This window comes from Gallinula chloropus, assembly GCF_964237585.1.
Source record: "Gallinula chloropus genome assembly, chromosome: 13".
Taxonomy (NCBI): Eukaryota; Metazoa; Chordata; class Aves; order Gruiformes; family Rallidae; genus Gallinula; species Gallinula chloropus.
The window spans coordinates 18,310,697-18,382,785 of NC_140098.1; the positions used below are offsets into that span (position 1 = coordinate 18,310,697).

At 40.9% G+C, this 72,089-nt stretch overlaps 4 protein-coding genes across 4 annotated transcripts; 1 reads left to right on the plus strand and 3 right to left on the minus strand.

The window, feature by feature from the left end:
- Positions 1–7,621: 7,621 nt before the first annotated feature.
- On the minus strand, positions 7,622–8,575 carry LOC311196687 (protein phosphatase 1 regulatory subunit 3E-like; the record flags this gene model as incomplete). The annotated part of the gene is made up of 1 exon (XM_084270297.1): positions 7,622–8,575. The coding sequence occupies one exon, from the start codon at positions 8,573–8,575 to the stop codon at positions 7,622–7,624; it is 954 nt and encodes a 317-aa protein (XP_084126423.1).
- Positions 8,576–25,976: 17,401 nt separating this feature from the next.
- Positions 25,977–28,930, minus strand: ATMIN (ATM interactor; the record flags this gene model as incomplete). The annotated part of the gene is made up of 2 exons (XM_084269942.1): positions 28,731–28,930; positions 25,977–27,804 (listed from the first exon to the last, which is right to left on the minus strand). The coding sequence occupies exons 1-2, from the start codon at positions 28,922–28,924 to the stop codon at positions 25,977–25,979; spliced, it is 2,022 nt and encodes a 673-aa protein (XP_084126068.1). The 5' UTR covers positions 28,925–28,930.
- Positions 28,931–36,208: 7,278 nt separating this feature from the next.
- On the minus strand, positions 36,209–45,188 carry CENPN (centromere protein N; the record flags this gene model as incomplete). The annotated part of the gene is made up of 11 exons (XM_084270009.1): positions 45,096–45,188; positions 44,012–44,201; positions 42,321–42,366; positions 41,545–41,601; positions 41,102–41,178; positions 39,388–39,564; positions 38,556–38,657; positions 37,958–38,015; positions 37,396–37,505; positions 36,623–36,746; positions 36,209–36,324 (listed from the first exon to the last, which is right to left on the minus strand). The coding sequence occupies exons 2-11, from the start codon at positions 44,180–44,182 to the stop codon at positions 36,209–36,211; spliced, it is 1,038 nt and encodes a 345-aa protein (XP_084126135.1). The 5' UTR covers positions 44,183–44,201; positions 45,096–45,188.
- CMC2 (C-X9-C motif containing 2) lies at positions 44,816–56,802 on the plus strand. Its single transcript, XM_084270010.1, has 4 exons — positions 44,816–44,892; positions 50,260–50,396; positions 52,470–52,541; positions 54,816–56,802. The coding sequence occupies exons 2-4, from the start codon at positions 50,316–50,318 to the stop codon at positions 54,888–54,890; spliced, it is 228 nt and encodes a 75-aa protein (XP_084126136.1). The 5' UTR covers positions 44,816–44,892; positions 50,260–50,315; the 3' UTR covers positions 54,891–56,802.
- Positions 56,803–72,089: the final 15,287 nt, after the last annotated feature.

Below are 72,089 nucleotides of genomic sequence, written 5' to 3' on the forward strand. Positions count from 1 at the left end.
AGGCTGTGAAAACTAATGCACTGTAACAATTCAAGAAACAAGTATTTTGAACTCAGCAATTAATGGAAAAAAAAGATTTGGAAGATTCATTTAGCTAACACCTAGATAGCCTCAATTCTGCATCACTACTGGAGGAAAAAGCATGTGCTGGTTAAAGTAAGTTTGACTGCTGTTACTACTGAATATACATGGGGCTTAGAAACCTTCCTAGTCCTTCAGGACTGAAAAATTTAAAATGTTATTTTTTAAAAATTAAAATCAGAGTTCTTTTCACATCTCTCACTGTCTTCCCTCTATGAAAGCCACTGCCTTCTCTCCTGGAAGACTGGTGTTTCCCACTTTCTAGTACCTAGCACAAGCTTTTAGCAGCTACACGCAGAATTGCACTTGAGAGTGTTTCAACTGTTACTAGTGTCTGTGAGGATGCAGAGCCAGGAGGAAAGCCAGAACAGCTGAAGTGCAGGCATCTCTTTCTGAACCACACACTGCTACAACCATGTCTGAAACAATAGTTACAATGCAAGACTATAAAGCCAGCTATGTACATTTACACCCACCCATCATCTCATCCTATCTTCCTGAAAGATGGTTACACTTCAGAAGACCAGATTTCCAGCAGAACTCGGTAGACTTGCAGCTTCCACAGAGAACACTGGATGGAGACAAGTTGGCTGGAAAATCTGACCCAAATAGTAAGTATTTGTCTTCAGATGCACAGGTACATCACCCCTTCATACGTGCACTCACACACAAACATATATTTGCCACATGCTCACAATTTGTATCATTAATCTTTAATGACAACTAGAAGCTACAGGTTTATAAATATATATATGTATTTTTCATAATTGTGACAACCAGTGACTAAAGGCGGGTTCAGTGGAAAATTGTCTGAAATCCTGTAAGGCTAGGTAAATTACAAGGCATTATTAGAAAACACTGAATTTGAACTTTTGGTGATATTACATTATTTTTACAAACATTAGAAACAAACATTACTTGGTGAAATAGAAACACTGCAGAAGGAACTACAGCCAAAACTAACTGACTAGTTAAGTACATAGTTAAAAAGCAACTTACTTGCTTTTTCTTTTTTTTTTTTAAACAAAGCCAAGGTAAATCAAAGAAACAGTAATAAAAACTTGCACGTTAAAGAACAGTCTTCAACAGACAGGATCTCTGTTACTGAGAGAAAACATTTGTGTAACAGTGAGGGATGCATTCAGTTTGTTTAAACCATTCCAAGAATGGGAATTTTCTGTTACAGCCATCAATTCCCCTGCCCCACAGCCCAGATGCAGGCAGGCTCTGCACCCAGGTAAAGCTCATTTTGTACCAAGCTTAAAACGCACAAACCTCATGCCAGGCTGCCCCTCATGAAGCCTGCTGCAGGATGTACACAAATGCTTGTTATACCACAGTTTAGAAACAGAACTTAACGATTAATCCCAACCAATTTTGGTTCTATTACCTTTGATCAGATTTAAAAACATATATATATATATTAGCTCTTTGAGTTTTTAAAATATAATACAACGTGGCTTATTTTTAAGATACAGAGATAAAAAAAAATTAAACCTCATAACAGTAACACAACTTTCCATCCTGGAAGGTGATAAAGAATACAGTATAGGACATAAGACTTCGTTACACCACTTTATGAAGTATTGTCTTGTTACTGTTATTCAGAGGAGTACAATGAAGTCGATGGGACCAAAAAGAAAAAGCCTAAAGATATAATGCTATTTAAGACATACAGTTCTCTTAATGACACCTTTAACACAATATTCTACACAGAACACACCAATACAACTATACCAATCAAGTTAAACCCTAAAAAAACCCCCTCAGGTGCACCGTAATATTGCATAGAAAGAAATCCCAGCATTAATACACTTGCACTGGACACTAGGGCTTTCTCCCTGCCTTACTGAACCAAAGCACGTATGTTTTTAAAAAGCACATTTCACATTTGATGTTTTTCTTAGCTATATTCTTTGGAATCACTAGTGCATGTGTTATTTCAAGCACATTTTTATTCTGCATGCTATTGTTTAATATTAAAAATACCCTACAATTGAAAGGAAAACAGTTTATCTGCCTCTTCCCCAAAATGTAACGTAAAACAATCTTTCTATGCTGCATAAAAATGAAATCAGATGTTTCTCAACAACAGAAATCTCAAACAAAAGCCAGCATAGTTGAACGAAGAGGATAGTCAAACAAGACAGAAAAATCCAGGATTGAAAATCCTCTGTAAAATAATTTAAAATTTGGATAAAGAGTCAGCAGCTTCATAGCTCAGTATTCACTTTGATCAAGGAAGACCTACAGACAAGTCCATATGCTGACTTAAGGAAGTACTCTCACCACTGCCCTATTTCAGGGCAGTTCTCTGGTACAAGCTAAACCTGAGAAGACCTTCCTATTGAAACAAGTATGTTTCCCTGAACATGTTTCGGTTTGAAAAATGTCATCATCTTCCATTTAAAAAATAAAATACAGCTCCACATAAGGCTACTTTGTTAATTTTTCCAGCAAAACCGACTATATTTACTTCCTACCTTAAACTATTTAGGTTTGAAAAAAACCTTAATTTCAGTGCTGAAAGATATTTTCATTTCAGTAAGCAATCCTTTCATATACCCAGAACATGTACACACAAAGTGCATAAAGGAAACGGAATGACTGATTATTTGCTGAAATGCCATGCAGTGTAATTGAAAGGTAAAAGTCATTTTCTTCAGCTGTTCCTTACAGACAGCGCTTCAATCTCACAACACAAACTTTGCAGACATTTAATGATACACCTTATGCAGCATCAGATGAATAACAGTAAAAGCTGAAAAGACCATGTCTTCACAAATAGATTTCATAAAAAACTAGAACTTCTGGTTTCAGATAGAATATATATTTAGAATATCTGTGTAAGAAGTGAATATATACAATAAATAGATTTTGTTATATTAACTATAGTCACAGTTGTTTTTTTTACTTAACTACATAGTTGTAGAGGTGCACCAGGAAGACATCTCTCTGACTGTCATTTCTTTCACTGTAATATGGGAAAATATTATCAAATCCTTCTGGCAGCTACAGGTACAGGACTGAAAATGTATCGGGAATTAGAACTGATTATTATATTTTCAGCATGAATTTCATTTTATTAACAAAGCCATTATTGGACTTTTGATGAGAGAGCTAAGGAACTCGTGAGATTTCTTCCTAGGAAACGCTGAAAGGCACATAAAGATTTCAACATGTATGTAATAATATGTTAAAAAAGCAGATTCTGAATATTCCTGTAGGTTACTTTACATTAAAATATAGGATTAACAGATGTTTGCCCCTGGCGCTGTGGAAACACGTTTCATGTATCTGTAAAGAGATCATGCTTATGCATGAACAGACATTTGTTCAGTCAAGTGATGTATTTTCCCCTCACATACACTGAAACAACAAAGGGTGTGCACTTATTCTGTTGTTTGCTGAATCACTGAGGCACACACATATACAGCAAAAAATTACTTGCAAATGGTAAAAGGAGGGGAAAAAAAATAAATTACCTGAAATTACATACATCTATTGAAAGTGAGCACGGCAGGCTTGGTTACTGAGTTTATGCTAACAAACAGTAAAACGCTTAGCTAGCTGAAATTCCATGTATAGTCACTTAAGAGTTCTGAAAATCCTCTTAGGATTTCTAATAATTAGGGTAGATTTAAAAAATATTGCCATGGAAGGCATAGAATCACATGCAAAACCCCTACCAGTTTAAGCGTGAAGCAGCAAACACCAATGTAGATCAGACACATCGTACAGTCTGACTGACTGTATGAAGTATCCTTGTATTGCACACAAAAGAACATGGCACATTTCATAAAGCTACAACTCTGCACAACAGACACCTTTTTACATCTGCAGAAACACAAGCAATGAATACTGTACTGAGAAGTGAAGTGCACGACTGAAGAATTACTGCCTTGCCTGAGCCATTCTGGTATCTCTTGGAAAGGAAGGCGGCACGGGCCCTACTCATGGAAATAAAACCACAAAGGGATGGCATTTTTTCCAGAAAAAAAAAAAAAAAAGAAGGTTGGCTTGAAAATCTTTGAACATTTTACTTTGCCTGTCAAAGTTAATTTTGTGGAACTATATTCTTTAGAAATGTGATTTTTGAAAGCTGTTTTGCTCCTGCTCCCATTAAAACGATCCATGTTCCACCAACTTAAAAATTATCTTCCTCTTACATGTTTTTCTTCTCATTTCTCCTCTCCCAATACACAGAATTATGATATAATTAATATTTGGGATTTTTATTTCATCTCCATTTACCACAATGCTTCTAGCAAGGCACACATTGATAGCATCAGACTGAAACTTCAAGGATTGGAAACTGAACCTGAATGCTACCAGTGGAAAAAATACTCACGGTCACTGCAACTGAACATGTTTTTGGACATGAGAGTAAGTCTTGCTTGGAAATAAATTAATGTGATACAAGGGAAAACATCTAATCAAGGTAGTGCAGCTTTGGCATATACCATTGATAAATTTCTATTAAAACATCTCAAACGTCTTCCAACAGACTTCAGCAGCAGCATTATCTAAGTCAAAGCTGATTGCGTGCCACCTTACCTTTCCAGGCTTTAAAAAGGAGGTGGCTATAAACACTTCTGGAACACAATGCCTTTTACTGGACTTGCACATTTATCATGACTAATCTGTGATCAAGTTTAAGCCCATAAAGTTACTGACATAATTTAGTGTTGAGGACAGGCTTAGATGCTTGAGAGCTCTGGAGTCTCTGTTTTGCAGGACATGCTTCTGGGATGCTACATCCTCAAAAGTGTTAATACTGGGACCTGTGTCTGACAGAGGGGCCATAAATGAACGAGCAATTATATCTGAATAGTAGTATATGAAGCCACAGATCAATTCTGCCTGCAAAATTTTCCACCAAGGGCAACAATAACTTCATTTAAGTCATGATTTAAATAAGAGGGTAATAAAATAGCTTGCTAGTGTACTTGATGGATGTACATCCATTCAGGGATTCCAAATTTAAAGTTGCTATGAGGAGATTTTCACATCATTAGAGACCTGAAGATGCTGCATAACTCAAGCCACAATGAAAACTCATTCAGTGGAAAATAACATTGAGGTTCTAGAATTACCATTATTCACTGTTAAAAACGGTTTTAGCACTGTTTGTGTTTCTAAAGCCATTAAAACAGTAAACATGAAATCTTGTTAAATCTTCAGCAGCAAAGTTGCAGCATCGGTGAATCCAAAATGCATAGAAAGTATTTTTTTTGTCCAAGCGTTTTCCTCGATCTACCCAACAGTTGTTGGTTTTTCTAGCTGGGTTCAAAAGGCCAAGCAAAACATATTTTTGAAAGCTATAACACATTACCAGAAAAGATGTTTGGCTACATCTCCACCGGATTTCAAAGTGTTTTCATATGGAGACAAGTCCTTTTCCTCCTCTCCCCTATTAAGGCTCTTCATTAACAAAAAAGAAAGTCGAACTAAAAGACACTTGGGCTTTCTTTATCAAATACTCCGTTTACTATGCTTTAACCATGAACATTTCAAGACGCTAGTTCTGCAGTTCCAGCTTTATAAATGTGTACTAGCAACATGCGGGATGGCTTCAGTACAAGATTGGAACCTTACTATTCTAAAATGTGAACTACTCAGTAGACATTGACATTTCTTTCATATTCTGTTCCTATTAAAACCACAGGAATTAGACAAGTGACCGGGAAATTAAAACCAAGTTACCAGTACTATGGAAATGCTACTCTTGCTATTGGTTCTATTAAATCAGAAATGGTAATCTTGAGAAATTAAATTAAATACTCTTTTCCCATCGAGTTTCCAGACCCCTTTTTCCCACCTCCAGGATTTGTAGGTTTAATTATTCTGAATGAACCAGATCCTCAGAAGACAAAAGCACTCTCAATTCACACCAAGACAAAAGGTTCTATGAGAACTCGCCATTACTCAAGCTGTTTGGGACACTTAACCCTTTCAAAGAACACAAAAATGGAGTAAAAAAAAAAATCACATGTAATTCTTAAACAATCTACAGAAAATCCAAAACATTAAAGGCCCAATCTTACTGCCCTTCATAACTGGAAGATCACACTGACACTGGTTGTACCACTCACAGATGTATTTGTAGAGGTCCCTCTCCTGCAAACACATACATGCCTAAATCCTGGAATATCAGCACCCAGATTTGGCACCAGCACAACCTGTATTCAGCTGAACTCCTGAAAAAGCTAGTTTTAAAAGGGAAATACCACGTTTACTGCTAACAGCATTCAAAACATACCTCTGAAGGCAGAACTCAGTATACTCCATAATTTTATTGATTATTTTATATGGTAAGATATGACTTTCTTCAATTTGACTGAATTTAGCCAGCTCTGTGAAACCTGCCACTTAACTGAAATTATTAGGAAAAATTTGGAGCATTTTGGTTTTCTGGTACGTTAGCACAAGAAATGCAATTAAACTGTTAAGAGAAACAAAACTGACAGCGTTGCTTGGGATACAGACTGGAATTATGGATTCAACTCTTGCCACCTCTAGTTCCTTTGGTGCAATTCCACAACTTTCCCGCTGACTGGAACACAAGCTGCTTTATGGGGCCAGTCCTAAGGAAACACATCAGATCCAGGCAGCCCTTCACAACAACGTACCACATGAATTTGCTCTTTAAGACATTGCAGTGGGTTGCATTTTAATTAATATGCGACATTATTTTTCTTTCCTAAATATGCTCGAAGACATGAATCTGGGTTCAAAATAAAAATAAAATTAAAGATACTTGTTTTAAAGCGATCAATCATTTTTTACAGCATGGTGAAACACGGCTACACCCGGGGGCATCCATACTCTCGTCTTTTCGGGTTCAAACCTGTAATCTGTCGCTTGACCCGGCAGGACAATTAACGCGGGTGGGTCAGCGAGGGTGTGAACACCGACACCCGGCAAAAGAGCCGGGCTTTGCTTAAGCGGGATTAGGCAAATAGGACGGCTGGCCAGACGCCCTGTGTCATTGCCCCAGAGCCTGACCCCGCCGAGGTGACAGTGGTTGATCCTGACCCCCGGGCCCCTGCAGCACCCGTCTGCGCCCGCGGGTCCTGGCCCTGCCCGGTAAATCCCGCCGTGGGCCCTCTCTCCAGAGCCCGGCTGGGCAGCTGCTTTGGCGGTGGGCACAGAGCACGGGGAGGCTGAGGTGGGAACCGCGGGTCGGCCGCATACCGCGCACTCGGCCCTCCCCGGGGGCAGCCCGGGAGGTTTCCCCCTGACAGCGCTAGTGAAATGGAAAACACGAGTTATCCACCTGTAAACAGAACTCGGGAAAATGCCTCCGGGCGGCTGAGAAGCGGCTGGAAACGAGGCCAGCGCTGGGCTTCAGACCCTCGGAGGACCGAGCCGGGCAGGGCCGGGTAGCGAGGCCGGAGGGGTGCCGCGCCCTCCCGCGAGGGGCCACCGCCGGGCCCCAGCACTGCCCTCGGACCCCGGCGGGGACAGGACCGGCCCGCCGGCCCCGCGCTCCCTCGGCGCCCTCAGGAGGCGGCCGCCCCCCGCCGCGGCCCCCGCCTCAGATGAAGTGTATCCAGGCGGTGCTGTCAGGGTCCTGCGGGAGACCGGTGACGGGCGGGACGCGCGGCCGGCCCCGCAGCCGGTAGTTCGCCCCCTCGTTGTTGTCCCAGTACTCGGCGCCGGCGACGCGGTAGCGGATGGCGAACTCCAGACCGGCCTCGGCGGCGGCGCCCAAGGGCAGAAGGAAGGCGAAGCGGTCGGTGAGGCTGTCCGCCGGCCCGGCCGACTGGTAGGCAGCGGCCACCTCGGCGCAGCTGGCCCAGCGGTTGAGCGTGTAGCGCACCGACACGGCCTTCTCGTAGGCCAGGTTGAGGACGCGCACGGCGCCGCGCAGCCCCGCCGGCTCGGCCCGCACCCACTCCAGCCTCACCTTGTGCTGCCGCACCCGCTCCGCGAAGCCGGGGCTGGCGCAGGGCTGCGGCGGGAAGAGCGGCTCCAGCAGCGGCGGCGGCGGCCCGAACAGGACCGGCTCCAGGTCCCCCAGCGCCGGCGGCTTCCTGGTCTTGAAGAGGTCGGCGGTGCGCGGCGGCGGCGGCGCGGGCAGCGGCACCTGCGGCAGGTCGGCCTCACAGAAGTGGCGCACGGAGATGAGCTCCAGGCCGAGGGAGTCGGCGAACCGCACCGTCTTGCGGCGAGACGGGCTCTGCTGCAGCGCTGGGCGCAGGCTGCGGTCGCCGGGCGTGGGCAGCGACTTGGCGCGGCGGCGCTGCGTGGGGCTGGGGGGCACGGCGGGCAGCGAGGGCTCCCGGCCGCGGGGCGGCGGCGGCGGCTTCTCGCCCGCCACTTCCCGCACCACGGGCGGGGGCGCGGCGTCGCCGTCGGGGCTGCAACCCCCCTTGCACTGATCGGCCAGGCTGCCATAGAGGCAAGCGCTGCAGCTGAAGTTGCGCGGCAGGTAGAGCCGGGGCGGCGGCGTGGGCACCGAGGTGTGGAGCGAGCCCGCTTTATCCATGGGTCGGCCGGTGGGAGCGGCGGCTGTGCCGGTGCCTAGCGCACGGCCCGGGGCCCGCCGCCCAGCTCGCTCCCGGCCGGCCGGGGCTCCTCCTCCGGGGCCGCGGCGTGCGAATGGCGAGGCGGTCTAGCACCCGTTCCGGGGGCTCTGCCTCTCGCCTATACCCAGGGGCAGCGGGATCACCTCGGCGTTGTCCCCGTCGCGGCCGGCCCCGGGGGATGCCGGCGGGTGCATGTGTCCGCGGACAGCGGCGGGGAGACCGCGGCGCTCCGGCTACTGCTGCTGCTGACGTGCCGGGGTCAGGCAGCGAAATACGCCCCGAGTCATCCTTCCTCCCCCATGGCTCCGCGCTCCCCACCCGCCCCTCTGCCCGCCTCGGTGTCGTCCTCGCCACCTTCCCTAATTACACCCCCCGGCTGCCACCCCCTTCTCCTGCGATTCCCCCTCCCTCTTTCCCCAATGCCGCCGCTACGCCTTCCCTCGCCTCCTCCTTCTCTTCCTCCTCCTCCTCGCTGTGTTCTGGGTCTTTCCTGGAGGATCTCATCCAAAAAGAGGAGGCGGGAGGGATTCCCCGTTGCAAGCATTAAAATTCATAGCGGCGCTCTCCCTCGCCCGATCCGTTACAGAAATAGCTGCTGAAAGGAAGGAGCAAAGCCGGGCTCTGGAAGATTACACGGGCCGATAAGAAACAGCTGGCTCGCAAGTTGGATCTCGCAGTGTACATTTAAAGGAAGAAATCCAGCTAATCTGCTGTAATGCGTTTACAGTACATCTGCTGAATAAAATACACCTGCCGCAGCCCGGCTACGGATTTGCATCTGTAGTAAAAGCAGCTCCAGTCGAAACAAGGAGGGCTGACGGTGAAACATGAACCGTGTTTGTTCTGGTCGGAAGAGTATTTAAAAATTGCCAAGCAACATTCAAATGAGTTACAGTCTACTGAAAAGCAGACTCTGGTGCAGGCAGTTCAAGGAGCTAAAGCACTCGCTATTTTAGCAAGCTGCTTCGTTCCAGATTTTCCGTAATCTGGTACTCATTTTTAATTAGTAAATTGCATTAAAAGCAATGATCCTGCCATCCTGCCAGGGACTGATCCTGAACTGTGTTGACATGTGATTCTGATTTAGCTTCTGAGCAGGAGCTTTTGACACCTTCATCGTTTTATCTGCAGCACTTGGTGTTCCTTGGAAAGTCTAGGCGATGGAAATGCGGTTGATGAGATTAAGAACAGGACAAGTAAATCTGATAAGGACCAAGAGTTTAAAAAAAAGCCACCAGAATATGGAAAAGCTCCCCACTGTCTCCTACTAGAATTATCGGCTTTAATTCCTTTATTGTTAAGTATGAAAATAATTCCTATGTCACCTCTGCTGGGTTCCAAATCTTTTTCATGACAGATGATCCATAAATAGGGAATGAAAAAATATGCCCAGCAGTGTTAAATTTGACACCATTGTGCTTCCCAGTGATTTGTTGTGTCACTGTCTTACATTCACAGGATGGTCACAGGTTCTGAAAAATCAAATAGTAATAACATGAAGTAATATCTGAATTCATTAGCACAGGGTCTTAAAACTGTCTTACTTGTCCCTTAACTCACAATACAGGAAAGATTCATTAGGCTTCATTTCCCAGTCTTTTTGGAAAGTAATGTGAACTCATATTTCATTTTCACCTACTCATACTAATTTTTGGGAGAAAAAGAAGAGACCTGAAGAATTGTTCAGCTCTAAGCCTCCATAATTTTGAATTATTTTGTATTAATTTCTATCTGTCATAATTAAATTTTTCTAAGGAATTAACACTTGGTTTTACTTATGTTAATTTCACTTTAAAACTAAACAGTAAGAACTTTTTTACATTAATATGCAAAGTCTTTGCATTTTTAAACTATTGCAAAAGTAATAAGCTAAATTGGTTTGAGCTTGATTATGCATTCAGTTAGTTTGGGGTAAATCTTTGTGGCATCCATGGGGAACACAACTTTGGAGGCATTTAGCATCCGCTGTACTATGTGCTGTAGGGGAGCCTTAGTAGAGTTCAACTTCCCCTCTTCTGGTAATTGTAGTTGCTTAACAAGTTCTTACCATGAACTTGTGTAATACTGTTGCTTTTTGGCTTTTTCAGGCCTTTTCTCCTACAACCTTGGTAATATTTCACGGAACAGAAAACCCAACAAACAGCTCCTTTCTTCACTGGTGACTGTAGGCAATATAGTTCACATAACCAAGTCGGAAATACAGATTCCCCAAAGTTAGTAAACCAAAGACTGGCATAAACCATGAGAAAACCCTGTGATAAAAAAACCCAACACAAAACACAATAAGCTTTGAACAAGTCAGGTCAAGTCAACATGAGATGCAGAGGGACACCCATATAAATTGATTGACATGATGGGAACACAGTTCAGGCATTTTGGTTGAGTTTGGCTCTTGTTCTCACCAGGTAAAACCTTGTTAATTTAGCCTTGCAAGAGAATGAGAATTCTGTATGGGCATGTGGATAGTGGAGAAGAGGATAGAAAAAAACTTGATATAAAAGCATGTCCACTGTAAATAATTTCCCACGATCCTTGTGGAGTGGAATAAAGCCATTTACAAGCTTTAAAAAAAAACAACAGAATTCAATGGTACTCAAATCATGAAAACATCAACTCACCAGCTAATCCTGGTTGCTGCAATTTCCCTGACACCTCAAGATCTGGCACATGCAGGGGCATCTCAGCCACATCTCTGTTGAGCACTGCCCCTACCACTAGGATCCACAACAGAGGTAATTTTCACTTTTGTTCTTGTGAATATTCCCAACACGTCTTGCTGAATCTCCCACAGGAGATATGCTGCTGCTTTCTTTTTACCCACTTGCCAAAGGTGAAGATGTGGGAATTCTTACCCACATCTTTCTCTTCCGAGAGTGTCCTTATTACTAGGCTGGTCATCCTAATCCAATGCATTCCAACAGACATTGTAAGTGGAAGTTTTGAGCACTGAAATTCAACACACACACACAGACATTCCCTCACAGCCTTGCGCATCCTTCCATGGTACAAGTTCCAAATGGGAAGCCTCAGACACCATTTGTAAAAGGAAGGTCTTCGGGTTTTGCCTACTGTAAATATTTGTACACAGCAGATGCTCGAATCCTTAGGAGCGTGCAAGCACTGCCACACATACAGAAACTATGTTTAATATATGCAGTGGTAGGCACCCATACACCGCCCCCTCTCAGGCTTTATTTAGCTCACAAAATTTTGAACATGTAAGTTTAAAAGTCTAATCTGTCTATTCATTTATAGTGCTATATTAAGGACATTATCCCAGGCTCTTTTCTAATAATACTGTCAATAGCAAAGCTGATAAAGAAATCATTAGCCCTGACCTAGGGAGCCCCTTTAAAGAAATAGCAATTATCTTTTCACTGGAAAATAGTATTTTTATGACAAGATAATTTTGAAGATGTCAGCAGGAATAGAGCACTCGTAAATACTAGAGTGAAAGAGCATTGCTGTGTTGTAGGGTAAGAAAAGCAGAAGGTCTTACATTACAACTAGTGTTGACAGACTTAGGAAATGGCGCTCAGGCATTGTTTTCATTCCTACAGATTCCTCTCCCTTTGCAGATTTAAATAGCATGGTCATAGGATAAAAGTTTGTCCTAATAACGTTGTCCTAATAACTCTTTGTCGACCCCTCTCTGCATGTTCCAGCTGACATCAACAATTGTAAGGACAGCCTCTCGTTCTGCCAATGTAGCACTGAGTGACCCTGACATTTCTGCCATGTCAAACTGCATTTAAAATCTGTCTGATGCCCAAGAATTTCCAACTAACCGGAGATGCTTGGTCCCCTCTTTTGTTGAGATTTAAATGATTTGCAAAGAAAAGGGGGAAAAAACCCCGATGCAGGCAACAGAGTGGAAGCTTTCTTCTGCTGCATTTATCAATTGCCTTGACTCCAGGTAACCTAGGAGAAAGCAGATGCCAGTGCTGGGGAGCATTAGGCAGAGCTATGATGGAACCATTAATAGGGAGGAGTGTCTGAGTGCTGGGGCTTATCCAAAGTGGCCACTGTCACATGTCCACTTTAACTTTCCAGAGCAGGTTTATTTTTAGTGATGAGAATTGTAGGAAGATAAAATGGATGAAAAGGCAATGTGCATTACAATTACATCAGCTTTTGAGATGAAGTTTTGACTCAGGGTGTGAATTGGAAAGGTCAGCTTCTGCTCCCGTTTATATCTGTGCAGCTCTTCTGAAGCTGGTGGACCATGTAGGTGATACACTGGAATATCACCTGAGAGTTTAATAATCACATATGACTACATGAATCTGACAATGGTATTTGCAGTGACAGTTTGTAGGCCTGGCATGATTCACTTATTCTGCATGCACATACTGTAAAAATACCTTCCCACACTGCTTCATGTTAATGAGTAATTCAGACTTTATGAACTTTCCCCAAGAAAATATCTTAGTCACACCTCAGAGAAGTGCCAGATCAGAATTGGGTAATATGCCTATGCCTGAGGTATACATAAAAAAAAAATGTATTCTGTTAAAGAACAATGGTATCCATCTTCTGTACCAAATATTGTCTTCACCTAACCAGGATGCAGAGTCTTTATCTATTAAGATGCAAGCTCTGTGATTCACAGGAGTTATATCAGGGACATTTGATGTCCAAGGTTGGTGAAAAATTTCCAGAGGGCTGAACATTCTGCTAAACAGAGATGAGACACTGGGTCACATCTTGGCTTTGCGGTTGGTGTTCGGTGGTTTTGTTTCTAGTGCTGGGATCCAAACCAACACACAGTACTAACAAGAAAACTGAATTATAAGAGTTTACCTCCATTCATAACCTTGTGAATCCGCTTTACTATATGATGAAGTTTGCACACAATTTTATTAATTAAGCATTACCACTTCTGTTGGCTCTAAGTGATTGGCTTAGACTTACGGAGAGAGCATAAGCTAAAAAAAGCCCAGTTAAGATGACAGTGGAAAAGCAAAAAAAGCCCTGGACCCAAACAGATAAATATCATTTTGTGGAGAAGTTTATTAAAGAGCATTTAATTTATTTTTCTTATACAAATAGTTCTGCTGTTTTTGAAAGAATGTAATGGTTTTTAACTAGAATTAAGTAACAACTGGCAGGACTGGGACTTTTTCAGTCCTAGAACTTTTAAAATAGACTTTCATGCAAATATATGAATAAATGCACTTCGGGATGTCCCCAAATTCCATATACTCGTAAGAGTGCTTGTGACTCAGTCTTCGTGCCACGATATAAAATAACCATAGGCCTGTTTCTTGCAACCGCAAATGGTCTTGGGTAGTGCTAGTTAATGATTTATACCTACAATATGCTCATTGTATGCTTGATTTTATTTGTTACATTTTTTTGTACTTAAAAGGTCAGGCAGTGAGTCATTGTAAGAGATTATTTAATTGCTCACATTGTTAGATTAATTTGCCTCCTCATTTTTTAATTTGCTCTTCACCTTTCCCATGTTTTTTTCTTTCCTTTTCTTTCTGCTTGGTCATTTCACATCCATTTTTATCATATATGCTGCTCCTCCTATTTGTGTTTTTAAACCTCTGTATAGACTCTCTCCTTCCTGGTACCCCTTTCAGCACTCTCCTCGGTTTTCCCTTCCAAGCTGCCTGGTCCCATCATTTCTCCCACTTGCCATTCCCTGCTAATGGTTCCCTGACGCCTGCCCACCATTAGGCTTCAGGGTCCCTCCCCACCTTCCAGCCACCTCCGGCCAGCTCCCAGACACGAGGCTCTGGGATATCCGCGGGAAAGGCCCACGGGATAATGATTTGAGGTCGGGAGGGACGTCAGGCAGCGTCTCGCTGCCTCGGCAGCTCTCCCACGGCCGACACGGCATTTCCCCCTGACGAGCTGGCCCCGCCATTTCCTCACAGGACGCTGTCGTGCCGCCGCGCGCTTCCCGCCTTGCCCGGCTCACCACTGGGCGCCAGACGGAGCTGAGCGGGAGGCGAGGGGGGGCGGGCCGCAGGCGGGAGGAGGCGGTGGCTGTCGGGGACCGGCTTGTTAGAGAGATCTGGGGGGTTTATTTGATTTTTCTTCATAATAACTTTTACACCCATGATGAGGAAAAGATGTGAAGAGTGTCCTCTGGTATCACTACTGAAGGAGGGAGCAGCGTTTACCTGTGACAAACGACTGCATCAGAGGCTGGGGGAATCCGTTCTCAGGTCAAAACTGAAAAGCCCCAGGGAGGGGCTGCGGAACGCCTCAGTTCCCGGTTTCAGCTCAGCTCTTTCACTATGCAGCATTACAAAATAGAAGCAGCCAGAGGAGTTACAGTTCCTTGTTACTTTGTAGTCAAAGGGAAAAAAAAAACCCAAATAGCACCAGTTACATTAGCAAACACTATTCCTTCCACCTTCTTACAACACCCTGGATTTAACATCTTTCTGTATTTCCAGGTGCAAGGCTGGGCTAAAACTGACCCACTTGCCTACTTCCAGCTGCAAAAGCAGGCCAAGAAATGCAAGGCAAATGGAACTCTCAACAATTGCTCGTTTTGCTTAGACACGTTGCAATCTATTTACAACAGTATAGGTCAAGAAGCCAAGACCACAAAAAAAATCAATTTAAATCAGAAGTGTAGATGCCACAGCTGATACAGGTTCAGAAAAGGAAGATATTCCATTCCCTTGTAGTAAATCTTAACTGTTATCCTACCACACATGGAATTAAAATGGAAATGTGTAGTAACAAGTTACACTGTTCAAACACTCCAAGGTGAAATGAAGAACCTGCCAATAAAAAGAATGTTTTATGTGGAACCCAGAAGACGTGAAAGATCTAAAAGCCCTAAGCCTAATATTAAAGAGATTAATGTGATTGATTCAAATGGCTCTGAATGAATCTTTTCATTTACGTCTTCACAAGTACTTCCACCTGTGAAAGATGTCAGTCCTAAGGGTACTTCAGACCCTTCTTGGCAGAATACAAAGAATATATCTCTCAGACATCTGAGAGATCTTCAGTGGTACTTCAGTTGGGATTGCTTCTTGTAGTCATGATGCAAAAGCAACAGAGCAGAGGATTAAAAAGGAGCTGACATCATGAATGATAAAGTGAGGGGAAAAAATAGAAGTTCACAAATCCTTGCTTATCTCAAGCTATACAAAGTTCTCACTACTGCACAAAAATCCCTAGCAGTTAGACTGGCACTGCTTTTATATCACAAAAATACTGCAGTCATTTCTAATCCTATAGCTTTTAAAAAGACATGCCTGTATACAGATTCCACCTACAAAGCAAAACACAAAACATGGTGACATCCAGGGCTCTTTAACTGATTGCACCAGAATCTGCTATGTTGAGGTCAAGGAAGGAAACAAATCAGAAACACAGGAGGTTCCACTGCTTTCTGGACTAACTTCTTTAACAGTTGACACTGTTGCAGGAGCTGTGGTGCCATCTAGACTGACCTAACATTTCTGTATTGTAATTTCATGCTTTTTAAAAAGCTTGTTAGACTGCAAGAAAAAAAAATAATCCTTGTGAGCCATGTGAATACTTGTAGTTTTTGTAGATGCTATTAATAGCATTATAAGCTGATGAACACCAATTACTTTCACGTAGCTTTAGTTTCTTCCTGACCATAAGATACATTCATTAGAGCCTTAAATAGCTTATTCTGGGGTTGAGGTGCAACCTCTTCATTTAGATTCACTTTGAAAGACTAAAGTAGTCTAGTACAGCAATTAGATATTTGATGCTGCTGAGCACTGAAGCAATACCTAACTTGAAGAACATTCTTAAATCCATGCCTACTCTGCAAGGCATTTAATATTTTTAACTTAAATAGCGCTAAATCCTCTTGAGCATCATAAATATCTGTATACATTCCTTGCTAATTTGGCACCTAAAAGAAATGACAATGACCTGGGAAGCAGGCAGTGGTAGGACCGACACTTATTTACAATTACTTTTTCTTATTTTTAAGTAGATTAATTTTTTTAAAATCCCATTAATGTGGTTTTTGCTTGTTTCTATTTAATATACGTTCTGGTATCTCATCATTCTTCTTCTATCTCATGAAATCCCTCATCATCAAACAAGGGACTTTCAGATCAAGTTATCTTTTACTTTTGTACTAAACAAAAGCCAAAGTAAAATAGCAATCTTCCCACATATACATAGGTAACCGCAATTCAGTTCAGCAGTCAGGACATAGATTCATTGCAACTCACCCCTTACCCTCTTCTGATGCTTTGATAAAAATTTGGAATAGGGAAAAATAATACCAGCATGACGCTCCCAAGACCATATGGTTTCCACTTAAAAACAGAGGGAGGAACTCAATGTCTTTTTAGATTTAATTATACTAATAAACATGCATAAATGTAGGTTTGAGCAGTTTTCATCAATTCGTGCTCATCTTCAGCTATCTCAACATCAGAACTAAGGAATTATCACTTTTTGAAGGCATAGTTTCAGTACAATAGGTGATATATATTCTGTGTCTAAATAAATGTTTATTTTTAAGAAAAGGAAGGATGACATACTTTTATCTCTTCACCCAATACTCAAATGAAACCATCTCTAGAGAAGAATGAAGCAGCTGAGTTCTACTGTAAAATAACAGCTCCAAGCCAGCTGCTTTGTCTCCTACTACAATTTTTCCTGGAAATTGCTTAGGAAAATCTAGAAATCTTTCAGAGAACTAATTTACTTAGAAAGTATGTTATGATTCTTTAAGAAGCTTATCTTTAAGGAGAGTGACATCCCAGCAGGAGGTGCAGAATATAAGCACTGTCACGCTGGAGGGTAGAACAGGGCCACATTTTTCTGGCAACACATTTGATGTTTCAAGTGAAGGTGCCCCTGTACTGGAGAGAGGAGTGCCACCTACTGAACGGCGAGCAAAATACGCACCTATGTCAGAAGAGGCACAAGGCTGCTGGTGGGATTATGTTTTTCTCCATTCCTTCACTGCTGAGGAATAAAACCTCAACTTTTCAACCTGAAACAGCAGTCATATTTTGTACCTGTTTGCTATTTTGTTGCAAGGCAAGAGAGAAAGTTAAAAGGAACTTAGTAAAAAGTTGTAAAGATCTATTACAGAAATGGGTCACTATAACTGACACAACGATATGTATGTATCTTTTATCTCTTTCAGTACTCTGGGTATCTGAAAATCTCAGCCAACGACTCTCTGGAGTCAAGCTCTATCTTGGTTGCTGATTTCCAGGAAACACAGTTTTTTGTTGTAGTAACTGGTCCAAACTGCTATTCAATTATGGTGCTGCAGTTACCAAGTGCAGCGTCATTCTGACAGGAACAGCAACACCCTCTAACATACTATTTTCTTCCCTTCTTTGTACTTTCCCCCCATGTGGCAATATATATTCTGTCATTCACAGTTGGATATAAAATGCAAGCTATACAGAAGAATCACCCTTCACAAACAGCCCCAAGGTAAATAAATCTATATATACCTGTTTCAGTCCCACTTTCCACTAAACAGAAAATTGAAACGTGTGTATTTGTGAAAATAGTGACATTTTCCATAGTCTAGGAGTTCAGTTTCCCATTCTGACAACAGAGAATACTGCTGCTGCAGTGGGAAAACAGAAAAATGAACTGCATTACCAATTAACCATAATTAAAGCCAAACATGTTTGTTACGGTAATTACAAATTACAGCCTTTGCAGACAGGCAGTAAATTCTTTAGGACTATGCAAAAAGGTAAGTTTAAACTTGTAGGGGAAACCATAAACTTTTTCCATGTGTTTCATGCCAGATAAGATTCTTGCTGAAGTTTCTGAAACTCTCAAATCAGACAGATTAGAGGCTTTACTGCAACCTGGTATGAGACAATTATTTCCAAGAACCACACTTGCAGATTATGGCTACAAGACCTCTAGCAGAAGGGCAGAAAAGGTGCTAACTAAAGGCCTAGAACATAAAGAAATGAATACACAATGCTTAAACCATCGTAATCTTAATCAAGTTATGTGTCCTTGAATACCCTGGGTTCTTCTAGCACAGGAAACAGCAGCTTCTTGTTTACATGTAAATTCTGTCAGGAATAAAGCCATTCCTGGTCCAGGAAAGGAAATAAGTTTAAGGGTTAGATCAGCTAGAAGTGCTTCCTCTATTCAAGGTGCCAAACAAGCACAAAATAATTGTTGACAAGAATGTAAAGTCACAATGATGGAACACCTGAAAGTTAAATTAACTTTTTCCCCCTTTTGTTTTAGGTCCAAATTTCCAAAGAACTGATTCCAAAAATCTCACTGTCAAATCCTGGAGCCAGAAAGAAAACCAGCCTCTAATTTCATTGTTTTGACAGAAAGCAATCAGCTTTCCAGCATTCTTTAAGTGAAAGAACTTCAGGAACTAAACACAAACCGCCCAGCAATACTTTCACTGCCAGCAGAAGTGAGTTCTCAGCAACAGCAAACAAGAAAGTAGTTAAAAAATACGAGGCTTCCCTAATCTCAAAACAGCTGTTACCTTCTTCTCAACCTGCTCTCAATAAAGACTTAAAGTTTGTCCTGACTTGGAGACTCTCTACCGTTCATGGAAGTTTCGTGAGGATGAGATTAAGTATCTTAGATTTGTCCATGGGCCAAATCAGCTCTGAATAACAAGAAGCCTGAAATAACAGACTAAACTAGAGAGTCACCCCTAGCACAGCAAGAGGCCCATTCCTCCTAAAAAGTCAGCACCTTATGCATTTGACTCAACTTTAAATACTCTGAACAGGAATTTAGTTTCTAGATACTTATGACACACATTCCTCTCTGGAAATACCTTCCATATTTTGCTACTACAGGGGCTGAATGCTGCCTTGTGCAAATACGTACCTCTGAGTATGATGGGACTGAAAGCAGCAGCTGCTATACATCAGAGAATGCTTCATCTGTGACTAGAGCTGAGGTGATAGTACACATAAATGGTGGGATCATTACTAAGCATGGGAACTGTGCAGGAAGAAAAGGGACAAGGTATGACCCATACTCCAAATCAACCCACTCTAGGTTTTATTATTAATATTCAGTGGCAAAACCTATTTTCTGTTACATTAAATACATTACAAGGTATCAGAAGCTGTTAATAGAGGACTAATTTTCTAAGCAGAGCACTCTGAAAACCAATAATCGCCATAATGCAGTTGAATTTCTATTTGATGTTATTTATGACTCGAGATCTTGAAAATTAGAGGAGAGGTGGACAGCAAGGGGAGAGAAGGCAAAGCAAATCCTTTTGTCCTCAGAGTCTGTTGTAGAAGGCAGGCATCTGTTGGTGGGCTCACACCTGAGGTATTCTGCTGTGCACATTTCTTCACATTCTGCTGTGAGATTTTGCAAGCACTGGCAAGAGGTTTAGGATGGAGCACCAGTAGTGCAGCCAGCCTGGATGCTGCTGGTCAGAACCGCCCAGCCCTGTCTGTATGCATCAGATTCCACCTAAGTCCGAACTTAGGTTCGCTTCCAGCAGAGAACCTCTGGGATGGATTTGTGTCAGGCTGACCAAGTGTAGCATCCTGACATTCTGGTTACACTTGCACTGCAAGTTTTAACTTCCCAGGATTTATCAAGAAGTACAACTACACAGGAAACTTCTGCTGCCTCTGGAGATCAAGGACTGACACTGTTTGATAGTTTTAATTTACAAAATCTCTACCAGTTCAAGAGACACCTGGCTTTCAAAAGGTACAATATGAAGGAGCAGTGGGTGGTACCTGCCAAAATGCACACCCCACCCATGCCTCCACAGGCAGGCAGGCCACAGCCATTAAAACAGAAGGCAAAAATTGATTGAAGTTAACTTTATTCCAAAATATTTATAATTTACAGAACTAAGTGCTTCATTTGTGAACAAAACATTTAAATACTTGTGAATAACTTACTAGTAGCTTTGTGTAACACTTCTGTTTCCAACAGAGGGAAATATGAAACAGTATTTTGGCACAAGGTTTTCTCTGCATGCATTAATATATTTAGAAGTTTCACAATTACTAGGACAACATTCCTTCTTTGGGATTGTCACTTGTAAAACAGATCTAAGAAATGAATGCTTGCTTTTGTCTGCTCATTGCAAGTTTACTGGCTTAAATAGCAAGAATAAAACATGGTCATCCTTTGAAAACTAAATTTGTCTACTAGATCAAAACCCCACCAGTGATGAAAGAAATATTTTAAGGATGTTTCTCAGCCTTGAGATTAAGTCATGCATGTTTTGGGAAAGACTCACTCATGAGGTTTATTACTCATCCAAATAATTACAAGTTTAAATTAGATCACGATCAGGTGCTGAATTCTGTACACTGGAAAAAAATATGGCTATCTTTCATATCTAGCATATCATAGATGCACTTGCAAATATCTGTAGACAGAAGTCCACAGAAGTCTAGCCCTGCATGCAAGCACTTGAAGCATGCATGTAAAGCACTAGTTGTTGTGAAACGAAGGTTGTACAGTTTCCATCATCACAAGTCATCTATTATATTCTGACCCTAGTTATGTTGAAGATACTGCTGTAAAGCCACTATATGAAAATGAATCAGAAGTAAAGGACTTCTGTTATTTAACTCAGCAGTTCCTCAAGGAATTCCCACTGTTCCAGGCTATCTGATTGCATTTTCGGTGAAGTAGAAGAGTCACACCCGTGAATATAAACACACCCTCAACCTGACTGCAAGGGAATGCAGAGTTGAATGATGTAGCTCCTTGATTCTGTTCATTGCACAGCAATGGCATTTTAAACAAGAAAACTCAGTCATGCTCTAAGCAGCAAATCCTTCTAGCACACATTTAAATTCACATCAACTGTTAAAAATAGCAACAAAAGAAACAGAAGATGCATGTTTGCACCATGCATTGAAGCTTGCTACTATTAAACAACCCTAGCCTCATAGTGTCCATGTCCTCACTAACAGAAGTCTGTTTACAGCACACCTACTCTGTTAGGAACCCAAGCAGAGCAGCACTTTAACCCAAACATGAATGAAAGAGCTTGCAAGGCCCAGAATGTCAAAAACATTTTGGTGTGAATGCATTTGAAGCAGTAAATTATTGTACATTATGATCATGTTTAAAAACCAACACATCAGAAATAGATTAAAGCAAAGGAAGCTGCACAACTTTAATGGTAAAGGCAAGTACATTTGGTTCACGTCTGAGCTGTCATTTCATGTCATTTCAGTCGTGTAGTGTTTCTCAAGTCCAGCACCCTATGTTGATTTGTACATACTGTGTTAGTCCTACCGACCCAGCCTGCATTTGAAAGGCTATTACAAACCCCTAACACCCCAAGATCCCTCCTGCCAGCACATACAGCTCTAGTCTCACCAAGAAACCAATTCAGACGTGACTAAACTGTGAACATGTGCTGGCAGGATAAGGCTACAAACCAGTGGAAAGCAGTTCTCTTTCTTTGTTCTGTTGCCTCTATACAACCAAGGTAAGCATGACTAAGAGGGAAATTCAGCCTTTTGTTTTCAACAGAAAACAATGACTGCACGTGCACTGTGGCATACAAATTTGTAAGGAGTGTTAGTTACATACATCAACTTACAGACAATGAATTGTTCAAAACTAGAGGAGGTCTCACAAGGCTTGTTTCACAACTGGTTAATTTACAGCTGCAAGTATTTTAATTTTTTCTCTAAGATTTCATAGCCTTTCAAAGTTAAAATTTTCTAGACACAAACAGCTTTGCATAGCTAAGAATATGCAGCGTTAGTAAACCCTGACTTTAAACTACCAATTTCCCTAAGCTAACATGAAGAGTTGGGGAAGGATTCCCTCCCTCCCCAAAGCACAATGTATTTACAAGCACATTAGCAGAGATAGATGCAAATATAGCCAATAGCAGAAGAAACAGACATCTACTGTCATACAAACTTTTAGCACTGTGACAAACATGAAAGGCAACAAGACAGATCCTCTCATTTTCAGCTGTTATGTGCTTATGTTCTCATAGAACACATGCCCCAAATTTGTTGTTTCATTGTTTGATTTTTTTAGTATACTAAAGAAAGGTCAAGTGAAACCACAAAACTAATTCAATTTTAGAGTAGCATTATGCAGACATGAGATCAAGATCCAGCAATCACAGCATAACAGAATTAAGCACGAAAGGCAAAGAGTAAGTACAAATGTTATTAGTATCACGTCCAGATAACAATCTGTGCTAAGAGATGATGGAGAATCAGCTGTTATTTTTGTAGAGCAGTTCAAACAGCAGTAGAGGATACAAAAGAGAATAGACAAAGTAGCAAGTCACTGCTGACCAATACTTACAATAGAGATAGTGCCTTGAAAATCAAGAGACAAACTGCAGAAAAAGGGAGATAAGTATCATTTTAGTACTACCAAGAAACACTTCTGATTGAAGTTTACTTTTAAAGTAAGGGCTAAACCAGAAAACTAGCAATTTTAAAGATCTTGTTCAATTCTGAAGAGTTTGGAGTATTCAGCAATGTTATTTCAGGTCAGGTTTCATCAGGTTTACTGTGGGATTCAAAAAACACGGAAGTCTGGTTGCAGACTTCACACTTTCACAAAAATACTTCATAAATCCAAGCTGAGTGACACATGCCAGCAACACAGGATCCAAACCCGTTTTGGACATTTAGGAATAATGTACGGGGAATCAAAGAGGTTAATTTTGGTCAGAACAAGGCAATGCAGACATTTATAAGAATGTCTCCATACTGCACTGTCAATAAATAACTTCGTGTTGCAGCACTGTATTCACCTAATTAAGGTTCAAACTGTTTTAAACCCACAGGATGAGAGAAAAAAAAAAACAGTATTTGCATGTTCTAATAAAACACACAAAGCTCATAAATATATTTAATTACAAAGTACAATACATGAGAAACAATTACACTGTATGATCGTGTCCACACAAAACTTAGTGTTTTTCTGATGTCAAGTGCTTTGGTTTACACCGTAAGAACAAAATCGTTCTGATTTGTAAATTAGTTGCAAAGTTCTTTAAATGCTAGCTGGTCTCCCAGCTACAACTCAAAGCCACCTGTAATTCCACTCCTCACCACCTAAGATACTTCCTCTTATAGAAAGAAAGACTGACTTCATCTGAATTCAGGGGTCATGTGCAGAGTCTCACTTCTGCCTTCTACAGCTGTGGGAAATGCAGCTCTCCTCAACCAGATTTATAGTAACTGCTTCTCTTTCATGCCTCAGTACAGACAACAAGCACATGGGAAACACAGAAGCTTATGTATGACAAAATGTTCTCTGACATTCCAGCCAGGGGAAGAAAGGAGAAGGAAAAACAATTTAGAACCTAAAGATGCAACATTACCAGAAAAATACAGCAATAGAATAAATTAACCTGATTTTGTCATTTCTCTTATTTCCCAATTTCAGGCAGGTAACTATGAATCAGATATATCTTCAGAAGAAACAAGTACAAGCAACGCCTTTCAACACATCCCACCTTTCAGATCAGAGCTCTAGATATTGTGAAATCTGGTGAGACTCCCCAGAGCAAAATTATTGTACTCCTGGGGCAACTGCAAGATCGCTCTCTGCAGTTTCTTCAGACAAAGACTGAAGTGTCTGAACTCACACCTAGAAATGTTGAAAAATTAAACAGGCAACACAGAAGCAGTTTCAGGAAGAAGTATCAAGGGTTAATCTGTAGAGATTATTTCCAGTAAAAGTAGAGATATTAGCATATTAACTATGGCATTTTAAAGAGTGGTAGAAAGAGACAAAAAAAGGTATTGCTCATTTTCAACAAAACAAGCAGGCTGCAATGAATGAGTAACTTAACGCCCACATCTTTGAGTTGAGGATGTGAAGCACAAAGCAGAGCGAGTCCGTAAAAACTAAGGCTTGGACATACATTTCCTGCTGGGCTGCCTAGTAAATCGGCAGCCAACACCTCTCAAAAGGGAGGAGTAAAGTCTGTTACAGGCCCAGGAGCTTGACATGAAGAGGTTTCTCTTATCCTTTAAGGTAAGAGATATTAAAACCTGTCCAGGACAAAATCAGAGACCTACATTTTGCAGGTATTAGAGTAAGAGTGAAAAATAAGGCCAAGTTCCAACATACATTCATAACTGGCTTAGTTTTTCCAAGCAAATGAAAAGCACGTCAAACAATGTCATGAGGGGCAGGATGAATGTTAAAAAAATCCCAAGAGGTGAGGTCACATGTTTCTTCTCTGAAAAATCAGCTGCTTTGACTATACTCAGAAAACCCCTAAAAGCTGCAGGAACCGAGGGCTGCAGATCAATGTGCCAAAGCAAGATACAGCTGTTCCAAAATGGCTCCTGAGAGCTGATCTCCTGGCTCTGTTACACAGATTTCACTTGTTTTTGGAAGTGGGAAGTCCAAAAACAGGAGTCCAGGTGAGTATTTTAGAGAATTTCATCCCCCCTTTCTAAATATTTCTGTTAAGGTAATAGAGGTACAAACCGTTGTAACATTTCTCGACTTATATCTTAATAAAGCTAGGAGAACTTCAGCAAAAACAAACGATTCCAGCCTTAGAGGCACACACATTGTAACATTTGCATCTTACAGTCAGAAATAATTTAAGCAAATCCCTCCTGAAGACTCTAAAAACGTTAGTGCCACTTATTACACTACCTAAAAGGACGACACGCTAATTTGCCCTATAATTATGTATTCCAAGTACTTTTTCTACCTTTCAAAGGGCATCACTGCCCCTCAGAGACAAAAAACCAAAACCCAAACAAACCACCAAAAACCAAACCTGAAAGTCCTGCTTCGGACATTTTTAATAATAAATATATTCAACAATTCAAGAGTCTCTATCTGTCTAGTGTCTTGAACGGGTATTTGAAAAATACTGACTTAACCATGAGAAAGAGCTGTGAAGGCATAAAGTAAAAGACAATGCAGCTTATTATGTTCATGCCGGATTTAAGATACACGCTACTAAAAAAAGTAAAGAGAAGTAGCTTACACTAATAGAATCCTCCCCCGTAAGTTCAGGGAAGCATCTGAATTGGACAGGGCAGGGTTTTGGTCCAGGGCTCTGGAACCCTGTATGTAAGCCAGGAACAGATAGAGATGTATATATATATAACAAGTTCTTCTGTTCAAATTAAAGCAATATCAGCTTTGTAAAGAAGTCTGAGGAAAAAACATAGGCACCACATTATTTTTTTAAGGTTCAAATGTACATTAACAGTTATAGCCTCCCTTCTCCCACTTATATGCACAGAGCTTATGGAGAGTTACGTGTCAAAGAGTACCTTCAGCACAAAAAGTCTCTTAGGCCAACTGTTCAAAATAACTACATTCAATAATGCAAAGTGGATAACTTGGTCAGCCCACCTCTCCCCCCCGCCCCCCAATAACTTAATTTCAAACCACAGGAACAGTTCTATTACGTAGCACTCAATGGCTGGGCTTGTCAGAGCTCTGAAACAAGGAGCACAGCTCTTCACAGGTCTGTGTTTCTACTGAGCTGAACTGGGACTCCATTGTGTTCCAGGCTAAGTCAGCCAGAAGAAAGTCATCCATTGCTGTCTGTGTCTCGTTGCTGGTAAGGAATAAACTCCCTAGATTCTCAAAGCAGCTATCCATTGTCTGTGTTTCAGCGCTACTGAGCTGGACTTTGCCTTCAATATTCTGTGTAGGCATATTTTTAGTAGCTGGGTATACTTCTGTCTGGGTTTCTGTATCAGATGAGTCGGTACTCATGGAGAAACTAGACTGCTTCAGAATGCTTCCTAAAGGCAGATGGGTATTACTGTCCAAAAAGAAATTCAAGTCTGTCTGTGTCTGTGTATCAAACATCTCCAAACCCAGGAAGTTAGAATTTGCTCGGCAGCTATATGATTGAGTGGCACTATCTGAAAATAAGAAATCAGTCTGAGTTTCAATGTCCAGTGACTCCAAGACTGGCTCAGAGTTCAGGGTACCAAGCTCACTCTCTTCAGTCTGAGTTTGGATATTGGATGCTGAAAAGAACTCTTCAATGTCAAAGTCTATTCCTGTGTTCTGCGATGGACCAGATGGCAGATGTGTGTCAGCATTAGAACTGGTCTCAGACAAAAGGCCACGATTATCCAGTGTCTGGCCAGTCATGTTTCCTGAAAAGATGTTTTCCAGGTCACTTAGTAGGTCCATTGTCTGCGTTTGATTATCCATCGTATTTTGAGGTGGAAGCATATTAGTCTGTGTATTGAAGCTGATAAGGGATTCAGACTTCACCGTATCTTGACTCAGGCTCTTGCAATTACTCCTCTGCAGCAAGGTTTGATCTATATTTGCAGACATCATATTGTTTTCTGGAAGTTCAATGTGAGTAGAGACATATGAGGAATGAACATTGTCAAAGATGTCACTGCACATTACAGCCTGGTCCATTTGCGCTCTTCCATCAGCAGAGTCCTGCATCCTACTGGTTTGAGTCTCTCGAGAAATGCCACACGCTGGAAAGCAAACCTGGCTAAAAGCATCGGTCTGAGCAGCTATGGATGACGTCAGTTTGGAAGCCGGCAGCAGCGTCTGTGTCTGTACGCTGATGGGTAACGAAACCTGTGAACTGAACGACAGATCTGTCTGAGAGCAAGAGGATACGGAAGAACTGGGAGTCCAGGCTGCAGCTGGTACAAAGTTCTGTGAAATATAAGATAAGTCAGTCTGTATGTTAATTGAAGAAATTTTATTCTTGTGACAACCATTCCCCAGCTCTTGCCCTGTGTTATTTGATGTAACCTTATCCAACTCAACTTGTACGCCAGTACTCACTGGCTCATGATCACCAGAATTTGTCACTTTAGAAACGGGCATACTATCTTTAAATACAAGTGTTTCTGCCTCCAGTGCTGGAATCAGAATTCCTATAGATTGAGGCAATAAATGAACAGTACTTACAACTGAACCTTGATTATCAACAGTCACTACAGCAGGCTTGACAGAAGAGTCTGTTGCAGATACGTATATAGGCAAGTGAGCAAGCTGCATCACTGGAAGTTTAACCAAAGCCACCTTGGGCTTTGGTAGAAGCATCTTCGGTGTACATTTTGGCTGCATTGGGTTCGCGAAGTTAGAACTGCGAGAGCTTTCAAGAGAGGCCACTAGTTTCACTTCAGAGGACTCCAACTCCTGAGTGCCAGGATTATTACTCTGTGCACTGCTGAATGCTTCGTTTGCTTTCTCTGCCAACTGCTGATTATGTACGGAGGTTTCCATTTTCCTTTTCTTACTAGGAGGATCCCTGTGAACATGAGATCAATAATTTATACGCCTTTCAAGCACAAAACATCTGCCTTCCATTCTTTTGAGTTGCTGCATTGAAAATATAAACTGAAGTCACAGATGAGGCTGGATAAAAGACAACTAATCCTTATTAAAACAGAAAGACTCCATGAAATTCAGTTTTATAAAATTTCATTCCCAACTCTCCCATTTAAAAAGGAAAAAGACTCCCTCTTTTATGGAGACCTATTTCTAAATGGAGGGGGAAGTTTAGTTGGTTTCTTCCCCGTTGCACATTAAGCACTTTTAATGTTAACTCTGAGTATTGAATGGACAGCGCTCTTAAAACCAATGTACAGGTAAAGGTCTCTCATGAAAACTGAAGATACAATTAGTAATCTTTCACACAAAACTTAATTTTGCAGCAGCACCATCTCTAAGACAGACAGGCTAGATCTTAGGAAACAGATTTCCCTTTATGAAATGCATGTATGCATTAAGACAACTATAAATCCAAACATGCATATAGAGACATTTAAAAAACTGTATTTGCTAATAGTTGCAAAGATGACTAGACTATAAAAGAAACTGAACTGCATCCCACACCACAGTTACCAGTTATTAACATTTCCAAATCATCTCTACTCTCACTGAACTGTAAAAGCAGACACAAGAAGAACCACCTCCATTTGCAGCATGCAGTGCAGTGTCATCAGTACTTTTTGTTTTACATGCAGGGAAACCTGATCTTACCACTCAGACAATCATCACTGCCTTCAACAAAACAGAAGCTACTGAAAGCAACAGAACAAAGAAATTGCAAAGCACTTTACAGCTAAAACCATGTCAGCCTATCTCCAATTTTATCAGCAAGAAGTCAGTACATGGGAGACAGAGGACTTGGTGAGGAATATGAGTATAATTACTTAACTCCTTCACTTTTACCTGTGTTCTGCAGGAATTTCATGGCCAGTTCTGTATATATGAGACAATAATGCTGTTCTGCTGGCGTAAGGGCACCCACAAGTACACTGGAAAGTCTTGCCGCAGACCTCTATATGCCGTTTCAAATACCATTCTGTACCATAGGAGTTACTACATTTATCACATTTGTGCTTCTTTTCTGCATGCATTTTCATAAAGTGCTAGAAGACACAATGAAAAGTAAACATTAGCCTACAGCTAAGATAAAAAAAAAAATCATATTTAGGGGAGACATCAATATTTGCATTTTTTTCCAGTTGTGAAGTAGCACTGAAAACTAGAATTGTTTTTTTAAAGGTCTCATTAGGAATAAGCTATAAGCTTAAAGAAATCAACAGAAGGAATGTGAAGTTTGCCAATCTGCTTGTGCTATGTGCATTTTAAAATGCAGACACATGTGCCTGTGTCCTAATGCTTCTGGAGCTATCATGTGGACATCAATAAATTTACAGCTGAATCTTGACAGTGCGTAGTCAGTGTATGTTGCAACATGTGCTCCTGAAGTTCCACAACTGAGCAAATGGTCTCAAGTCAAACAGGTGACTTCAGAGCAAACACCAGAAATTTTCCTTTTCATTTACAGCACCAAGCAGTCTAAAAGCATTGGCCCTATTTTAAATCTTTACTGGCTGCTGCTGTGATTTCCCACCACCTCCTTGATCTTTCTCCATCTTTTTATTTGTGGAGAGGGGCTGCATTTTAGTTTAGAAGAACACTGCAGCATCTGCCTGATCAAAAGGTTCGAGTCCTCTAATATCAACATTCAAACTCATTAACCACACGGCCACGAGGACTTTCTGCAAACAACTCCCCAGTTCCTGGATATACGCTGAGAGGCTCTGCTCATATCTGAATGCAAAAGGTACACTCTGTGGTAGAGGCAGTCAGGACTAAGTCAGTACGACAAGAATGCTTTAGGAAATAGAAATACCTGTTTTACAAGAGAAAATTGGGAAAATGGTCTGTTTGGTCCTCTAGGGCAGCCTTCAATAGGACAGCAGTATAATTTCTGTGACGTTTTCAAACCCTTCCTTATCGGTGCATTAAGTTTTCCATCCTGAAAAAGAACCAATTGAGAAGTGGAGGACTTTACAGGTTTGCATATTAAAAGCAACATTCAGAACACAACTCAACTTCAGTTTACAACCCTCAGTGAGTTGAAACCTCCTTCCTAAGTGATTTGAAAGTTCACATGGAGTTTTTAACCTACTTGGATGCTGTTTTGCAAAGTACCATCAAAATCACCAAGTGAAATTCCTCTACAGAGTGGTGGTGCTGTACTATTATTCCCTTTTACCACGATACACGCTGTCCCAAGCCAATTATAACCGCCTTTTGTGTAATTACAGCCACAAAGCTTCCCCTACAGTTACTACACTACACTGCCAATTCAGCGTGGTTTTACTTGTTAGTAGCAGAGTCTACTTGAAGCTCCATTAAAATTAGTCACACACTGTGTAACACAACACTTTGCTGATGCTGGAATTCTGTTGGGACTATTTAGAGTTTACTTGTAATAAAATAAAAAATGCTGAGTATGATCTGCTGCTTAATTCAGATCATAGACTGTATCTAGCTTAAGTCTATGAAAATAACAACTGGTCCGCTAATTCTGATCCTCCAAGCATTAGGCGACTGGTATATCCATGTGATCTGCCTCAGTGACCATCACCTGTATGCAACAGAAGCAAGCAACATAAGTTGCTCAAAAGGGCCTTCAAAATATGTATAAAAAGGACACACTAATGACATTGTCTGGATTGTTCAACCACATAGTACCTGCTCCTGTTGAGGATACAGCCACAGAAAGCAGGTGAGATGGATCCCTCTAAACATACCATATCTGAAAGTCTCAGTGGAAACATCAGACATCTATGTAAGAGCAAAAAAATTTAAGAGAGGTATTAAAAAATCCAATGCTCAGAGTAGCTGTGAGAATCTAAGTCTCCTTACATTCTGAGGCCGAGAAACCAGATCCCTAGAGCCAGTTACAGTAGCCCATGATGGTATCCCCAAGATGATTATTCACGGAAGAATTACTGGAGCACGCCCTATTTGAGCTCTGCACCTGATCTTCCTCTGCACAGCAGCACTGACAGTAAGCACAGTAAGCAGCAAAATGTTGATTCTACGCCAGTCACTCCCTAACTCCCTTCTTTGGGCAGATCTCCAGCTCCTTCACTGGTCAGACCAACCTCAGACAATCCACAAGAGCGCAGTACTCATCCCGTGTGAAGCCACAGAAGGTAGGTACCACAGCTGCTCACAGCCCTGCTTCTGACCTTGTTGCAGTCACAACCCAACAACTCCATTTTAGAAATACTAATTTAATTTGCACTTCAGGAATACCATGAAGCAGCTAAGTGGGACACTTCAATGATTCTGGTTTTCCTCAAATCATCTCTCAATCTAAAATGCTCTGTGTAAAGCATAACCCCTCCCAGCTGTAGTTCAGTTATATTTCCACACACTCAACACTGATACTTAGTGACATTGCTGCAAGTTCATTTTTGTTAATGACATACCATACTCAAAGAAACAAAAATTTAGAGCCTCTTGACCAAAACCATCAGCTGCCACTTCACCAAGAAATCCTGGGATAACTCCCTAAAAAGGGAGCTTTCACGTATCATTTTAACTTTCTAAGCACCTCTATGTAGAGCTGTTTTCCCACGGGCAAACCATTCACCTACAGCCCTGGCTTACCTCTGCACCTCCTACAGCCACTGCCCAACAGGCACAGTAACATGACTCAAAAGAAATCCAGTTGTTCCAGCCTCACTCCTCCCAATCACACCTTTTAACCCTGAGTTTACCCAGATGCCAGTCTCAAAGTCATCAGGCAACAAAAAGAGTCACCTTTAAGCCAAAACCATGTTTGGTCTCTCCCACTGCAGATGAAATCAATACACTTAGTAAGCGGCAATTAGAGTTACTTATTACTAAGTAAGAAGCTAGTCATAATGGGTTACAGTCAAAGTCACAGCCCAACAACTGACAGGGCAATGTGGGGAAGACATTCAGGCACTTCACCTGACTGTGGTTTACCTGTTATTGAAAACTATTTACATACCAAGGTACAGAATAACACTGAGCATTTAAACCTACATAAACATGAGTAAGGTGCTCTTTTAACAGCTGGAACATAGACTTTCAAGGCTCAGATAAGAACAATTTTGCTGTGACAAGCCGGGAGGTACTCTACACAGGTGAGTAATCCCATCCAGACAGCATCTCGGTTTGACCACCTTCACAGTCCTTCTGGCTCCAAAGGGTTAATCCTACATCTTCCCAAAAACCTGCCTGGCCTGTCAGTTGTACTTCAGATGTTCTCAGGAGCCCTTTCCTTTCGTGCCTCATTTTACTTCCCATGTTTCTACTACAGCCACCCACTACAATTAGCTTCTCCCAAGACAGACACCAGCAGTGTATGGAACACTGCCCTGACCCCTGTGCGGATGTCAACATGGAAAACGGGAAGTAACAATCCTTGCTAATGATCTAGTCTGGGTGAACTTAGTCATTTCTGTTTTCCTGCAACAGAAAGACTTACTCCAAATGATTAATTTAAAGCAGTAAGCTATGATAGACTATACTAATTATTTAAAACATTTACAGTAGCAGATCATGCATTTATTTACCAAATAGCAGACAGAAGTGCACTTATTCTTATTGTAAAAACTGTTGTGGTTGTGTAACATTTGAGTAACCAACCCAAAGGGTAAGCCTCCCCTCCCTGTCATCACCAAACCCTCTCCTTTGCATGAACATCTCTAGCTTCAATTTTAAACTCCACAGAAGACTTTCCCTTCTCTCCATAAAAAAAATACAGACAACAGAATGAAGAATTAAAAAAGCTTCAAGCCTAATATTTGAAGTGCCAGTTTATACCCTCTGTTCTCATTTTTTACTGACTTAGCGAAGCTAACAGACACATATCAACACTTCATTGTATCTTATTAGGACAAACAAGCCAAATTCTTCTCATTTCCCTTTGTCAGACACCCTTGCCATTCATCATCCTTAGTAGCCCTTCTCTACAACTCTTCTGGGTTCATTTCAGCTTCTTTGAATCAGATTCTGACCCTGCAGCAACAACAGAGAATATCAGAATTCTGATACACTTTAGGGCTGCCTTTCTCACAGCAGTGCTACCCTATGTGCATGTGACCAAACAGCTTTTGCAAGTGTTTCCCACCTCAGTTACCTTTACAAATCAGGACTGACTGCTCTTTTGGTTTGTCTTCAGCTCTCCAGACTCTAATCTTGTACTACTGCACTCGACTGTTTTTACAGGGTACTCTTGCTTTCCTATTTAACCACCTCTGCTCCACAGCAACAATACCTCATAGCTTTTGGTATCAAAAGGTTTGACTTGTGCTACTTTTATTGGTGAAAACTAACCAAGTCAACCTCTGTCCCCTCCAGCATTATTACCTTCTGTTCTTCTCCAATAGCTTCTTACCATCTCATTTACTACGTTCCCTCTTCACTAATTCCTCGTATTTCACTATCACCACATTTAGTAACGAGGTGTATGAAGCAGGTTATAATTCCACAAGGCACCAGCAGTTACCAGCTCTCCAGGCAAGCAGTGAGAAAGCAGCATTTCCTCACCCATCGTACCCGACCACAAGTTCAGTAACTCACAAGCTGCAGTCCTCACCGCCTGTGGCACATGCCAGGTACAAGCCCACAACTAAAGCGACTGTTTGCTTAACCCAAATAAACATTTTCAACTTCCTCTGTACCCCTACTCATACATATATGTCAGGTATAATACCTAACACACTCAAAAGCTGTTGGTGCCTATCGGGAAATGAAATAAAACAGAGATAGAAACTTGCAAGTACCCTCGGGAGTCTTTCCTTCTGTTCACCACCTGTAGCACACACCTGACACTGCAACCAGCACCACACAAAAGCAGTATGTTTGTTGTCTGCTCACAGAGCTGCATCTCCAGAACACAGCTATGAATGCACTTGAAGTCTTCCAGGAATGGGAACTGTCCTCATGCCCTTGGCACTGTGATTTTGAGAGAAGCGAGGATACCTCTATAAAGCCCCACACTCAACTATACACTTGGTGAACCAGGGGGTCTCCATTCCCCTGCCCAACACACTGCAGTTTCCCAGGAGTACTGTAGTAACAAGTGCTTCTTTCCAAAATGGCACCCATCAAGGGGTTTTATTGGCGACAGGCAATTTTAAAACACACCCAAGCCCCAGCGACAGCTTGCCAACTGCTGCAGGTAGGAAACGCAGCGTCTGGATGGCACCTCGCAAGCGGGGCCGTAAAGTTTTATTGCAGAGAAATGCGACAAGGAGGCAATAAATCAGAAGCTGAGCCCCAAAGAACTCCCAGCTGCCTTAGATCCATTTAACTCTGGTACAAACGCGGTTATTCTGTCAGCCGCTTTGGAGGAATTCTCAGTAGGAGCGGCCGGCGCCCACGCCCTCCTTACAGACACCTGCACATGCCCTTTACACGTGGGACAGAGGCGAAAGAATACGCGAAACGCTTCGTTATTCCTATCCGGCACACCCCCCGCCTTACTACGCCCCCAAAGCAAACCCAGCGCGGCCCGAACTGCAGCTGCCTCCGCGGGACGCCGCGGGCCCGCACCCGGCTGCAGGCCCTGGGGGCCCCGACTGCCACCGAGCGGCAGCAACCCCCTCCCCCCTCTCCTCGCGGCGCGGGGCGACTCCTTGCAGCGGGGCAGGGAAGGAAGGAGGCCCAGGCACCAGGCCCCGGCAGGGTAAGGCCGGACCCCCGCCGGGTACTCGCCGTGGCCCCGAAGCGGAAGCAGGAGCCACGCCATTACACAGCCCCACGGCCTGAGGTGAGGGGCGGGTACACGCCCCCCTCCGCCGCCGCCGCCGCAGCTGCCGCGGGGCCGCGCAGGAGAGAAGCGCCGGGCGGGCGGACGGTGGGGTCGGCTTCGCCTCTGCGCGCAGCGAGCCAGAGTCAGGGCGGCGGCGGTACCTGGACAGGGTGGGCCTTGCTCAGGTGCATGTTGAGGGCCGGGCTGTTGGGCAGGACCTTGCCGCAGCCAGGCACCGTGCACAGGATGTTGGTCCTCACTTGGGACAGCTCCGTCACCGAGGGCCGCACCAGCTCACCGGCGGGCGGCAGATCCCCCACGGGCACAGGCGCCGGCGCCGGGGGCCGCCCCAGCGCCCCGCCACGCCGCCCGGCTGCCGCCGCTGCCGCCGCCATGTTGCTGTCAGCTGCTCAGCCCCCCGCTTCCGGCAGCGGCCGCCAATGCTCACAGCCGCTCTTGAATATTCAGCAGGCGCGTGGCCCGGGCCCGCCCCCCTACGTCAGCGTCCCGCCCGGAGCTCAGCGCCCGCCCGCCCGGGGTAGCCCAGAGCTGGGAGGAGTGCGGGGGGCTGCGTGTTGGCGGCGGAGCCTTGTACGGGGCTGCTGGCGGGGTCACTACAGCGCCTGTGTGTTCGGGCTGCTGCCCGGTTCCTCTCGGCCTCGGGCACAGGGGCTGCGCCGTAGAAGAGGGATTGGAAAAGCAGAGGGCAGGGGCTGGGTTGCTGAAGGAGGGATGGAGACGGCCCTGGCCGGAGCGAAGGGGCAGCAGGCCGGGTACGCAGAGGGCGGGGTCTTTAGGAACTTTCAGGTAACCTATTATCGCCCCAGGCGTTTCAGTGAGAGAGCGTGAGGAGGAAAAATCTGCAGAGTGAAAAGCACGCTGGAGCGGTAATGGGTCTGAATCCTGGAAGACTGGAGCAGTAATGGGTCTGAATCCTGGAAGGCTCACTGAGAGTGGGAGTGAGACATGAAACGTTGGCTCTTAGGAGCTGTGCATCACACAAAGCCTGGTACTGGTTCAGCATCCAAACATTACATCTTTTGTCCAGCCAACACCGAAATCACACAGGTCGAAATCCTAAAAACACGTCAGCAGTGGGCATAAACTAACATCCATGTGATTATACAGAGCTGCTGCAAAACAAAACCACCCCAGAATGTTAAATCCACCCCAGGTCTGTTAAATCAGAGTCAAGTCAGGCCAAACGTGTATGAGAAGACTCAGTTTACGCATTTATTTACAGTTTCAAACAACACCATTCCCATACAGCCTCTCAAAATATTTACACTGTGCTGTTAAGTCAGCAAGACTGGCTGTGCAGACTGACATATCCAAAGGGAATCAGAAATCACAAAGTGCATGCACAAAGCTTAACAGGTATCAGAGCTAAGAAAGGGACACTCCTATACTGTAACAATATTCAGATCAAGTCCATCTCAGAATAAATATGATGCAGCAAGTTATGTAAAAATATCTATATAATTTACAATAAGTACAATTCATCAACTCTAAAGAACTTGAATGCAAAGCTGCTGAGTGTTGCCAGCTTGGTTCCGCTGATTGATTAATACCAGTAACAACTGAGCTGTATATGTCTCTGTGAATCAGTTTTAACTTAAGGGCTTACAAAGCTTCCTGCAAATAAAGATTTTTTCTCTCTAATTTTAAAATAATTCCTAGCTTTTTTTGGTATACATGTAAGTAGTGGTGAAGCTGGTGCATCAGCCATACCTGCAGAGAGAGACAGATAATTATGGCTTAACTCAACCAATATTTACCTTTCATAACCGTTACACAACTAAAACCACAGCTTGAGTGTCAAACCAGTACAAACCAGTCGTTCTAAGAACAAACTGGTATGTATTTAGACATATTTTATTTTAAGCAGTAGCAATAATTTACTATATTTCTATGTATTTCCAAACAAACTGTGGAAGTTCTTCCCTAAGCCATATACAAGCAGAATATAAGATGACAAACATATTTACCGTGTATTTTTCCTCTGTTTGATAGACTTGGGAACACTCACCTGCTGGTGCCAAGGCTTTCAACGATTCTAAAAGATGAGGGCTTGAAAACTTGACCAGACATCTGAATGGTTCTTTTTTATCCAAAACATCCATTTTAGGGTCACTTTTAAACATTGTCTCAAGCTGTTAGCACAAAATTAGGGAGTATAAGCGCTAAATATATTTTATCTCTATGTTATTATTTAGGCATCACATTAAAAACATAGTATATAACAAGACTGTATCTTGTTTGTCTATGATTTCTAATATTAACATTATTCCAGCTGGATGAATATTCCAATAAAATCAGAGGGTGCCACCACGTGGTGAAGTTCTCCTCTGGAAGAGGCAGCTTGTTCAGCAATACTGAAAAACATCAAGTACCTCTTAGACCTTCCAATACATCTATTCATTAGATACATCTATAGAATATATCTATTAATCAGATACAATCTGTGTGTCATAGAAGTTAGATTATGATGGTGGATGTAGCGTGAGCTTTGTGTGTACTTCAAATAACCTGAATTTCTCACACTTCACCACACTGCTGGTCTAAGTCTATCTTTATTATGGAAACAAGCCACAATCCTTAGGTCACAAAGCCAAAAGACTGAAACATGATCCAGCAGTCCGGCCAAACCTTGATACAAATTTGTTCCTTAAAGATATTTTTAACTAATTTATTTTAAAATGTTTGACAGAACACAAAATTTTTCTTCATTTGCAATTTAGTGTAGCTACACTAAAAACACAGAAAAAATATAAGAAGAAGAAAATCTGTTGCTTTTACTACCATATATTGTGCAAATTCGAGTTTTGGTAGGGGACCATCACCAAAACTTTCCTGATTCAATCTCTCTATTCTTTCTTTCTCATATTTGTTTTCTTGAGTTATCCTTAAATCTGTTGCAGGGAAAAAAGTAGGGAAAGGAAGAGAAGAGGAAAAACAGAAAGACAGCTTTGTCAGTTGATACAGTATGGTTTTTCTGGTCAGGTGAAAATCTAAAAAATAAGTAATTCATCACGATCTTTTCTGTTTGTTTTAGTTTCTTTTTCCATAATCTAGTTGTCTTCATAATTTGTAATTTCATATCTTCTATTTTTTATATTTTCTGTTCTTAGCATAAGAAAAAAACCCAAGGTAATACAATGGGAGACACTGAGAACTGGGTATATTTTGTTTTGTAACCGTGTCTAGTGGCAGCCCCGGGAAACATTTCCCTCTCCCAGTGATAGCCAGTAGTTACAGCACCCCACCAGGCAGATAACTTAATGTGACTGTAACATGCATATATTTCCTATTCTGAATTTCAGTAATGACTTTTGAACTGCTTTTTAATTTAAAATATACATACCACTTTCTGGTGCTACATCCCTTTTTGGTACAGGTCTCGGGTGATAAGTTTGGAAGTTCTAAATGGAGATGGGGAAAAAATAATTTTAGTTCACTTCTACTTTTAGAAGCTGTAACTGAAAAGAACTTCCCAGATTTCTTTTTACTTCTCATTCTGAAAGTGAGTATTCTTCCAACTTCTGACTATTACCAGAAGTCAGAAAGGCCAGCTTTATAAAGAATGCTCGCCCTATGGTATTTGTGAACATTTCCCCACTGACAAGCTCTACATGGACGAGCAGAGTAAGCACCCATTCTAATAGCCTTCAGCTCTTTGCTCTGGGTAGCCTAGTGAAATGACACTGAAGCATCCTAGGACTGAATTCTTCATACAATTTTTAGACTGAGTTTAACTATCAGAAATAACAATAAATTGTAGGTGGGATACATCCCCACTGGAATGCTACCTTATTGAAAGGCTGCCCACCTCGGTACTTCAATATTGTTTTAACTTTATTGCTTCTTGAAAGAGGTGAATTTCCACCCCCTGCTAGGGGTGAGAACTAGGCCTGAAACAAAGAACAAGACTTATCATAGCATGTACTGGTGAAGTGGCTCACCTGGTTATATCTCCTGAACACAATATCTTTAAGAGAGTCTAAAGACTGGCTTCGAAGCTCCATTTCATGGATGTCGTGGTAATTGGAAGCAACAACCAGGGCCTTTAAATAAAAATTAAAATTGTTTTAAGATCAGTCTTCATCATCACTGTGCTTATAACATGGAAAAATACAGTATTTCTAGACATTGTGAAGTTTTTGTTCCAGTGAGCAACTGCCCTTTAACTAGGAGGATTCTCATATCTGAGAAAATGTTGAATAGACTGACTAAGCTTAGGTTAATATTTAAAAGCATTCACAGGGTTGAACATATAAGCCTATAGCCCTATTAGCTGAAAAATAAACAAATAAAACAGATTAATAAATAAAGTAATTAAATTACTTGTACAGAATTCTGCTAAATAGATTAAAAAAAACCCCAAAATTACCAATGCTGATCACCATGAGCTGGCAGGAAATGTCTTTTAAAACTAATTAATAGCATTCCCCAATGAGCTCATGCATTTAATTCTTAAAATTAACTTTGTTGATATAATATTCCTCATCTGCTATGAGACATTTTAACTGAATATTGCCTAACAGTTGGTTAAGAAACTAGAACAATTCAAGGTCAGCAAATATCCCATTAAACTAAAGTTATTCACTATGTGCCATGCCAAAGGTCACAAAGTTTTGGGGGTGGGGGTTGCCCCATTTTTATCACAGGTTAAGGGAAAAAAAGACTATGTAAGTGACATGAAGTGACAAATCTTTACCCATCCTCTCAAAAGCTAATGCAATTATAGCTCTGTGTGACTGTAGTGATGTCAGGGTCGGTACTTTTGTTCTGTACCTGACATAGCAGAGGCAAGTTGCTCCTAAGTATTGAAGCAGAAATGAAGACATAGGGAGTCTGTGAATGGTATACAACATAGCTGGTTTTGTACTGGTTTGGTTTTGTATATGGGGTTCCCCAGGCAATTCTAATCCAGATTGCATTATCCTCATATTCTCTGAAGTTGATGGTGACCTAAGGAGAAAAGGAAATTGATTTACCAACACCTCCAGGTGCCCAGAAAGTCTTTGTTACCTCTCAACTCTGTGTTCACAGGATCCAAACATAATTTAGTACACCACTGCCTGAATAAGAAGTCCCACTAGTGTGGTCAGGATTGTATTTAAATCAGATTTCCACCAAAAAACCCGATAACCTCACAAACTGGGAAAAGCCCCAACCAACCACCTTTCAAATGCTAATTAAATTCTGTTCCCATTGATGTAGGTTTTCTTCTGAAGGGTGAAAATAAAAATAGCATATTAAAAAAGCCTTGATTCTTCTCTCTTTTGGGAAAGTAACAAAATAAAAAGGGGTCTATTTAGGTGAAGGGCTAGTGGCACTATTTCTGCTATGTCAAATTTCTGAGAAACTAAACTTTTGACCAACTTGTGATTTTTAGACCTGACTGTAGTATTCATCACTGCTCAAGAGTACACAGTCAGAAACTGGGAAGAGATTTCCTTCCTTTTAGACTTGCTCCTCACTTACTTCTTTTTACCTTGAATCAATCTGGGTGACTTAAGAGTGGAAAAAATTCCCTTAAATAAAAAAATCCCTACCCCTTTGCCTGAGGCACATGTAGTCAAGCTTTCAGTCCAGCTAGGCCACAAACTGTTTAAATTGCTGGACCAACGTGACTTTTCAAAGTTTCAGTGGAATTTTAAAAAAAGAATACTACAGAACTCTATTATCATATAAAGTTATATGAACTGCAGCTGAGTCTCTGTTAGTCTGATTTGTATTTATTGCCCTCTACTGTTGTCTGTGGGAATCCTTTGCCCATCAAGAACTGACAGCTAACTAGCCAGAAGCATTTTCCATTACTTTGCTTAAATGAAGCCGGAGAGCTAAAGCAAAAAAAGGCTTCTGCAAATTGCTTCATATAGAAGTAAGACAACAGGTACTTCCTTTCCATTTTTTTTCTTACCATGCTCATTTCTGTAGTCTAGAAACTGCTTCTTGCTATTGATAGTAGTCTTTCAGTCATTATAATGCAATGAAATAGCAGGGTCTAGTTTTCTCAGCCATCACAAAATGTCATTTCAAATACACAACTAAAAAGAAATGGACATCATTTTGCTACTAATTTAAGTCATAACAACTGAACTTCCTTGTCCTGCTTATTGCCTACTTCAAACTCCCCCCCGATCCCATATTTTTGTTTGTGTTGTTACTGGGTAGCAGGAGAAAGCAGGATCAACTTATTTAGGCAATGTGTTTGATAGATAATATAAACATACTATCGCTCTTGAAGCCTGTCATACTTTAAGGCAAACTTAGCTTTTACTTTACTCCAGAGTAATTGTAAAGTTGAACAAATATGCAACACATTTTTCCTATTTCACATGCAGTTCCCACCACTTCCAAATGTGTAATTCCATTTAATTTTTGATGCAGATTGAAAAAAAAAAACCAAAAAGCCCAAACAAAACCCCACATCATTAAATTTATGAAAACAATCCATTGACACCAGAGCTGTGTAACACATTTAGGACAGGTTTATTCTTACATTTTTCAAGGCTGAGCGAAGTCGTCTTTTAAATTTTTTTTTGAAATCTGTTATGTCAAAAAATTCTGGTTCTTCCCCTGTTACACAAGAAAAAAAAACACAACAGGAAAGCCTGTGTTTACAAGAACTGGTTCAGATGTTTTTAGCTTTGCTGAAATAAAATTAAGCAGAAAAAGCCGAAGTTGCATAGCCTTATATGAAAAGCTGTGTATTACGTGTAAGATTCATTATTGCTATGGAACAAAAAGGTTAATATTTATGTAGTAGTTATTAATATCTAATAATTGCTTCAGAAGCAAATAGAAAGTATCCTAAAACCATTCAAGATATCTCTATTGAAAAATCCATACAAGACTGTATTTGTATTTAAAATGTATGACCTGAGGAAGCACTGCAGTGAGCTGCTGAGAACAGTGAGATTACAGCAAGGAAAAGCATTTTACCTGTTTTCTTCATCTGGTAAACACTCCACATTCTTTTGTTTGGGTGGATGTGGTTGTCTACAAGAAACAGGAATCGTTCAGTCACACAGTGTATTAACAAATGGTAATTAAAGGAAAAAATAACTTCACAATGCTTTTTTTGAGCAGGCTATTTCAGAAAGATTACTCCCCATAACACAATCATTTATTCAGCATTCTTAAACCACCACTCACAGTAAACCTCAAATATATTTTTTTTAATTTATCAAAAGAGATGGGAAGATCTTTTGTAATTCAGACAAGCAACTAATAAAGGCTATCTCTGAGCTTCAATGTTTAAAGAAGGATTTTACCTAAAAATGAATGTACCTCAGTCTAAGTTCAAACTAAGAAGCGTAGACTGCGAAAAGAAACCTTGGGATTTAAGCTATTAGATAGAAGCTGTGAATTAATGTTGGAGTTAAGAGTTCCACCTGGAGTATTTGCCAGTAGGTTTGCCTGTGTCACTCCCTATTGGAGGACAATGTTGCTGATCTTGGGGTTTGATGCATACAGGAGACAAATGTATCTTTCTATGCTTATAACTGTGTGCTGGATGCAGCTTACCACAGTTTAGATTTACACCTCAGAAGCAGCAAACGTGCTTTTGTTGATTTTGAGCTCAAATGCAGTAAGATTTATCATCTAAAATGTAATCTCTTTACACAATACCTCACTAGGGCAATTGCTATGTATTTAGTGGCATTATCTAGTTAGTCAGAAAAAATATACGTTATTTTAATTAATTTTCTACTTACAAATCATGTCTAGGACAGCTGCTTGCTTTATGTCTGCAGACTTTTCCTGGAAAGAGTAACAGTAACACAGTGAACCGTGACCCCAGAATACTCTGTCACAGTGTAAGTGAAAAATCTCAGTATTGGCAGTTTAAATTACATCACAGTGAAGTCCACAACACGCACGTTCTCCTTCAAGACACCACACCATTCCCACTGCACACACAATACAGTTTTGAGAAATCAATAAGGAAAGCCATTTCAGCAAGGTTTAAGTGTTTCTGCAGAGGCAGCAAGAACGTTGTCCCTATAGTGTGTGCATGCATGTACATACATCCCTCATCTGCAATATCATGTGAGGTTCTGGGCTCCCCAGATCAAGGAGGACAGAGAGGTCACAAGAAAGGATTATGATTAGGGGACTAGAGCATCTCTCTTACAAAGAAAGGCTGAAGGGCTTGGGACTTTTCTGCCTAGAGAAGACTAGGAGTGAGAGTCAGGAGGATGAGGTCAGGGGTCAGTCTTTTTTCAGTGGTGTCCAGTGATACTATAAGAGGCGATGGGCACAAATTGGAATATAGAAAGTTCCAACTAAACATAAAGAGAAACTTCTTTACTGTGAGGATGGCAGAGCCCTGGGACAGGCTGCCCAGACCAGTTGAGGAGTCTCCATCTCTGGATACATTAAAAATCTGCCTAGACTCTGTCCTTTGCAACCTGCTTTAGTTGATGCTGATCTTGGAAAGGATGTTCTTCAGAAGTCCCTTCCAACCTGTATCATTCTGTGACAGTATGATGCACAACCAATTAGAAAGTAAAATTAATAGGTATTCATGGCATTATGCAATAGTGACTAGCATTTCACTGTCAGGAATTTTAACATACTTGGTTCTTCCTTATTTAACCTTTACAACAAGAAAAGGTATTTAAGAAACTTTATGGCACTTCTTGTTATTGATAGGAATGCTTCAGAAACAAATGTCATTTGATATGATGTTTTCTATCTTGCAAGAATAACTTATCAATTTCCTGCTGATAGTTTGATCTACACTGTGTAATTAATCTTTGAAGATAAAATTAAAAGAGAATGATAGGAAAGGCTATTGAATTAGAGCTAAAAGTAATAACTGTATCTATCTGGCTAATGCTACTATGTATAAAGACCAGATCAGAAAACTTCCTTTTTTCCTGACAGATTCATAGAATTGTGGGGGTTGGAAGGGGGACCTCCAGAGATTGAGTCCAATTCCACAAAATGGAAATAGTTCTGGCCAAGGAAAATAAAAATCTAAAAAGTCTGTAAGTTATAAACTAACTAACATTAGTTGTGTGTACTATCATTACACATAATAAATAGATTTAAATTTGCACTATGTAATTAGTAGACATCTCAGTCAGTGTCTTTATTTTACAATTTAGATATACACCCATTTCTTAAAGGTTTAATGCACTGAGATTTTAATCTATCTTGTGCAACCTATTATTCAAAACACACATAGCCACTCTCAGTAAGGGTCAATCCTGAACTCCTACCAATCAGATAGGACTGATGGTATCACAAACTCAGGCTTACACTTTCCAGACTACAGACTGCTATTTGATGCTGTGCTGTGGCCAAAGAACATGAATTTCTCTGTAAGAATATTCTTCAACGGGGCTTTAACATGCATCCTGTACGTCACTGGCCCACAGCTCCCAAAGGAAAGGATTACCTCACAGAGCTGAACGATGTCTTGAGAAATGTTATCCTTCATCTGATGGAAGTTTAGGGTTCGCAGCTGTGCCTCAGAGAGGAAGCCCCACGTCTCCAGCATCGCCTTGATTTCATCTCGTGGGATTCTTAGCACGGTTCTGCGGATATACTCAGCAACAGTTTCATCCATGATGGAGCCACCTGGCAAGCTGAAACGTTAAAGAAATCATAACCAAGGCAGGCTCAGGGGATTTACTCCTTTTGTAAAGCACAGAAAACTGCACCTAAGCGCAACCGGCAGAGCACTGGCACCAGCCCTGAGCATGGCACTACCACACACACCGCGAACACCAACGACAGCGAGCTAAGGCACCTCCTACACCGCCTCCCCCCAAGCCCTCAGGAGTCCCCCTCGCTGAGACCTGAGCTAGAGCTCCCAGAGAGGGATGAGGCAGCGGCCGTCACCAAGAGCTAGCGCTACCTGTCCCTAGGTGTCCAGGGTACCTCAGGCAGCGGACATGGAGACACTCAACCAGGCGGAGCAGCCCGACCCATCCCGACACGCGACGGGAACATACCTACCGTCTGCCGCCTCTTCCCGCTTAACCGCCGAGCACCCCGCCAGCTGCCAATCACCGCCCGCCTTTCGAAACGCCCAATCAGACTCCTCATGGTGCCCCAGCCGCCCAGTAGCGAGGCTCTCCGCCTCTCGCCCCGCCTCTCATCCCGCCGTGGGGCGGTGCTGGCGACGTGAGGGCTTTTCCCGCGGCTGGCGAGTATGCTGAGGCAGCTTCCGGCTGGGCCTGCCCGGTCATCCGCGCCTCCTCCCGGCCCTTGGCGGCTGGGGTGTCGGTCTCGGTGCTGGTGATACCTGGCTGGGCTCGCCTTCTGGGGACTGGAGTAAGTGCGAGGATGGCTGAGAGGGGAAGCTTTAACCAGGCCTGGGCGAGCAGCGCTGTTCCTTTTGGTCGCTGCAGGGAAAAAGGGGCGTGCGGGGAAGCGTCCTCCTCGCCGCCCTTCTCCTCGCCCCGCCGCCTGCCTTCGGCGGAGCCGTGCCGTGCCCTGCCTGAGCTCGGGGCTGGTTTTTGGGACCCTCCGCTCACCTCGCGTCCTTTTTCAGGGCCCCAGAAGGATTTTTCAGAGGGCTGGTGCGAGCAGAGGGCTCTCCGTTGCTGCTGTTGTGAGCTGCTGCTTTCTCCTGCCTGTGTGTATCCCACCGCTGTTCAAGGGCTTTTCGATCTAGGAGCTGTAAACAGCGAGGGCTGGCGACCCGGGTGCCTCCTGCTGCCGGGCTGTTGGTGACAGTGTAGGTGCAGCAGCCCCGCTCACCTAGTAGCGCAGCTGTGCTTAGTGTCTGCCAAGCGCTGCGCGCCTTGCTGCGGGGGGTCTGGCTGCCCGAGGGGCCAGACTCTGCCTTTTCCAGCAGGGAAGCGTCATCCTCTCGATCCCTTTCAGGAGGGAGAGAGCAGTTCCGCACTCAGCAAGGGCGCACTTCTGGCAGCGCTGGGCTTATAGTGCTCCTTGCTTCAGTGCAAGATGAATGACATGGCGAGATGAATGGTGGATGCGGCTCAAGGACAAGAGCAACTTGCCAAACAGGAATTCGGCCGCAGCACCTGATACTCGCTTTATACTGGCTGGGTCTTGTCATGCTTGACTGCAGAGTCTTATTTGCACAGAGCAGGAACAGCAAGGTCGCTTCAGTAATCTCTTGTGATAGAACGTGATACCGTGCAGCGTGACTTGCTGCATGTTTTAATTGCATTTTGCTAATTGTCCTGTAGCTATGATGATCTTTGTTCTATGGCTCCAACCTTAAATAACTGCCAGGAGGTGAAAATGCATTACTGTGCTCTTCCTGATCGTTTGTTTTAACCAGAAATAAAACCGTAGGAATTACTTGGTGTTCAACTACCTGTATTCGGTAGGACTCAAACCTTTCTAACTTGCTGTACAAAGTATGGAATCAGGCGTGGTGTAGCTTTGCTACCACTAACAGCACCAGGTGAGCACTTATTCTAATGTGAGGGATGTGGAATTTTTGGCAGAGAGTGGCCATGAAGAAAGACAGTTGAAAATCAGTATTGATCTTATTTATCAAAATTTTAAAATTAACTCCAGGGAAAGTAAATACCATCCAAATATTAAAATATTTAAAACCTAGGCATTATACCCCGCCCCCCTTGAATTTCCTTAGTATTTGCAAGTCTTCATAGGTATGTATCTAAATTATTTTTCCCCTATTCCAGTATGTAATATTGGAAAGCTACCGCATCATTTTCAAGACTGAAATTCAAGAGGTTGTGACTAATTTTTATAACGTCTAGCTAAACTTTATTAAAGTGAAGGTGTCTGGCTAAATTTATTGGAGTGTTAGGGGTCATTTTCAATGTGGCTAATCACGGCCTTAAGGATAACAGAATGCAATGATACTTTAATATCCTGCAAGATTCTAACCATATTATTAAAAGCTAGAAAAAGGGTTCTTAGTTCAGTGTTCCCTAGGCTTCTTGAAACAGTGTTATCAACTGTCACTTGTAATTTCACTGTGTGACTGATCTTATGAGTATTCTAAGCTGCTTTTGTCAAAGATATTTGAGAGTTGTGTACAAAAGATGATATTAGGAGTGAAGAGGTTCTGCTGAAACGATATGAATGATATCTTCAGGAAACCAGTGTGGAGCTGAATCTGTTTCAATGCTAAAACTGTGTGATCTTACAGAGAACACCAGTGATTTGAGTGAACAGAGTTGTTTTTATTTTAAGCGTTCCTGTCTAAAATCAATCGGAACGATCCAACGTTACTGAGAACTTCAAACCAAAATGCCTGGTCTTACCCAAATTAGACAGTGAAATGAAGTGCGAAAGTAAATGTTACAGGTGGTGAGTGCACTCCATAGGAAACTTGGAGAGGTGTGTGCCCTTCCCTCCGCTGGCCGTGTCCTCGGTTGCAGGGCCGTGCTGCCGCCCCGCGGGTGTTCCCTGTTCGCAGCGCTGCTGCGGGCAGCTCCGGGCTTCTGCCTAAGGAGCGCAGTCGCTGGCGATGTAGGTGCCCAGGCGCAATTTTTCATCTTCAGGGCTGCCAGACAAGGGTTTTGCTTTAAGAAGTCTGGGCAATCCGTGAATTCGCGTTTTGTGTTTTGTTGGGGATTTTTTGTTTGTTTTTTTTTCCTCTGTTCAGGGGCTAATTACAGAAGTGTGCCCATAGTTCTTAAGGCATTTCAACCAAACCATTTAGATATATGTGTAACTTTTAACGAGGAAGAAAAAACTGCAGAAATAAACATCTTCCACAAATCTCATGTAAAACACATTACAAAGCAGACCATTTTTGTGCAACCCAGTGAGATATGTCAGTGCCTTCATACAGAGTTCATCTAAATACTTCTTTCCAAATATTCACTTCAGATATTAATGTTTGCATAGTATTTTGCAGTCTGTTCTCCTCCTAAAGCAATTCCTGTATTTTCTTAATATTGTTGTTCTACTTTACTGTTAGTATTTCTACTATAGCAATAGCATGTTTACCTTGATGTTCTTTATCCAGCATTTCTTTTAGGAGCTTTCTCAGAGCAATTTATATTGCTTATTTCCAATAAGCCTTTAAAAAAAACCCCTTTATTTCATACTTAGATTCCATGTGAGCTACTACTACTGTAAAATTTTGTTCATGTGGACTTAAATTCTGATAAGATGGCAACTTCCTATCTTCATTTAGATTAGAAAATTATTAAAAAGAAACTTAGGAAACCTATAGTTCATCCTGTGGTTTGTTCATATGTGGTTTTGTTCCTCTTAAAACTCACCTGTCACAGTCGTTCCCCTCCAGCTAAAATATTCTAGGATTTTGTGATCATTTATAGATAGATCCCTGTCTAATCTGACACTCTTAAATATAATAGCACTTACAGCACTGTTCAGTCATGGACTTCAAACGTACTTAAGGGCTCCAGTTAAGCCTTCCATGATCACTTTGAGATGTTTTGTTACTTTAATCCATCATAACCTACACGGATGGAGTACTGGATCTGGTAAACTTGAAAGAATTGGTATCTTACGCTACCTATGAACTGGTGTGACAGTTAGAACGTCTTATTTGTAGCATCTGTCCTGCGAGAGGTGTCACTGGAAAGTGAATTTGAATTGTTAGAAAGCTTTTAATTGATGACATACCCTGTCTGTTTGTGGCACCAATAGCTTTTATCCACTTTACCTGGCCGTGATTTTGTAAACAATGACAGTGATTACTGATCGTAGTTTAGAGAAAATGCATCTTTCCTTGAAATGTTCCCTTTGACTTTCTGGCCTATGCTGATGTGCATACTGCTGATTTCATGAGGGTATTAGTCTTGCTTTCTCCTTCTGAGACAGCAAACTCAGACGACAGCTTCAGGAAGAGTGGTTGGAGGCTGAATGATGAAGAGTTTTAATAATCAGCTGGGTTCTCACATGTTAAAGCAGTGTGCAGTCACTAAGCAGGTCACCCTCTCAGGGGAATGCTAACTCTAGTGCTATCAAAGAAATCTACTGATAAATTTAAAACATATTGACTTAGTGTGGCTTGCAATCAAAAGCTGGTGGCAATAACACAGCAGGGTTCTTAATCACTTTGCTGTTAGTGTCGTGCTCCTGCTGTCATATTTCTAAAGGTTCATTTGTTAATTTGTTGAATAGAATGCTTAAGCGACTTGTACAGCTTCCAACTTTTTCTGCACTAGGAGTGTATGTAGTAGGATATTAGACATCCAGATAGTATGGGGAGATTCTTGACAGAAATTACTACATGTGTTTGCAAGACTGTGTGGATATTCTCATGGGTCTCAGGAGGCTTATCAGCCTGTTTGGATTTTTAAAATTTTGTTTGCCTGTGGGAATGTGACTCTTGTGAAGCTGAACATGTGCTGGGAAATTCTGGGTAAATTAGTGTACGTACCTCATCAAGCCCAATATATTACTTGAGTATTCTAGGAATAGCAGTGTAGATAATAGCTGCCAGCACCATAAAATTTTGTCCAGATGAGGCCATTTGTCCTGGCATGAACTGGACTTTTCTTCTTCTCTCCCTGGTGGAATGATCTTCCAGAACAAAGATGTCATTTTTATTTCAGCCATGATCATATGCCACGTCATCCTTTTCAACAAGGTATCTTGAGGATTACTTCTGAGAATATTTTTTTTTTTAAATGAGAAGTGATACAACCATTTATTTCTAGAATGAAGCTGTTCTTGCTCCACAGCACCCTGCAGAAAAGGACCTGGGGGTCCTGGTTGACATGAAATTGAGATACGACTGAGCAGTGCACTCGTGTGGCAATAAAGAATAACACATACAGGGCTGTGTTAGAACTGTAGCTAGCAGGTCAAGAGAAGATACTCCTTTCTCTTGGCAGTCTTGAGCCTGCATCTGAAATACTGTGTTCATTTTTGAGTCCCACAGTCTATCAGAGACACATATGTATCTGTATATATCTATATATAAAGCCAAACACGAGTCGATCAAAGCAGAAAAATAAGGCAGTTTGGTGGGTGGAAGAGCTGGCATATGCAGTAAGGTCAAGGCAGCTAGGTTGCTTTAGTGTTCTAAAGAGAAGATTTGGAGGAAACCTAAAAGTTGTCTTCCACTATTGGAAAGAGTGGGGGTTTCCTGTAAAAGACAGATCCAGATGCTTTTCAGAGAAGTGCGGTGAAAGGGTAAGAGGCAAGGATGTGAAGTTGCAAGAAAGGACAGTCCAACTGGGCATAATTAGGAAAACATTGTTACTCCATTTTTTAAATAATTAAGTACTGGTTTAAAAGGGCCATGAATGCTTTGCATCAGGATTTTTAAAAAAACATGTAGATAACTGAAAAAAGATGCCAGTTATCAGAGTGCTGTAATGAAATATCATTGTGCTTCCTGTTCTGAACCATATTCATAGGAGGTAAAAGAAAATCATATATGCTTAGCTTTTTTAAAGCTAGAAAGAAGGAAACTGAAGTAGGAAAGGAAAGATAAAATCTGCAGTTCAAGAAAGATCAATGCTACTAGGGAAACTTAAAAACCCAAGTGCATGCTTATGTCCATGGTAACAAAGAATATAAATTTGTAGTTTTAACATTTGGTCTGCATAGAAGACAACATTCTGATTTTATTCCTTTAACTGTGTAATACAAATTCTGTATATTAAGTTGCATTTATGTAAAAAAATATTTTTAGGATGATTTTGCATGATGATATGTTGTTAAATTGAGCTTTTAGTGAAGACTTTGATATTTTAATGTTGGCAGGTGGAAGTTTTCTCAGATTCTTGTCCATGTACTACCAAAATTATTCCTAACTAGAGATGCATCCAGACCTGTCTCCTCATCTCCACACTGAAGAATGTAACCTAATTATCAGTCTGCTCAAGAAGTGTCACAAGGAGGTAAGGAGATTTGAGCAGAGAAAAGAGTGGGTGGGTTGGGGAAATAAGTGTCAGATAAATTAGTGAGAATATTATATGATCATAGAGAGAAAAACCTCCTCTAGGCAGAACAGCCAGGAAATGGAGCTAGTACGTTTTTACACACAGTTGTCAGATACCTCTTCAGTAAAATTTTGCCAGGGAATTTCATTAGGAAATAAACCCTGTGCTGCAGGTTGACAAGCATAGACCTACTTTAAGAATTGAAGTAACTTCTGCACCTTTTAGTAGTAGTACTATAATTAAAAATAATAATAAGTTCAAATGTGCTCTTTTTGTATGCAGAATTCTAAATTTTCTAAATTTTTCTTTGCAAAAGTATTATAGGAACAAAACCCCAGGCTGATAAAAACATCTTGTCTCACGTTTCATGTATTCATGAAAGAGGGATAACAAAACTTTTGCAGATTTTAATGTAGCTAAGCTAATAAAAAAACTTCTGCTTTCTGTATTACAGTGATGAAAGGACTGGAGGTTTAATACTGAAACTCACTTGCAATGAGTAATCTGTACTGGGTTTGTCCAGCAACATGTAATTGTTTGTTTGTTTTATTGAAACTTTTAGTACAGTATCTTGAAATGTCAATTCCATCTCATATGTGGTGCTTCCCATACCATTGTCTGGCTCTTCCTATGCACTAAGTTTTTTAAACCTAAGATACAAAGTTTTTGTACAAAAAATCCCTAATCTTTAAAACTAAAACTTGTATTGAGTCTAAGTGTTATGCTGCTCTTCTGAAGTCTAAAATTTTAATTTCCCTGAAAATGCTTTAGGTAATTTGAGAGATTGTGGAGACTCTCTTTTTAAATTTGTTTGGGTTTTTTTGTTTTCTTTTTGAAACATATTTCATATTGTAATGTAACTATAAGTGTTAAAAAATTGGGAAGGCTCTCTCTGTACATTAATTATTACAGCATCAAAAGGATTGCCAAATAAACTTGACTACCAGCTAAAAGGAGAATAAAGCTTCTATAGGCAATAGAAAATTAAAATGTCATTAATTTTTCGTAGTCATGAAAACAAAACCAATCAGGAAAGAAAATACACTCAGATTTGTCCTGCTTTTTGTTACATACATATTTGGACATTTTATGCTTTGACCAAAGAATCCACAGAAATTAATTCACTACGTGAAAGTAATGGGTGACTTGCCTTTTTTTAAACAAAATGAATGTTAATATGTCAACATCATAGGCTTTTTGTATAATGTAGCTTATTTGCTTACCTTGTGTTGAAGAGGAAAGTGGCATTCAAAGGTGTACTTGAATTCCTTGGCAGCAAGTGATTCAAAGGAATCTATTGCCAATTTGACTTATGAAGGGGATAGGAGAAGTAATAATAGTCATGCATAGGGTTATATTATCTGGGTTTTGTTTGAAGTTGATCTTCACATGAAGAGGAGTCACTTTTGTCAGTCTCTCGATTATGAGAGGGTATTTGTGCTAGCAGTCTCCGAGCAGGAGGGGTGAAGATGACTTCTTTCACACTCAGTCAAAAGCAAGCAATACCTTTTAGTTTAACATTCAAGGGGAATGTACTGAAGTATTCTTACAATTGAAGTCACTGGAACCTGAAAACTCAGTTATCTTAATGAGTTATCAGTGACTACCTGCTCATTTGTTATAATGCCAAAATGGCCTATGAACCTTCATCTACATTTGAAATAAATACTCCTGAGGGGCGAAAAGCATTCTTTTAATTTGGTGTCCTGTGTATAAGTTTTCACAAAGTCAGTTTGGTTTTCATAGAATCATAGAATTTACTTCTTAGGTATCCTTTTTTAGTCTGTTTATACAACATGGTGAGTACCTTCAACTTTCAGCAAGATGTGATGGCTCAGATGAGGTTCAGGAGTAGCTCTAACTTGTAGCTACTCAGCAAAAAGGTTAAAAACTATAGTTTTTCACAAAACAGAGAAAAGAAAAAGACAACCAGGATACCTTGCAAAATGCAAGTGACTTCAAAGAAATTGAGAGCTTCAGAGGAAGAATCCTTTGAATTGTAATTCTTTTTTCCTCTCATTAAATTATCAGCACAACGTTTTGAAATTTTTTGGCCACTGCAATGATATTGATCGTGAGATGCGGAAGTGCTTAAAGAAAGAGGTAAGAAACACATTTATTGTGAATTAAATACTTAATTAAAAAAATCCACAGCATAGAAATACAGCTGCTTTTTACTAAGGCAGTACAAACCAGTAAATAGGCCTTGAAATGTTAGGGAGTGGGCATTTGAGACCAGATTTAATGATTTTTTTGATAAATTTGCAAGGTAAAATCTGACTCTAACAAATGGCATGGTCTGGTTTAGCTTATACAAAAATAGGCAAGCACATTTTAAACACAAAAGTATTGCAAATAGGAACTGACAACAGGTTGCTTCTGATTTTTTTTCTTAGGGTTTTTGTTTTTTTTTGTAGTTCTAGTTGTATTTGTACAGTATAGAATATAAAGCAGTAATGGTCACTTCTGCATGATTAACATCTATTACTGAAGCTGTGTGAGTTGCTGAGTTAGGTTCTAGATGTAAATACTGCTGCTTAGGACCTACTTGTTACCAGACTAGATCTAGGAAAGAATGGAAAACTCCAGGAGTTTAAGTAGATTGGGCACACTTTCAGAAGATTATCAGCTGGTTGTCATGCCTACATGATAGAACACATAAATTAAATTTTCACACACTTTTAACTTGAAATTTACTTACTGATTTTTGACATAATTTTCACAAATGTGTCTAAAAAAGGAGCCAGAGCAGTTTTGGCCTCCTCTTTTCCCTCTTGTCAGTCGATGGGAATTGATTTCATCTGCTTGTGTCAAATACCAATTATTTTTAATCTTATAAAAACTATAGCACAGATATGGAAAATTTTGTAGTGGTAAGATGAGGGGGAATGGTTTTAAATTGGAAGCAGGTAGATTTAGATTGGGTATTAGGAAGAAATTCTTCACTATGAGGGTGGTGAGACACTGGAACAGGTTGCCCAGAGAAGTGGCTGGAAGCGTTCAAGGCCAGGTTGGATGGGACCTTGAGCAGCCTGGTCTAGTGAGAGGTGTCCCTGTCCATGGCATAGGGGTTGGAAATGGATCTTTAAGGTCCCTTCCAGTCCTGACCATTCTATGATTAAAGCTGATTTCCATGTCATCTTTTTCTTTGTTCCATTGAAGCCTCTACATTAAAAGGATTTCTTGATGGCTATATTTGTCTGCTTTCTTAAAATATGGCTACATTAATATTCCATTACTAGGAAGTGCCTGAAAGGCTGTTCACAAGTATAGAATAGGTACAGATGTAGCATTTAAAGATCCCTTGTTCTCAATGTACTTAAAAACATGCATGGGTTATTGAAAAATAAAATACTGGCATGGGAAAAAGTTAAGAATTCTGTAATGTTAAGTAATGTTTTGGGCCTTTATTTCAGCTATCAACCAATCAGTATAATGAGTGAAAAATGATAATCCCTTTCCAAAAATCAATCTCCTTAGTAGTTTATTACATAGTATATAGAATTGAGTATTTGTGGGTTACTTGGATTTTATTATTGATACCAATTATTAAAAAATTGAACACACATATGCTCTAACTTAAGGCTAAGAATAACTTGCTTCTCATGAAATGTATACCAAATCATACATTGTTGGGTTTGTTTTAACTTTTAATTTATTTTAGCCATCTAAATGTTTCCTTTTTGGCAACAATGAAATAAAACTAGGTGCTTTGGGCTTATGCTGGAGCATACTTGAAAGCATGGTCATCCTAAAAAACCTTCACAGCTTAGATACACGTGTGATTCCATTTTACACTGGAGTCCTGTCTCTGTTGCGCTTCTCTTCTTAAACCATACCCCCCCTACCCAAAGCCTTACCCTCATTCAACCAGAATTTGCCTTTGTTCCTTTCATCTTGATACACTCCTTTATCTGTGCATGTAATTAATGACCAAGATCAAAATTAGCCCAGGTCTGTGATGACAAATTCATGTTTCACAGGGCAGATGCCCTTACATTAATCAGTATCTTTTAAAAGGAGAAGAGCCTGACCTGTGCTCCAGAATAGCACCGATGCAACTTTTTTCCTAGTTAGTGTGAAGTGTAACTGTTTTACATAGGATGGCTGTATAATTAAGTTCCTCCTTATGATTAGCTGAATCTTCTTTATTAGAATGTTCTAATACTCTTTAGCTTAATAACCTCAAACTTTGCAACATGTGTTTTAATCAAGTAGACGTTAATCTCAAAGTAAAAGTGAACCAATATATAGATATTAACTGCATTTCTAAGGCATCTGTCAAAGATACTGTTTCTGTGCTCTCTATGCTTTTAAATTTGACTTACCTGTTTAATGATAACAGCTGATCTATTAATTTCCTTATCTGTCTTCCAGTATGAAGAAAACAGAGCCAGGAACCAGGCGACGCGACGGAGGATAATTAATGCTCACAAAAACGCAGAGAAGTGAGCTGAACTGTAGTTGGACAGCTGCATCTCAATAGGGACACTCAGTTGAAAGCTGACAGAATACTTCTTTCCCATCACCAATGCCTGTGGTTTGTGAGATGGTGAAAAAATAAACGCACCTAATACATGCTAATTCCCAGCAAGGCAAACAAGGTGTGTGTGTGTGTGGGGAAATGATCACTCACAGCTTCACTTCATTTTTGACCTCTAAAAGCAAACTATTGTGGCAAGTCTTTGTTTCTAGTTTGGTTGTATTACGATTGTTAAGTAATGAGAAATCAATGTGTGTGGAGTATTATGTGTTCAGGGGTGCTATATTCCTCACCTTGGGCTGAGTTGCTTTTATTTCTTTGTGTTTAGCAGTTTTTCTTTCATCTCTTTTTTTTTTCCCTCTTGCAAAACACCAAATGACTTTTCCATTAGTCTTTGTAATGTTGTGATAACACTGCTTAAATAAATTAGCAAAAAAATTTTAAACAGATGTGGCTTGAAATTGGAAATTGCCTATCAAGTAATTGGAGTTCTAATATTGGAGCTAAAATGATGAAAATACCATCTTCCACTGAGAAGATTAAAAATTCTTTTTGCCAGCCATACGTACAGTGTTGACTGTTGTAAGACAATTTGTTCATCATACCCAAAGTAAGCAGCTTTAGAAATTCAGAATGGAACGTTTCCAGGGATTTACAGAGCATTTACAGAGCATTGCCTTGATTTCTGTTGAGTACAGAGTGATTTTTTTTTTTTTAAAGAGTGCTGCCAAAAATTCAAGCTGAATAGTTCCTCCATGTTATGTAGTACAAAGGTGAAGTCAAGTTACACGACTATTTCTGTTGAAGGAAAACTCACATTGACATGAATGAAAATGTAACTTGCCTTTCTGATAGGAACTCAACTAGTGTTGTGTTAACCAAGTTGCCTCATTAGCCTATGAGAGCTGTTTATTTGCTATCATACTCCAGAAAGTCTTCAACAAGTCTCTGAATTTGAGAAGATTTGATATTAAAGCATGTTGGTTTGTGCAGTGATGGAGCTGCTTTGCTGGATGTCTGATGCATTCACCTTATTTTTAAATGACTTTTCTCCCTAGTAACAAAAGACTACTTAAAGGGAAAAAAAAAATTGAGCCAAATTTACCAAGTGTTCTGAGACTTTTTGAAGAAAAGGAGCTTGTTCTACCATGAATTCTACAGTTTGTAAGAACTGTTGTTGACTCTCAATCTTGAATGTACTTTTTTTTTTTTTTGGAAGAAAGCTGCATTTTGTGGTCTATTTTGAAAGATTAATTGGAATATTCTTACTGGGTTTTTTTCAATACCTGTATGGATCTTGTTAAGTTGGTAAAACATCATCATGAATGTTTTCAGTGAAAGTTCCAAGAAAAACGGAAGCAATTTTTTCTGCATCTTTTGACTTGCTGTCTGCCTTTCTTAGAATAAGTAAATGGTGCATTATTTGAATTAAATACTTGAGGGGTTGGAAGCAATGCAGTCTTTTTACTGGTATTCTTCAAAAGTATTCTGAAGTGTACTTCATAGTGAAGTTCCCTAACTGGGAACTCTGCATCCTTGAACCTTCTTCCATTTGTGATGATAAAATCGACTTCAGGCAAGCTTTTAAATAGGATTGGGGGATGCTTGTAATTTTTAAGTAAATGAATTGACATTTGTCCTAGAGATCAGGTTGCAAAGCTGCTATCAGAGTGCAGAAGCACTGAAGCTTTCCTTTCTTTCATCAGGTTCTAGTGAAAGATCGGGAGTCACAGAATCGTGACAAAATAATCCAAAAGCCACTTAACACCGCTCATTAGTCAGAATCATATTTTCAAAGTAGTTAATGAATGAAAGACCAGATGGCATGCACAATGTCTATTGATACTTTGAACTACATCTAGCAATAAATCGGTTTTACAGATAAACTGTGTTTACCTGTGAAAGTGGGATCATGTTCATCCTTCGGTCTTTTTTGTCTCTTCGGTCTCTTCTGTCTGCTAGCAGTGTGATACAGGATTACCCACTGAATGCTGTGGATTTGCTCCTTTTTTTGAGAGGGGTTTTGTTGCTAATTTGATCTTGACACTGAGAAACACTAGTGTAATAATACTTAGGGAGATTTTAATTAATTTTTATGTACTCCAGTAGATAAACCAAACTACCTTTCAAAAAGGTCACTGTGCAGAAAGATCTTTTGGGGCATTTGTTGCTTGCAGAAGACCTTACTGTGCTTTTGACAAAACTCATCCCTAGAACAGACATCAAGTCACTTGTTTTGGCTTGGGAAAAGCATCAGCTGCCTTAAGTGATACTCATGCACCTCAAGTACTGTGTCCAGTTCTGGGCCCCTCACCATAAGGCCATTGAGGTCCTTGAGCGAGTCCAGAGAAGGGCAACCAGGCTGGGGAAGGGGCTGGAGGGCCCATCATAAGGAACAGCTGAGGGTGTTTAATCTGGAGGAGGCTGAGGGGAGACCTTAGCACCACCTACTCCCCTGAAGGGAGGTTGCAGAGAGGTGGGCAATGGTCTCTTCAGCTGAGTAACAGGAGATGGGACAAGGGGAAATGGCACAAAGGTGCACCAGGGCACGGTCAGATTAGATACTAGGAAAAAAATATTTTACTGAAAGAGTTGTCAGGGCTGGAACAGGCTGCCCAGGGAGGGGGTGGAGTCACCTTCCCTGGATGTGTTTAACAGGTAGATGAGTTGCTTAGGGATCTGGTTTAGCATAGGATGGGAACGGTTGGACTCGATGATCTTAAAGGTCTTTTCCGACCTTGTGATTCTGTGATACAGATGTGTGTAGCAAAGTTGTATTAGCTGGGGCCCTGATACTGCCATCTCCTCCCGGTGTCACGGTGCTGAAAGGGTACACACTGTACCTCTGGCTCCTGCAGTCTAAAGGCTTCGCTGTACTTCTACAAAAGCTTTGATTAAAAACTTCTTGGCCTCTGCCGCCCACAAGCGGTTTTGCCCCAGCCCTGGGTCCCTGCGCTCCTCTCTGATTTCTAGTTACACTGTTACTTGCCAAGCCATGTTTGGCATGCGAACCCCAGTGATGAGTGTGGTTCCTTCCAGGCGGCCCGCTGGGAATCCTTCCTTTACCGCCTGCAAGGAAGAGTAACGGGAAGTTGCAGGTATTTTCCCTGAGCTCAGGCACACGCCACCGGGCGCGTCTCCCACAGGCAGCCGGCCCCGGCGGCCGGGACCCAGCCGCCCTCCGCGGCTGCTTCAGGGTGAGCAGCCAGTGCTCGCCGCTGCTCGCTCGCCGCCACCGCCTCGGCCGGCAGCTGCCTGGCAGCCCGGGACGGCACCAGGCTCTGCGGTCGCGGCCGAGGGCAGCCCGGCCTCGCCTCGCCGCCCCGTCCCGCTCCACTCCCCGCGGCCCCGACAGCGCCGCCCAGCGGCCAAGCCGTCCCGCCGGGAGGCAGCGGCCTCCCCGCCGCGCGCGCGGGGGGGGGGCTCCGTGTGGACCGGCCGCCATTTTGGAAGGGAGCCTGTATGGCTGCTGGCGCCCTCCTCCCTTCTCCGGCCGGCCGGGGTGCATCTCCGCAGCCCGGCTGTGCCCGGCTGCTGGCCGAGGAATGGCCCCAGACCTCAGAAGGGCTGTGTGCTGGTGTGTTTTCCATCGGACCCAGAAGCTGCACTGTCCAACCGTGGTCTCTGCCTGAGGTAAAACAACACCCATGCTCAGTGGGTCCTTTGGGGCCACAAGTTCTCACAGATGTCCCCTGTGCTCTGAAATACTCTTGGATGCCATCAGTCAGGTGTTGATGACAAATTCTCTTGCGTAATCCCACTTTATCACCCACTTCTTTTTTTAACTAACTCGATGTTGTGCTCAGAACACTGTTGAAATAAGCAAACTTGGTTGACTTCGCTGTGCTCAGCTTTGAGCGGGGCTCTAGCACAGGGACTCTGTATGATCACAGACTGCAGCAGGGATGATGCTGGTTTTGTAAATAACCCTCTATGCTCTTAGGTAGCAACAGAAGGCTGCACTTCCTCCCACCTGCTCCCCAGACCTGGAGTTACAGCTAAAATAAAATAGGTATTTTAGCACCAGTAGTGATGTGCTCTAATACAAGCATTCCTCTTCTCCAAAGTTCAGCAGGATATTTGAACTGATGCACCTGGCTCTGGAAGCAGTCGGGAATATCAGGTCATCCTCAAAGACAACTGGCACTGTTGCAGTTTATTTTATTAGTGATTCATTTTGGGTAGTGTGGTGGTTGGTTTGTCACTTGCTTTGTATTTTCTATGATGCTGCAATTATTTATCTAGTGGCACCTTAGACTTTGTATGTGGTTCATGAAATGATCCATCTGAGCTGTCTTTGTGAACTGAAAATTCCAGCTTTTCATTCTTCCACTTTTCTTCAGCTTTCAGAGCTACATATTGGTATGGATCGTTTTGCTGTATTTTGGTTTGCTTCATATTCTAACATTGCTGGTAATGAATATATAAAGTACTTTGTGCATAAGTGGTGTTAGATGCAGTTACAAGCAGCCCACATAATCATACTAAATCAATATTAGATATGTGCTACTGAATAGTTGTCTTTGGGATGCTGATGGTCCCAATTTAATTTAAACTTCTTCCCACTAGTACTTCCAAAAAACCTCAGAGGAAAACAAATCAAAAAGTCAAATCCCCACATGAGTAATTCCAAATGGAATAACAGCTCTTTCATAATTGGCCGGCAGTGCCTTCATTTAGGTGGATGTGTAAGTGTGTGGTGTGTGATGGCAAGCCATCCAAAACCTGGTCACTGCTCACTGTCATACAGCTAGCAGATGGCAACCATGGAGAACAGGTTTTGAGGTGCTAGACATATTTGTGATAAGAGAGTTTGTTTATTTTAAGTAGGAAAATAGAAGAGGCTGATTTCAGTTACGGTATTTGGTGTGAGGAAAAGATTCAAGTACTAGAAGTTTCTTCAGAAGGCCAGTTTGCCCTTACCCTGATGCAGCTGTGCTGCTGTTGGTTCTGTTTTGTGGGGTTGCCAGGAATAAATAGCATGAAGGCTAAAGAGGGGTGGCAACAAGGAAACCTGAAACTCTCCTCTGGACCTTCTTGGTATTTAAAATGGAAACTCTTAAATCATCCTCTAGTTATAACAAGAACAAAACATTCTCCCTTGGATTTTTCTGTGATGGATTTGTGTTCAAGGGCTTCTGTTTCTATGCTTGGGGCTGTGTTCAAGGTGAGAGGGAAAACGATGTGGTGGAACTAAATCTCCTAGTTGGGAAGTTGTGCATTATTGCAAGGAGTGGTGCACCAAGTGGAAACCAATTCCAGAGTCCGATACTCACTTGAGAGGCTGTAATGTTATCTCTAATTGTTTATTAGACCTTAACAGTGAATTAGAAGCTACTGCATACAGAAGTTGTGTACTCTATGTTATACTGGGGAAGCAGAAAGGCCATACTTGCAGGTGAAGGGAGAATTCTTTTGAGCAGAATGTCAGGCAGGGAACCTTGTCTGTGTGAAAATATCTGTTTTAATATTTTGAATATGTGGGGAAGAACTTAGGACATTATTCATAGGAATATTTATTTGTGGATTGATGGGTCTTGCGTTGTTTTTGGTTGTAGATCAACAGGCCAGTTTTAGAGTGTTGTGGTGCTGCTAAGTTGAAATTTTCTCATGTCCTTACACCAGAAAAGGTGCTTAAGAGTGAATCTGGATCTCTGGTGTGTCCTTTCCTTAGTTGTCATGTTGTCTTCTATGTGCAGCCAAGAGGGTTCCAGAGACTGCACGGCAATTCTTGTCTCCTTTATGTGAGTGAGTTTTTATGGGAGGGCAAGACAAAAAAGTAAAACCAGCAATGTATGTTTTTTGAAATTATTAGTAGCATCCAAAGCTGTGTTTGGAGTGGGGTCTGTATGTATATAGATAGATATATGTAAAAATGTATAAACATTAGTACAACAGTGAGGGAAAGGAAATGGCAAATTTAGCCAACATTTCAAGTATGGAAGGTATAAGGTTCTTGTTTTCCTCTGAAGCTGCCTGCTGTGTTGAAGCCTAGCAGTACCACAACAGCACAGCCTTAGGGATGGTGTTTACTTTTATTTTGGGGTTTTATTTTATGAAAAGTGAAAAAAATGTTTGCTAAAATCGAGAGAAAAACCAAATACATTAATCTTGCTGTTGTTTTTTAAGACATTGCAAATAGGCATTTTAATTTAGGTGTGTTTTGACAGTGAGAGAAGCTAAAATAGCTTAGCAGCAGCAAGAAGTTTTGAATTATCATCTGCCTCTGTGCTAACCCGAGTTTTATAATTATTTAAGCTAAGTGCAGAATTATGCTCTGAGTCTTGTTATTCCCAAACAAATCAGATTGTTAATACTAATGAAGGATGCAAATGGTGTACAAATACAACAAACAAGGAATTTACCATTTATCAGCCCAACAGCAAAGCATGACTGGCTACTAGATTTGCATACAGACTACACCGATGATAAGTATTTTTCTTAAATAATAATAATAATTTATTGTAAGAAATACCTTTATTTCAACCTGACAAGCAATGAAAAGTAATGTGAATTATTTTTGTCATTGCCATAAACCTTTTTAAGTAATTATGGCTTACTCTCCAAAGTTAAATCACCATATTCTCATCTTCATTTCAGCTTCATGTGAAAGTGGTAATGAATAAATGCTTCAACATAGCCCCTTGGGGTCTGTGGTACATTACAAAGATCCAGTATTTAGCAGATAGAGCCAAAAATAGCCTGAGTAAACCTCAAGTGTATCAAGACACTTATGTTTTAGCGATGGGACCCCCCCAAAAAGCCATGGACTTAAACATCTGTGAACTTAAGCTCAGACTCAGATCTGTTTTTATTTTACAGCTTCCTCTTATCGTTGTAAGCAGAACCAAAACCATAGTTTCAAGTCTCTTTTGTCCTGAGGATTAGATGTGTGGGCTTGAGACTAAATCCAAATTTGGTGGTTTAGCTTTGTACTAGTTTCATCTGGTTTTTGTTTGTAAATGAAGCAAAGTATGAACCACCTTAGCAGCTGGCCATAGAGGCTGCTGTTTTGCCATAGGTAAATTAGGATTCTCAGTTTAAGTGTAAAATTGGTCCCCAGGAAAGGGAAGAACACAAGATGCTGCCCTGAGGCAGTTGGCAGGTTGGCATAGCATTTTCCTCCAAATCTGTGCTTGGCCCCTCAATCTTGACTTGAAACTGGGTGCTGGAAAGGTAAGATATTATTACTGCTGAGTAGCGACTGTTCACAGCATAGGACAACAGTTGCATACATATAAAGTGCACGAAGGAATCAGATTAGGTACACTAGTGATTTTCTCTTATGTGCAAGTATGTAGATAGGGAATTTGTAATTTCAGTTGGTCTCTGCAGAAATTGTATTCTATTGCATTCTTTTCACAGCAACATTAGGGAGTTTTTTCAATTAGACACCTTTTGAAATTGGAATTCTTAGTTTACAGATAGACACTGGAGCTGGCCTACTGGTTTTGTTTTGCATGGTTGTGGGGAATTGTTTAATTCTCCTTTCTGAGTCCTCTTTCTCTAGGTCAGCAGCCAGCAGTGAGGAACACTAAGTAAAAATAAAACTCCTATTTTTAGTTCAGCTACATAATGTCCTATTTATAATACTGAAATTTCAGCTACTACCTGGCTCCTTTCAAGTCCATGAGCCATCTCTCCTCTGTTAGCCCTCATCGCTCTTTTTTCACACCTGCCCCATTTGATGCTTTTGCAGTTATTTTTGTAGGTTTGGGGACGCTTTTTCGAGAGGGCTTTTAATTCTGCACAGTGCTGGCAGCTATCCATTCAAGTAATTTGACTAGAAGTAAGGGCAAGTAGCAGCAAGGGATACTCAAACCTTGGCATAACTCATTCTCAAAATTTTAACATGGTGGTATTCTTAAAAAAAAAAAAAGAAGCTGCAGTCACAATGATCTATCAGTTCCTGCAACATCCAGATAAATGTTTGCTTCTGGTTTCGATCCCTCATGATTACTGAAAATAAGATACTTTAACTTAATTTTCCTCAAGATGATACATGACAGTAATTTTCTTTTTTTTTTTTCTTCTCCTTTTGTTTTGTATAAATTTTAACCACAGCAACAATATACCAGTGAGAGGGAGATAAAGAAGGGCATATACATAAACATCTCATGACTAGCCAGGAAGCTGCCTACTCTTTGGAAGTGAAATTCTTTAAAGTGTGTTGAAAACTTCAGAGTCTAGCTGAATTCTGGGGTTTTGGCAAGTAAAAGGTGGCCCTTGGCACAGGACCTTAGGAAAAGTGCATTTGTGCAAAGGCAGTTGCTGCCCTGCCCGCAGTCTTGCAGATAAGGCAGCGACTGTAACAACAGCAATAGTTCCAAAAAATGTTTGTTGCCCAAGAGTTAGTAGGAAATGTTGACATGTGACTGGGCATGGTTCTGCTGCCATCGTACAGTGGGCTGCAGAATGGTAATACCACTGTGGTTAAGCCAAAACTAATGTAGAAAAATTCCCAGTTAGAAGCAGTTTATGAAACCAGATAGACTCTACTACCCACCAGGGACCAGGCATTGAAACTAACTTTTGTAAAACACTGTATTTATTTCTTCCATATGATGTATCTCACTTGAAAGAAATGAGATTTCTTGTAAACCTACTGCTTTTCAACAGGGTTGAGTCATGCCAGAGACTGATGAGAAGTTGGATGGGGGCGGAGGAGGAGGGAATGTAATTCTGGTAATGTGGAGACCTTGTCATTGTGTGGCAAAGTTTGAGTGTTAAGAGCCATGATTATGCTTGAGAGAAATTTTTGCATGATACGTATGATACATGATGCCAGATACACTGTGCTGTGTTGGAAACTGAACAAATAGGTTGAGCAAGGAGTAAGGAGGTATATCCAGTTTGTTACAATAGAGGTAGTAAAGCCTTATGGCTGGAAACAGCCATTCTCAGGAGGTGGGGGGCTGCTTTAAATGAGGCAAAAATAATGTGAAACCACAATTAAAAGAAACCTCAAGCAACAAACCCTGTAACCTGTGCTGCTTCACAAAATTCAGTGGCAGATGTACAGAACACTTTTTATGTAACTAGATTCCATATATAAATGGCTCCATATTACATGAAATTTCATTTATCTTCTGACCACTAACAAAAAAAAAATGTTTCTTTCTGTCTTGGTTCATCTCCTTATTTGAATACAGATACAAAGAGAATTTCCCCTTCTCAGAGAGCTCTATTTTTTTCCCTTATTTAATATGCATTTTAAAATGTCAGAATAAATGATAAAAAATTAAAACCAAGTGACATACAAATGAAAACATATAACTTATGGCTTCTTTTTCTCAAAACTTTTATCTGTAGTTGGGTAAAAGATTCCTTTTGGAGACAAGGGCAATAGTTGGAATGAGGTTAGGTGGGATAAATGTGTAATTCTATTATTATATTTAGTATTTCAGTACCTGTGAGAGGAGAGAAAGGTGGCAGGGTAGAGATCTGCAAAGAGGAATATTTGAGGGTTGTCAGTCCCTGCTTGAGGAGAGACCACGTGAGCGAATGAGGTCAAGAGAAGGGTATAAATAGACAAGGTGAAAGAGATGTAGGGTGAGAAGAGCCCCTTGGAGAATGGCCACAGCGTAGGAAGGGAGGAGGAAGAAGAAGAGGAGACTACTGAGCACAGGTCTGAGAAGAAAGGCAAGGAGGAAGCCCACTGAGTATAGAACTGTGTACCAAACAGAAGTTTTAGTGAGAGGCAGGTAATTTGTGATGTCAGAGATTTGTAAGAGATGGTAAGGAGAAGACAGTGTTAGGTCTTGAATCGAAAATGGCCATCAGTGATGCTTGTGATGACTGTTTTAACAGAAGCCAGAAAATGCATTTCTGAGGACCTGAGGTGGAAACTCACAACAGCTTTCTGAATGAAGGAATTCCTGTTTTAACCTTCTTTACCTTTAACAAGTTATGATCATTTCATCTCTTGTAACAGACATCCTTCAGCTATTCATTAAATGAGTAATATTCTTGCACTCTCTACAGTCATAAATCATGTGTGTTAGATGTGACCATTCCTGGCAGAGCTCCAAACCCCATTTCTGCTAAGAAGCATTTGTTTGCCTTGTACTTAATAACAATCAAGGGAATTAAGATACTGCTATGGTATTTCTTGAATATTTGGAGAGTTTACTGCTACTCATTGGAGTCTCCCAAATTGTTTATTTAATGACAAACACCCACCTCCTTCCTGATGTCCCTTCCTCTGTTCATCTTTCACTTGGAGCAGAATTCTTTCCAAAGCAATCAGCTGGATCTGACCCAAGTAAAAATAGGCCATTGTTCTTCTGTTTTTCTTGAAGTATTTTTTTTCCCATTTGATATTGTCTTCTTGGCATTGTGGTACATGGTGCATACATTTAGTATTGCAATTATTTAATTTCAGTATCTCTTCTTGGCTTGCTTTTCATAAACTTTGCAAACAGTTCTAAACTGGTGAAGTTTTAAAATCTGCTACTTTACTTGTGTCTAGAGCCTTAAGTGCCCACTTAGTATAGCTACATCTGCATTTACAATTAAGCATCTTAACTTAAAGACTGATTTAAGACAGGAGAAAAATAATACTGACAGCAGAATTCAGAGACAGCATGATAATTCCCTTCATTTTTAGGTCACGATGGCTTCAAATATTTTCTTTAAGTGAAAAACCACTATTGTTCTAGAGCAAAAAACGTGACAATAAAATGGGAATACATTGCTTACTTTTGCACACATGAATTCTCTTGCTGTTGATGAAGGTCATGAGAAAAGTGTGTGAAAATAGTTTGCACCCCAGTATCTTTGATTCATTAAGTTACATAGTGCTCTGAATGATTGAAATTATTTCTCCGTAAGCAGAAAGAATATTTGTGAACACAGATGATGAATAATTTCTTATGATGGTACAACTGTCCTCTTTCTTGGACACTAACAGAATAGATTGGTTCTGTTCCATGTGAAAAGGGCCAGTGCCTATATGTTGGGTTTAATTAACCAGTGCTCTCAAATTAAACTCTAGGTGAAATTCTATGAGGAGGGCAGCTGATCCACTCTTTCTGGTTGATGTGAGGAATATGACTGGAACACTGCTTTGGTTTTTGCTTTAAAAGTCTTGATTTTTTTTTATTAGTATAAAAAATTTAATAAGATACAGGAGAAATACAAATTCCATTTGATAAATGAATATGTATAAGAAATGGAAGGCTATCTTAGGAGCCAGCTGCAAGTAAGAGAGAGTATTATTCATGGAAAATTGGGAGCACAGTTCAAAGAATATACCTAAGAAAGTCAGCAGCATTGAAGCAGCTAGAAAAGAATGTGTGATGGGAGAACACTATGCTAATAATAAATAGAAATACAGTGCTATTGCAACCAGTAATAACACAGAAAACAGAATGTAACTGTCTTCAAATGAGATGGAGGTAATGAAGTAGAGATGAAGTAGAATTTAAGCTTCAGATACAAACTGTGGCTTCAGAATCCAGAGGCTGTTTGTTAAGTTATCTTAGAAACTGAGAGCCTTTGAGATACTGCCTCTTCCTTGAATGGTTTTGTAAAAATTAAAATAAATTAATTGCAAACTGTTCTTCATATTTTGTTTTAAAATTAGGAATCTCAAATTATTTGCCATCCTAGCCAGAATAACTTTCATTCAATGAACTAGGAGGTCAAGAAGCATAATCTTACCTTGAAATTAGGTAAATTGACAGCTTATGTCTATGATAGGTTGCTATCATTCCAATAGCTTCAGTAGTATATTAACAAACAGCTTAGCAGCCAACTCTAAGATGATCCCAGAACACACCATATTCATGGATTCAGTTGACAGATAATGCAGTCCTTAAATCCTTGCTCTACTGAAACATAGTGTGTCTAACAATGAATCTACCAGAAAAAGACTTACTGGCAGTGATCCAACATATTTGAGTTTAATAGGGAATAAATAATAAATACTGAAGCCTTTATGATCAGATAAAAGTTGTCATTTGTCTTTTCTATATGCTGAGAGTAAATGATGAAAAATATCGCTAGAATTTTATGATTTGCTACCAGCTAAGTTTAGAATTTAAGGTACTGCTTTATTTTGTATCCAACAGGTTTTCAATTCTAAATCCAGTTTTCCTGAATAGACTTGGGTTCTGGAAATCTGAATGATTGCTGTAATTTGCAAGAGCAATTGTGTAATTGCATTTTGCAAGCTAGGTGGGAAAAACTTCATTTTGTGGAAGACAGAGCAAGGTATGAATTTACATTTCAGAAAAGCTTGCTTTCAACCACTGAGTATCCTGATACCTGCATAAAAATAATAAAACATCAGTACTACATGAAGAAAGACGTGCATGAACCTCTGAAAACATACAGAGAACCTGTTTTGGGGTTTTTTTCAAACCACTGGGGATCCCGAGGTCCTTAAATGCCTTAAAAGCTTTGGGTTTGAATACTGTTTTGGAACTGCTTTGGAACAAGACAAGACAACAAAGCTGAACCTGCAGGCAGGACTTTTAAAAGTAGACCCCCAAAATCTGTCTGTGATGTTCTAAACACAAAGTTCTTCACCGACACATTCTTGCCCTTTCAGCTGAAATGAGGCATTGAAGAGCTGAAGGCTGGTCTGGGATTTTTGAGTACTCTGCTATCCAGGACCCTTTATAATCTACATGACATTCCCTTACCCTTTGTCCTATCTTTAGACCCTTTTAGGGATAAAAAAAAATAAATATCTAAATCATATCGTGGAATATTGTTTTCCCATGGAGATTTTGCATCCTAGAGCTCATGGCTCTAAGGGAGTAAACTTGAACAAGAAGGCAGCAAAGACTTGCTTGTCTTCTTGTCCCAAATGCTGAGTCTAAAACACACCAGCCTTAGAAAATTTTGTGTGTGAAATTCTTGTCATCTTGTGAGGCAATAATGTTTTTAAGTGATTGAAGCAAAGCATGGACTTAAAGCATAAAAACCCACTGCTCCAGAAAAAAACTTCCAGTTGGTTAAGTAGGATTTTTCCCTCAGCAGTAGGTCTGAATCTGGTCTGTTTCTGCAGAGCCAGTTTTGGTGCTAATTCATATTTTGTGTATGCACAAGTAGGACTCGTCTGTTCTGGTGTTGGATGTCCAAGGCACTGAAGGTTCTCACTTTAGTTGGATAAGTAGATGTCCTTGTTTCAGCTGAGATAGAGGTGGTTTTCTTTCTAGTAGCTGGTATAGTGCTGTGGTTTGGATTTAGTATGAGAATGTTGATAACACACTGATATTTTGTTGCTGGGTAGTTGTAGTGTCTACAACATATCAAGTGTTTTTGAGCTTCTCAGGCCCTGCTAGGTACACAAGAAGCTGGGAGAGCACAGCCAGGACAGCTGAGCCAGACTGGGCAGAAGGACATTCCCTACCACACAACGTCATGCTCCAGATATAACTGGCAAAATGGGATTGCTGCTCAGAAACAGAATGGGCATTGGGTTGTTGTTGGGGTTTTACTCTTCCGTTATGATGAGCAATTGCATTTGTATATCACATGATGATGATGATGATAATAACAATAATGACAACTACTGTTATTCTCCTCCTTTTTTATCCTATTAAACTGTCTTTATCTCAACCCACAAGTTTTTTTTCATTCTCCTCCCCATCCCCTTGTGGGGGGAGGTGTGAGCTAGCATCTGCCTGGTGCTTAGCTGCTGGCTGGGGCAAAACCTCAACAGTAGAGAAAAGCAGTAAAATTAACAGGTAAATGTCTCCTTTAATTCAGCTGTGGAAAAATCCAGTTGCTCCATCATCTTGAGTGACAGCTTTGGACAAGAAATTATCATGTTTATTTTCCTCCCAGTCATCTTCCTCATTGTTAAAGGACAGGCGGGTAGATACTGTTTCTCTGCTGGTAATGTTCACAGCAGCATAGAAAATTAGCTTCAAGTAGGTGTATTTCTGAAATGTATGTTTTTCAGTCCCTGTCAGAGATTGGAATTTATTGGCTGTTATGGTTTTAGTTGCTAGTTAGCATATTTTTGTGTTTTATTCTTGGGACCTGTGTCACAGATGCCTGTGGCTCATCAACAGGTGCTCTGTGCATGTTTTGCATTGTAAAATTTGGTACAAAAATTAGGCTGGTACACAAACTCCTGTTTGCCATGTGGGTTTTTTTTTTCTTTTTGTTTGGTTTGAAATGGGAACTGAGCCACGATTCTAAAACTTGCTGGCCTGTTTGAAAATGGTTAAGCTGGATTGTACAATTCATTCTACACAGAGTAAAAATTAAAGCAGTTAAAGATCCTTATCGTTTACTGGTCCTGTCAAGTTCTCCATTAATGGTGGCACATTAAGAAGAGGGGGAACATACTATTCATTGTTTCTTTGCTGTTGATGTAAAGCAGTTACTCTTCATTGGAATTTGGAAAAAGCAGTGATGTTTCTAGGGAATTATTAATGACTTGTTACTTAATACTGCTGAAACTGTATAATTTTCATGAATTCTTCTGAATTTTATCTTCTTTAATCTATCTTAGTTTTGGTCCTTTCCCATTTTTCTGTATCTCTATTACTGTGTATAAACATAAATAAATACAAATTAAGATACTAAGTAGCTTTTGATATGAATATGTGCAGTAGAAAACCTCCTCTTTGGCAGAATTATATACCACATAATGCCATTGCCACTAAGATTTCCTAGACTAATGTGATCCATTTTGGTTTTCAAGCAGACTGCAGTGATCTTTGACTTTCCCCTTGCTGCTTTTCCTTCTGACATTTTGCTATAATTCTGGAGAAAGTGGAATAGGAGCCCTTTTTGGACAATCACCACAATTTCCTGGGGAGGAGAGGTTTTTTTCCTTCCCCTTAAATGTGTGCACATCTTGCAGGCTTATTAACCTTTAAAATAGACAGAGCTTTCCTCGTGCAGTGGTGTGTAAGGTCACAACAATAGAGGCCAACCCTTATAACCTTTCTGCTCTTACTAGGTACAGAACTTTAGTAAGCAAACATTAGGTCTTGGCTGTTTGTCTTGGTGCTGTTCTCTTTCCAAGGATATTGATTATAGCATTATAGAGGCATATTGAGGTGATCAGTGTACACGACTGTCACCTCTGAAGGAACATTGTGTGTGGCTCTGTTTTGCCTTATGAGGAGATTCCTCCATAACACGTTGGCAGCTTCCAGACACCTGGGGTCCCAAGCTGGATAAGCTGTTTTCCTTGGGTAGTTGTTCATCATGCCTAATTTTTCCCTACTTCTCCCCAAGCTGGCAGTGATTCCATAGGCAACAAAGCAGTTCATTGACAGTCATCCAGGAAGAATTGCTTTGTTTTCTTTATTAAACTGTGAGTTTATAATACAGAGAGTAGAATGGGCTTAGTTCTAGTAAGTTAGAACAGCCTAGAGGGTTTTCTGTGCTATACCAGCAATCTCCTGTGTAGCAATGGTAACATCCCTATTGCAGTGTAAATCGCTGGGTAGCTCAGCATACCTTTTATTTAGCTGAATATAAATAAACAGCAGGATACTTGAAAGAAATAACACTCCAGAGAAAACACAATCCTAGTGCAATTAGAGCATTTCTATTTAGATAATTGCTCACTGAAATTATAAGCTTGGATCTAATCCTCAAAGGATACAGAAAATTGGCAGTTCCAGGATGATCTGCTTCTTTCACTCTTTTTTTACCCCCCTAATACATTAATATCTTTGTTTCTCAAACCCTAAGTGCTGATTTCTTTTTTCTTTTTCCCTGCTATAGTGAGAGTGATACTGAAAATGACAAAATAGCGAAGGATGCCCTGGAGATAATCTAATTTTTGAGGGAATCTGTGTAGAGGAGTGATAACAAGCATGGTAATTTACTGCTGCTTGAAAGAAAAACATGACCTCATGCAGTTACAGAGGGGCTTGCCCTAATTATGGGTGCAGACTGGGGAGTCACTAGGGTATCAGTGAGGCAGGCAGTAATCTCCACAAACAAGTACTTACCTCAATGAGACTGTTCAACCCTCTCTTTTATAGGACTATGCATTTGTGAACATTTTTTTTCCATTTCTAAGAACTGTAGCTTGGTGCTTAGGCTAGGAGGTGGAAATATGGTTCTGTCTTGATTGCCCTATTGACTTTGAGTATAGGCAGGCTGTCTCCATTCCTTTGCATCTATTCCGATAGCTGTGGAGTGGAGATTACCAGGCATGGGTAGAGTGCTTTGAGTTACTTCACATGCTTTCATTTTGTTTCTTCTTCATTTCTCTACTTACATATTTTTTTTAATCTTTAAATTTTCTGTTAAAATGAGTCTCTTGAAAGCCAGAAAACTGGGAGCACAAAGAGATTTCCCTGTTATACTACTCAGCAGAGTGCTCTGAAAAAATAGTGGTTTGGCCAGAAAAATCCTGGTTTTAAATACTGTAATCCATGTCACTGCCTCCTTCAGCTGTGTGTTTTCTTAAACATCTCCTCAGTTCTCTGTTTCCAATGCATCTTATCAGACATATTTGCACTTGTAGTTTATAGTAACACTTGCTGGCTTCAACACCTAAAAAAAAGGTCGATTTTTTTAAAGGATGGAATTAGCATAAAGATCTTAGGGCATGTTGCAGTTCATAAGATTAAAATCAGAAGTTTAAAAAAATAACATTTTGACTAGTTAATTACTGGAAAATTATCAAATTAATTGATAAAGCAAAATGGGAAGCCAGCAAAGATGTGTATGAAGTACCTTTACTGGTGTTGAAAACTGACCTTGTATTTATATGAGAAGATTCTAGATCAGAAAAATCAAATGTTGCCCCACATATGACTTAGAAATACTTACTGGCTAGGGGAGTAAATTATGCCTTGAAATAATTTTTTTCTGCATATTCCAGAGCTCAGATTTTTTTCACAAATATATGAAAAAATGGGTATGTATCCATATGCAGTTTTTGTGCACTAGGCCTCTTCCCCAGCTCTTTAACATTTAAGGGAAGGGAAAAAGTGTGGGTGTGAAAGTACGGGGGCAGTTTGAGAAGGCGCTGTTTAAATGGTATGGGATTGTGTCATTCTGTCTCATAAATTACATCCTCAAACCGTCATTTACTTCTTAATCCTACTTTTGAATAATGAATATTCATCTAATCTGTTCTTGGCTCTCCCATCACTGAAGAACATCTTCCCACAGCCACAGAAAGACACTCTGAATTTCAGGACCACTGTGGCTCAGGCTTACAGGGGCTTGCT

Excerpts from the sequence above, each read along its gene's own strand:
- CMC2 (XM_084270010.1), top strand. The coding sequence starts at position 50,316 with ATGCATCCAGACCTGTCTCCTCATCTCCACACTGAAGAATGTAACCTA. Across the intron at positions 50,397-52,469 it reads TCAAGAAGTGTCACAAGGAG|CACAACGTTTTGAAATTTTT; the intron begins GTAAGGAGATTT and ends TTAAATTATCAG. Across the intron at positions 52,542-54,815 it reads GGAAGTGCTTAAAGAAAGAG|TATGAAGAAAACAGAGCCAG; the intron begins GTAAGAAACACA and ends TCTGTCTTCCAG.